At 31.2% G+C, this 72,089-nt stretch overlaps 3 protein-coding genes across 3 annotated transcripts; 2 read left to right on the top strand and 1 right to left on the bottom strand.

Moving 5' to 3' along the window:
- Nucleotides 1-20,718: 20,718 nt before the first annotated feature.
- Nucleotides 20,719-27,447, bottom strand: LOC134723654 (uncharacterized). Its single transcript, XM_063587214.1, has 3 exons — nucleotides 27,401-27,447; nucleotides 23,848-24,183; nucleotides 20,719-23,225 (listed from the first exon to the last, which is right to left on the bottom strand). The coding sequence occupies exons 2-3, from the start codon at nucleotides 24,176-24,178 to the stop codon at nucleotides 21,343-21,345; spliced, it is 2,214 nt and encodes a 737-aa protein (XP_063443284.1). The 5' UTR covers nucleotides 24,179-24,183; nucleotides 27,401-27,447; the 3' UTR covers nucleotides 20,719-21,342.
- A 4,024-nt stretch (nucleotides 27,448-31,471) lies between these two features.
- On the top strand, nucleotides 31,472-43,307 carry LOC134722898 (ficolin-1-like). Its single transcript, XM_063586532.1, has 5 exons — nucleotides 31,472-31,562; nucleotides 33,587-33,735; nucleotides 37,242-37,338; nucleotides 41,282-41,446; nucleotides 43,022-43,307. Exons 1-5 carry the CDS (start codon nucleotides 31,484-31,486, stop codon nucleotides 43,270-43,272), a joined length of 741 nt encoding a protein of 246 aa, XP_063442602.1. The 5' UTR covers nucleotides 31,472-31,483; the 3' UTR covers nucleotides 43,273-43,307.
- A 6,274-nt stretch (nucleotides 43,308-49,581) lies between these two features.
- Nucleotides 49,582-50,409, top strand: LOC134722897 (uncharacterized). Its single transcript, XM_063586530.1, has one exon. The coding sequence runs from the start codon at nucleotides 49,582-49,584 to the stop codon at nucleotides 50,407-50,409; it is 828 nt and encodes a 275-aa protein (XP_063442600.1).
- The last annotated feature ends 21,680 nt before the right edge of the window (nucleotides 50,410-72,089 follow it).

Below are 72,089 nucleotides of genomic sequence, written 5' to 3'. Positions count from 1 at the left end.
TAAGTACACTTAAATTCAAATAATGCCGTGACAGTTTATAGCGATATTTTTTGTAACAGCTCAGTGGCGGGTCCAGGGGTGTTCTGGGGATAGGAACCCTTTTTTTTGGAGATCAATGCATTTGAATGGGAACATATAGTTGGAACCCCCTCCTTGTGTCCTGGATTGGGGACTCCCCCTTTTAAAAAAAAATGAATGGATCCGCCACTGCCCCTCATGCAGTCGAACAATATGGACTGATTTTAATAACCTATCTATTAAATGTATGTTAACATTTTCTACTTATGTTACTTTAAAAGAAGTAACCAAAATCAATGTATGCGTAATCTGTCCATATGTAAGTGTCATATATTACCAAACACAATGATAGTCAAAGTTTCAACAGCACATTCACGAAACTTTGCCAGCAATCATTTCATTTTCAGGGGGGGGGCGGCTATATATGGTTTATTTTTTAAAGTTTGTTTCTAATTCTTCTGCCACTATATGTAATGCTGAAATTGAAATGAAGAGAAAAATGTTTTCGACCTGTCTCAAAAAAATATTGTCTTTCGCCGAAGGAAAAAAATACATAGCCCCCCTCCCCCCCCCCCCCCGAAAATCAAATGTTTGCTGCCTTGGGCACGTGTGGATAACTTTCATTCTTTAATAGTTAATTGTATATATACATTTATTTACATAAATCTCTATGAAATCAGTTTTTGACAACTAGTATTATAAAAGTTTAAATCGCCATTCAAAAAGTGTTTTCTTTTTAATTATTTTAAGTCATTTACGTTTCACTAAATAAATATCTGTTCACGTTGCAATGATCACAAATAAACCAAATATTTGGATTTTTTTCGTGAATTTTTTGTCGTAACTTATTGTAAAAAAATGTATGTGTTCCTGTTTTCTCCTATTTTTCGCACATATACTGTCAGTCGAAATAGAAAGTACAATGATGTATTTTTAGTTTATTCTATTTTTAGATCATGTTATTACTACGCATATGGGCACTATTGCCACGATTACCTGAGGGCACCGATTACCTCAGGGCATACAGCAGCGGACCTAACTGCCATCTGCCGGTGAACCTAAAAGCAATCTTTTTATCCTCTTAGTGTACAAATAAATATATGAACCAGACTTAATTAACTGAATGAAGTAGATTTCAAGTGGGGTAAAAGTTTCAACCAGATCGTTGAAGCCAGAAATAAGAAAATTACACTTGTCTGAATTTCTCACTGTACGATCAGTCTCGCTTGTATATATTGAAAATGTATGATCAGTCTTTTTTTCACTGTATTCTAGTGGTGATTTCAAAGTTATAAACGATACATTAGAAGGTTGCATTTTTCTAAATAACACAATATATTTCAATAAAATCACATCTTGAAAACTTATGAATCATGTTTTAGCTTGATAGGGTGTACTCGACTTACTATATTAAGTATAAGGATGTTCTAATGTTTCTAAAATAAGAGGAGTGTTTGTTGTTTATACAAGTTTCCGGAATATCCTCCGTTATACTTAAATTTGTACAAACACACATATTTAATTGTTATATAAAAATGAATGTATTACACACATGAGAGGTCGTACTGGAGCCTATAACTGATCACAGTTGTTTCACTTTGTTCCGGATGTAGAGATGTTTCTTTGATACTCAATTGTACTTCTGTTCCACATTTCTTCTTAACAGATGACAACAGTTCCGAAGAAATATCACATACATTAAGTGTGAGTGATTCACATTGTGAAATTATGGTTGTATTGTCCTTAATTTCAGCAGGTATATCAGTTTGAAGTTTTTTGTTTTGAAATTTGTAATAGATGGAGAAACACATGTTGCAACTTTCAAATTTAATTCTTCCGAATCCTGAAAACTTGACATTGGATTATCCTGAAAAAGAAAAATATCTTTCGTTTACTTGAATGCATTACAGTTTTTATATTGATTTGAATTTAACATGTTCATTTCATAAACAATTTTCAAATAACAAAGTCAGTGGACTAGATATCACCCCATCCCAAAGTTTTCTGTAGGGTCGACTTATACCAACATTTAGCCTGAATATTTCTATAATGGGGCAGATGTAAATAAAAAATGAAGATAAAAACATAGCCTACTCCCAAGGAAAATCAAAACAAGAGCCTTTCAGAAGACAGCAATCCAGGTTTTTTTTAAATTTATTTATATCTTGCATTTTTCAATCTTTCAAAAACCATCTCTCTTGAACGTTGAATGTGAAAATCATCAATATCATATTAAGTCCACGTTATTATCAGTAACGTTTTAAAAATTTGTATGATTGAACGATTCATGAGTTAACGCACAGACACGACTGGAATTAAACACCATTTCTAAATCTTCCAAGAAGCATACCTCATGATCAGAAACAGTAAAAATCGTCAATATCAAACTTGACCTCCATTTTGGCATCAGTAACGATTACACGGTTCATGAGTAAAGGGCATGGGCAATGTTTGGCAGCATTCTAACATCACCAAAATAATAATAAGAAGAAGATGTAGTATGAGTGCCCATGAGACAACTCTCAATCCAAGTCCCAATTTATTTTAAAATTTTAGTACAGCGGGTTTTACCGTTTTAATGTTCGCACCAACCTTCAACATACCAACCGATTTTCTGTGGAAAATCCTGTTAAAAAGGGTAAAAGTGTATAAGCTAGGTATTATTATTTTCAAAAGTTGCCACGCAATTAACAAATGCAATCAGTACAATGACATATAAAGATTAACCCAAAAATTGCTTCAAGTAAACTGATAAAATCCTTTTCATTTTATATTCATTCGTTATTGATACATGTTATGATCTCTGTAAACTTACCCAAATTATATCACATGAATTACCCCCCTTAACGGCGGACGGTGTAAATAGCCTTCACAAATGTAATAGCTAAATAGATAACTGCAACGATACACTATTACAAAGTCCACAAGCGAATCGTGTATTGCTTTTTAGGCATTTGGTTTTAAATAAGACTGTCGGAACAAAAATATAATTATTTTGCCGTCTTCAAAAAGCAACAGAAATATATTTGTATTGTCTGATGAAAGAAATTACACGTTATAGTTCCCTGGACATTTCATAATATCACATAGACACGTGTATACCTTCGAATTGCCGTTGTTGTTGTTCTTTTTAAATCATGACTGGTCATACAGTCAAAAAATGTGAAATCGCTTTTAGAATACAGTCAGTTCTGGACTGATCGTACAGTAATATATTTTTGGATCCTCAAGGAAAACATATTTTTTTACGGGAAATACGAATATTCTACTTGAATACGCAAATAATATTGAAACAGTGTATATTTAACTGTAAACTGATGCAAATATTTGCAATAAAAGATTACTTGCATTCTACTACGAGAACAAAATTGTCTATCGATTTAACTTTTTTCTATCAAGTTGGTGTGATGCACACGTATATTTTATATTTTAATGCATGTTTTTGTTACAGCTACTCATATTTATGAACTTATACATACCTTGAAGATGTTCAAAGCACTTTATAGATAAAGGAGTAAACGAATGATGAGAAAAGTTACCTTAGGCAAAACCGTTCTGTTAGACAGTTGGAAATCATCGCTTCAAAAATCGCGACTTCCGGATAGCGTACAGAATAGTATCTACACTGTGACTATGTTATAATTAACGATACACGGAAAAAACTATTTAAAAACTGTTTTAACTTATTGCAACTTTCACTGGTGAAATTTGAACTTTGAAATCGAATGGTGAATGCTGAGTTAAAAGAAACGACTGCTTGATATTGTAATCGAATGCTAAAATTTGAAAATTGAATATTAAATGTGGAAATCGAATGTTAAAAAAATGAATGTTAAATGGGGAAATCGAATGTTAAAAAATGAATGTTTAATGGTTTAATCGAATGTTAAAAAAATGAATGTTAAATGTGGAAATCGAATGTTAAAAAAATCCTTTACGTGCAAGAGATATGACCTTTTAACACGATCAGCCATTTATCGTTCCCTTCCGACGAACTATCATCGTTCATCAAGACCATACTCGCAAAAAGTGTCATGGGAGAGAGCAAATGATTCAATCCCTGAAAGGATTAGGTCCAGTAAGACCCCTTTTTGGCCCCAAAATATAACAGTTTTACTAAATTGTTAAAATGTTAACTTTTAGTTATTCATTGGACAGTAGAATGTTTCTGCTACATAAATATGGACTGTTTTTGACAAAACAATACACATATATTGGGTACTTGCACCATAAAGTCATGCTAAATTACTGAAATCTTCACAATTCTTGCATTTTAGTTAAATTTTAGACGGTTTTCGTATAAAACGAAAACGGCCGCATTCGTGTTCATCCATACTATTTAAATGTAAGTTGTATTTTATGATAATACATAACATATATAAAGGTTGAGGATGAACACGGATGCGGCCACTTTCATTTTTGACAAAAACCATCTGAAAATTTACATTTTTCGGCATATTTGGTAGATTATTCATATTTGAGCTTGAACCGGATCGTTTTTAATGACTGAATCAGTTAAATATTTCACATAAACTAATTAATTCAAATGAAATAGATAATTAACTGTTTAAAAAGTGGTTAAAATCTTTCGTCAGATGAATCGGAAATTTGAGGCCAAAATTGTTCCTTACCGGACCTACTCCTTTACCCATGGAACGTAGATCAAACCAGAAACCTTTGTGTTAGTAGTCCGATGCTTTAACCACTACAACACGGCCCTCTTCATGTCATTAAAGCTGGAATCCACTTCCCGAATCCTCGTGAAACTAAAGCATTTAACATTGCAGATTAATAACTAAAAACTTTATTTATTTAATTTATCAGTTTCTTTCGAATCATCTTATATGAATTGTCCTCGAAATTCCGTGCAAAGTTTTTTTTTTACTTTTAGACAAGCTGTTTACCTTACACATAATTTACCAATTTTTCTTAGAGCTCTTCACATCATCATTATTGAAAGCCTATTCTAGTTTCAGAAATCAAAGGTTTTTAACATGCGATACGAGAAAAAATGATAAGGTAGTTGCAATACAAAAAAACGTTGTAAATAACAATAACACTTTATCAAATTAATTCGTTCATTGGAAGCCTACTAAATTTACTCACAGTTGTAACGCTAAAACCAATTAATTCGAAAGTTAAGATTGAACAAATATTTAAATTCTATAACAGTCTTTATGACAAAAAAAAAATATCAATTTAGAAAATTTGTAATGTGATGTAGCTGTTTGTTAATACTGATATATACCTAGCCTTTTTTTTTTTGTTCTTTTTTTTTTGTTCAAGTTTTTCATATTTGTGTCTTTTTTATGTTAATTGTACATGGGTAAAATATAATAAGAGGCGGAATACAGCAAAGGGATATACAAACTCGTTTGTCAAAAACCAACTGACAATTCAATGGTAAAAATAGATAACCGACCACAAGAGAACCGACTGTCTATAAACCACAACATAAACAACAAAAGATTAAGCAATAAGAACCCCCGCAAAATCTACGTTAAATCTCCGGTAGTTAGGAAGGGTTACTAGATCTTGCTCAACTTGGTACACTCGTCGTGTCACTTAAAAAAAACGTTAATAATTTAAATCAAGGGATTGTAGCATCATTCAATTGCAGATTGGTAATTGTATCTTATCGAACTATACTACATCACTAAAGTCCTTGGGCATCGGTCAAGTTGAATAAGTACTTTATTTTGAAAATTGAATGTTTTTTATGATAAGGAATAGAAGATTGTCACCATTAAACACAATCAAGTCATTGAAAATAAAAAGAAATAAACACAAAGAAGGAAGGGTAAGCAAATACTGCTCAACATGTAACAAAACTTGTGTTGCTCATGTTAGTACAAACCAGTTGAGAAGTCCAATTCGGTAGGTCATATTGGAAAAAAAGCGGACGGGTTTGTTATTACGACAACTAAACGTATGGTCATTTGAAAAAAAAAAATCCATGTTGCTATCGCAATTTGTAGTATGATTTTAAGGGAAAGTTTTCAAGCGGCTTCTATTGTGACAATTCTTTCGATTATAACACTAGTAACCCGAATTTAACTTGAACGGACAAAAACGTGTTAACGCTATTTAAATGAGATTGATCGTTATTTGATAAAGATTGACAAAAATTAAAAATTATATTTAATTCATATCAATTCATATCAATTCATTTTAACGCCAGTCAAATAGATTTCTCTGCGGTGAATCAATTGAAATCAAGTTGCTGGTTAGTTGCGTTAAACTAATAGGCCACGCCCCTGTTAAACTATTTCAAACGTGCATTAATTCGTTTTAAACATGGATGAGACCCGTTTTTTTTACAGGTAAATCACCCAAGCAAAACGACCTCGATGTATCTATCGTTTTTTGTTTCAAACTTTAAATGCGTATAGTCTTATTAAATTCACATCCTTCACAATTTAAAACGTTGAAACGAATGAATTATACACGTATCATGTTCATATATAATTAAGGAATTAAAATAAAAACATTAAAATATATATGCACACGCGGTCTAAAAATGCAAAACTTGTGAATCTGTTGAAAATAAAATAGTTAAATATATAACATGATGGTTTTCTATATGATACTCGTATCTAAATGTAGACACGGAAAACTATGTACACAAAAATTATTTATTGTGTACATAATTTAAATCGATGTATTTCATATTTTCGGCATTGACTGTAAAAAGTGCTAAGTCCATTATGAGTAACCTTTTTTTTATATTTCTTTATTTTAGAGGTAAGCTTCTGGCCAAGTGTCACTGATTCTGTCGCAAATCATTTACTTCAATAACCAATCAATTGTATTCTGAAAGAAGTTGATTTGTTTTCTGTACGAATACATGAAATATTTCTCACTGAACGTTATGTTTGCAATCGATGTTCAAATACAAATCTACAGTATCAATATGAAAGAGACTTAATAATATATTTTTTTTATTATTATTCTACACATGCATATTTGAAGGATCGAAATAATCAGTTCTACAAATGGATGTTATTTAAAGACTTGAAACTTAACAACTATCAAGTGAATCCATGAAATTTTTATCGACGCACCAAACTTTTCCCTTTCATCATGCATAGCTCATTTTCCGATTTAACGATCTTCTTACTTGTTCATTTCATTCTAAAATTAAAATCCTTCACAAATTGCAAAAACTTGTATTCTCCGGCTTGACTGCGTAAACGATAAATCTTGCTTTGTTTGTGTATACACAATGTTTTGAAGGCCGATATCCAGTTTGGCTAAAAAAGAATTAATTTGCACCACAAGTTAATTACGCGAATTCTTATTTTGCATAACTTTATCATAAAAACTGCAACATTCATTAGCGCCAATAAAACTATCATTTAATTGCGCAAATATTATAGACTTGTTTTCAAATGTTTCTTCTTATTGCACTGAGGAGGTCCTTTTAGGTATTTGCATGTAGGTACAGAAATCGCAAACTGAAAGGGCCTCCTTAGAGCACTTAGACTGACTCTGGACCTGATGGAAAGATAGAATTGACACAAAAACATAGCATACGGAAGGAGAAGTACATAATTTTGAATTTTTGTAATTATAAAGTTATTCAACAGTTGAAGTAAGTATTCTAATGTTACATGTACGTGTAAATAGGTTAATAGTTTCGAGATAAATATGACACAATTAATAAAATTGAGAATGAAAATGGGGAATGTGTCAAGTTTCTTTATTGGCGCAATTCATATAATAAAAAAAAGAGATGAGCGCGATTCAAACCTTTACAAAATGACAAATTACATCTAACCGTTTTGACAAATCAGTAAATTCTTCGCCCGGGGATATACACCTGCCAGTAATCTACCTTCAGTAACTTTACAATACCCAGCCGTGTCATTTCCGTATATTGTACATGTAGATGGCAAGTGTGATACATGTATATACACCAGAAATACCCATTCAAGTGATTTTTAATTTCAGAAGAACTCCATATCGGGTACATAAACATAAAATTACAATAATATGAAAAAATGTATTAATAAGTTCAAATATTGTTTTGGTAAATGCATCTAGGTATGTATTTGTAAACTTATGTTAATTCGTTATTTCATGTCTCTTTCTTTTTTTTGCTTCAATTATTTTTTTGTATCTTATAGACTTATTCGTAAATCGAAAAAACCCACAAATCTGAATAGAATCATATGGCAATGAACTTGTGAATGATTTCTCTAACTCAAAACAGTTATAGATGTACATGTAGATGCCTCTGAAATTATATTTTTCTCGTTGGGTTGCTTGTTCATTAATTGACGCTTACGATATATTCTTATGTTCAGTATTTGTGAAAACCGCTCATCTATCAATTTTACAAGAAATATAATACTTGTAAGTCATGAACATTGAAGTTTGACTTTCTATCATTTTTTCGTAAACGCACAAACATAAAATAAAATGAAACACTTTAAATCGGTTTAAATCATGCAATGCATTTTGAAAATATAGTTTTGAAAAACCGGATATTTTTGTTTCATACTTTTTCTATCCCTTTTCTTAAAAATTAGGACACGTGTCACTGGTTAATATAGAATACAATTAACGGTACCAATTTTCTTGTACAAGATGCGCATTTCGAAACTACATGTCTCTTCAGTGATGCTCGAGGCCAAAATATATGAAATCAAAAGCAAATTTAATATAAAAGACGAAGAGCTATAATCCAAAAGGTCCAAAAGTATAGCCAAATCCGTGAAAGGAATATAAGTGAACCATGAACAATCCCAAACAACAAATTTGTGATTCAATTTGGTTTGTCACACTTGCTTATATTATCAATATAATGTATTGTTTTCGGCTGAGACTACTTCGTGTATAAAAGTTATAGTAGCCTCAGTTTTCGGCAATATTGAAACAAATTGAATATCCTTTGAATTGCTTCTTCAGTTATTTAATATATATATATACGGAAAAACAAGGTGGATATTTAATCATCGGCTCTCGTGAAGTTTTCTTGTAGGTTAAAAGAAGGGGGACAGTAAACCTCTAAGTTATAAAACTTTAAGATTGGTACGTATTCTTTAAATTGTATAACGTCTTAGTCTGCCTTTCTCTTCAATTTTTAGATTATATTCAGAATCACGTTTTTATGCCAGATCTTTTATCATTTGTTAAATGAAAGACATGTAGTAGATGTATTCTTTTTTAGACCAAAAAACTATCATACGGTATTCCACATGTACTGTGAATTAAATTATTGACAAGCATACCACATCTGCTTTTATTCATTATATGTCTCTGGTACAAGCATGATATGTGCATACAATAATGCATGTATGTATACGCATGAGTTTCTCGCTACATTGAAGACCCGTAATTTAGGCCTTCCTCTTTTGTCTGCTCTATAGTCGGGTTTTTGTCTCTTTTACACATTCCTCATTTTCATTCTCAATTTTTGTAATATACGACGGTATATTGTTCCTGTTTCAAATACCATGTACATGTACATATATGAAGCTATGAAAGTAAATAAATAGAGTTTACAGAAATAAAGATGATAATGGGATAAGCACTTTAAATTACAGAATAAAGAGATGAAAATATAAAGAATAGATTAAATGATTCATGATTGCTGAACGCCCAGTTACAAATATTACACTCTACCCCTCCATCTTTTTGTCCATCTAATGAGTTAAGCATATTTAAAATGGTTCTTATAGGAGGGTCTGAATGGGGGGGGGGGGGGTCTGTTATTCTGTAAACATTTATTTTTCACCCATTTTTTCTCTAATCTTCAAAAAATAAGTCTATTCTTTAAAAGTAATTTTTTACGCATTATTCTCTAATTTTTTCCCCAGTTTTCTTTAATCTTTGAAAAAATCATTCTTTTAAATGAATGAGAACAGTGATTTCCAAACAACAGCAAGGCTTTCATTTGTTTCTCAACAATGACGTGTTGGTGTGTATTGTTCTGCATGATTTAAGACCTCATTTAAGTGCTAGTTCCATGAAGTAACAAGTCCAAATTCTCATCAGTTCTTTCCAGTGGTTTTGACTACACATAATTAAGAAGATGCCAATGAGACAACTCTTCGAAGAGACCAAATGATACAGAAATTAACAACTATAGGTCATTGTACGGCATGCAACAATGAGCTAATTCAACCGCATAGTCAGATATAAACAGGGGCGGATTCAGGTTTTTTGAAAGAGGGGCTGTAGTTTTGTAACGAAGGGAGCAAGGCAAAATATTGTTTTGGCCCCTTTTTAGGACTAAAAACATAAAATAAGTGAAATATGCACTTTTTAAACGGTTCCTGGCGTGGGGCATGCATATTTTGTAGTTGCTGGTAAGGTGTAAGGGTTGGACATTTTAGATGCTGTATCTCCCTATTAATTCACGAAGTCTAGTCTGATTAATCATTTTAAAAAGAAAAGTCCGGCCAAAAGGGGGATGTACGCCCTCTACGCCCCCTCTGGATCCGCCACTGAATTTAAAGCCCGAGTAGAAGTATCGGAAACCAGTTCATATTGACTGAATCCTATAGTCTGTTACACGAAACAAAAAAAGGTTTACCAAGATTGTTTTCACTTTTATCATATTTTTACAATGATTACTTTGATAATTTTCTTTAAATTTTAAGAAGGGAAAATTCTGTTACCAGTTAATTTTTAGTGTTTTCTTTTATTAATCATTCAATAAAATTGAGGCATCTTTTAGCGTTTTCTTTTATTAATCATTCAATGTTCATTATATTTTTAGACCACGCATTTCTCTAATCTTTATTTTTTTATGCCCATTATTCTCTTATCTTAATTCATTTTTCAAGGGCATTATTCTTTAATCATTTAACCCCATCCAAACCCTCTTTTTTTCGTTATTATGTTGTACATGTACTGTTATACCACTGATCGAGACTAGGGGGAGGGTAGGGAGCCCGCTAACAATTTTAACCCCGCCACATTATTTATGTATGCGCCTGTCCCAAGTCAGGAGCCTGCAATTCAGTAAAGTTGTCGTTTGTTTATGTTTTACATATTTATTTTTCATTCATTTTTTTTGGTTATATAAATAAGGCGGTTCGTTTTCTTGTTTGAATTGTGTTACATTGTCATAACAGAACCTTTTATAGCTGACCATGCGGTATGGGCATTACTCATTGTTGAAGGCAGTACGGTGACCTATATTTGTTAATGTTTCTGTCATTTTGGTCTCTTGTGGACTGTTGTCAAATTGACACTTTAATAAACAAATTTATTATTGGAAATCATACCACATCTTCTTTTTTATATTCCTGTCCTTTTAAAATGCCCATTATAGACATATAATAATAACCGTGATTTTAATTTATAAATATCAAATAGCGGAAAATTTATATATTTATTCAACAACGACAATGTTGCTGCAATAGATGCCAAAAACATCAACAATATTTTATTGAAAAGAAACGGCATTTTATTTCACTTGTTCTTAAATAAAAAGATGTTTCATTTCATTTGTTATATACGGACACTGTAAATTTAAATGTAAATGAGTAAAAATTTGTTTATATTTATATATTGTGTCTTATACGCGTCTCATTTATCTTTTTAAAGATTGATGCACACAATGCAAATGTTAAAATGTTTTGTTTAGTTCTGTGATTCTCATTTTATGTTTGTATGTGGTGAGACTTTAAAAAATAATAACCGAATGATAAAATATTGAATCTAAAAATATTCAGAAACTATTAACTTTTCTTAAATTTATACTTGAGTCAGAAAATAAAAACCAGCAGTGTCATACATGTTTAACACTCATGCAGCGGGCATTCGACATCATTGACATACTATAGAGCACTTAATCGCAATATGTATACATGTACATATATTTTGGACATCTTATCAGTAATCTCTCTATTGAAGATGTTGAAATATATATATTATAATTATTCGCTTATTAGGCAAATTCATATTCTACAAAGATATTTTCAATCATTTTAGTTTTGATAAATACCATTACAAATAACTTATTTTGTCTCAGTCTCTTGTGTGAGGATATTCGATTGATAAAATACAATAAACAATTTAAGGTTGTCGGGTAAATGTGGATTACGGATTATGATGTTATATGTCAAACTGGTTTATTCCCGATTGTCCCACTTTTTTAAATTTTAGAGTTCTGATTGTCCCACATGAAAAAGTTCTGATTGTCCCACATTATTTTATGTAGTACAATGTTCTTAGATAAACAAGGTAACTGTTGTTTGTTTTGCTAAATAAACAAGAATTAATTATTGCACATTTAACATTAATTTTATAAAAGCATAAAAAAAAATGTTTTTTAAATCATTAGATTGATACACTTTTGATTAAAAAAATATAATATTTCTGATTGATGAAAAAGATCTTTTAAGGTCTTGAATTAAACTTTTTTTCTGAACCTAATTTTGGGGTTTATATATGACTCTAGAAAAATAATTGGTGACGAAAATGAGATGGTGGTGCACTTATTTTTGCTACAGCCATTTGAAAGTACCCAATTCTGAAATTTTCTCAGTTTTCATCAAATGTTATCCATTTTTGGGCTATTATCATGAAACAAAATCACAGTTTCACAATTAAACTTTACTTTTTTTCATACTTTCAATAATGATAGAGTGGACCAATCTGAATAGATCTAACTTAAAAAAAACACTAGAAGTAGGTGTTAATTTAAGAAAGATTTATAAAATTTTATTGCTCTTTTGTGTCAAATTGACCATTCTGTCAACTTGTCAATTTTGGAATTTTCTCTTTTTTTAGAACACAAATCTTATTATTTCAACCTCTTTGTTATAATTCATTGAAAAAATACATATTTGAGAAATTTTGAAAGATTTTTTTTGTATATGGGATGCACATGCTTCTGGTAAAATCATTTCTTGTACCCTCATCTACTTTCTCTAAATTTGCTGCTGTCTAGAATTTTTCCAGATCAGCCTTTCCAAGAATCACTATTAAAGGTTGTTTTTCCAATTTTCCCATTGTTTTTGCAGTCAACAGGACTCTTTATCTTTGTACCCCCATCTACTTTCTCTAAATTTGCTGCTGTCTAGAATTTTTCCAGATCAGCCTTTCCAAGAATCACTATTAAAGGTTGTTTTTCCAATTTTCCCATTGTTTTTGCAGTCAACAGGACTCTTTATCAATTATAAAAAAGAGCCAAACTTCCATAAGAAATAAGAAGATGTGGTATGATTGTCAATGAGACAACTCTCCCAAAGAGACCAAATGACACAGCAATTAACAACTATAGGTCACCATACGGCCTTCAGCAATGAGCAAATCCCATACCACATAGCTTCAAAAGGCCCCAAAACGACTAATGTAAAACGAGAAAACTAATGGCATAATTCATGTACAAAATAATGAACGAAAAACAAATATGTTACACGGCAACAAACGACAACCACTGACTGACAGGCTCCTGGCTTGGGACATCACCACAATAAAGACACTAAGTACAGATCTGAGAGTACTCGCAGTACTGACTAAAAAAAAATTTTTTTTTAAAAGACTTCATTTAATATTATATGATACTTCAATTGTACCAGAGACATATAGTATTATATGTCTCTGATTGTACCTACTATGAGCAAAATAAAATATGTAAATATTATTATTTGTTCTTATTTTGTTCATATTTTATAAGTTACATTGATTAGTAACCTTTGATTAACTGCAACACGCTTTAAAAACAAATTAATCATTATAAAAACAGTTCCCAATTGTCCCACAAACATATTCCCGATTGTCCCACAAAGTTTCATTACCTTTTTACCTGTAATTTCAAAAAGTGGGACAATCGGGAAGACACCGTCAAACTTGGATTAACAAACTAAGGTGAATTTAACCCGAATATGTAGTTTCTTTTCAACAGTGTTTTAATTCCAATTTCCTTATTTTCATTTAAACTAAATTAATTAGAATGAAAGAAAGATTCGAAACTAAAGATAGTCACAATTAAAAATGTGTATTTTGAAAAAAGAAAAAAACCGCCAGATCATATCTGATTTAAATCCAGGGTCCGTATATGCATCTCCTCATTTTCCGTTCTCAATTTTACAATAGTACGTAAATGAAGATTTTATCCGAAAAGACGGATTTTTCTACATGTTCTACAAAAAAATGTACAACTATTGAATATTGTAAATGTTTAATGCATACATGTCCAGATCTAGATCGAACTGCTTTGCTTCGTCGAAAGTACGAATATAGAAAAATCACAGATTTATATTACAACTAGAAAGTCCTAGAACAGTTGAAGAAATCATCAGAATTTGTTTATTGTTAATTATTTTGTACATGTATAACTATAATGCGAGCCCGAAGTTGTGAAATCGCAAATTAGCGTGAATTCTTTGGAAAAGCGACGGTTCTATGAAAACCTATTGTCGATTTCAAGTTCTGTTTCGACATCATTGTAATATATGTCACTGGACGTTAGAATTCAATCTTTTATTTCGTCTTCGTCTTCGTCAAATAGTGCTGTTGGTTTCTTTTTATTATTATTACATACTAGTATACATGAATACACCACAAGTTATTCCTATGTAATCTCATTTAGATATTTTGTAGTTCAAACATATTTTATTGTTCTAAACAAATGGATTAGAAATTTAGTGCATGCAAAGTAAATTTTAAAGATGACAATGATTGCAGTATCTGTGTGAATCTACTTCTCTATCACGCTTCATAAAGATATTACAGAATATTCAAGATTTACAACTTTTCTTGAATATGATTGCTAATGGAATAAACCATGCAGCAGATTTCAAAATATCCATATTAATTTGTGTCTGAATTATAACAACTGAAACTGTAATTCTGCTGTAGTGCACCTTTAGAACTTGTATTTCAAATAATTTGACCACGTGACAAAAAAATTATACAATAAACATTGGTCACGCACGATAGGTTTTGATGTAAGACACGTACCGTTACAATACCCAGTTTACACGCATCAGCGCACACAGGTTTGTCGAATGGGCCAGTTGATTGGAGGAAAGTTACCAAAAACCACGCCTACCTTTAACTTTTATCCAATCAAACGCCTTTGACATAAACATAAATAATACATGAGTAATATTACAGAGATTTTGAAAATTGAGACTCTAAATTCTAACTTAAAATTATAGATTTATGCTCGTAATGCATTTTCGCAATTTACAATAAATTTTAAACATACTTTCACCTAACTAGTGAGGAAAAAATAGAAATTCAAAAAAATTGCAACTATTTCGAATTATAGTGCACAGCAAGGACGTATATTAGTTTCCCGTAATTGTGCACAGTTTGTGATAAATGGGTGTCAAAATGTATTAAACAAAACCCCAAGGACCAGTTTCAAGAAAAATTCTTTGCTTTTATGCAGAATCGCATAAAACATAATGCTGTCATATTTTCAAAAAAAATATCAATTAGAAAACTCCTTTTTACATTTCTAAATTCATATATTACGCAGATATAGATGTGGTAGTTGCCGATTGAGTCCAGAAGGTGTCAGGATTTACACAGAGAAGACTTAATATGTCGTCTCTGTGACACAAACAACATTGATGACGAGTACCATTACATTATGAATTGTAGAACATATAAACTATATAAAAAGAAGGAAATGTTTAAGGAACTACTGTTAGTCAAACCCTTATATCTTTAAAGCTGATCAACAGTTAAACTAATCAAATATTGTAATATTAGAAAAACTATGTAAAAGTTATAAATGTGAAAGTCAGTCCTCCAAGTTAATTTAATTGTATCGTTTACACATGCATGTACTAATTTTACCTTATAGTTATGTTTATGTATGTTCTTGATAACTAGTTATTGAAGTTTTATGAGAAATAAAGTAATCGTATTCCTTTAAACCCGATAAATTGCAGTACACGAAGACAGCCGACGGGTAAAGAACAAGTGAATATATCCCAAACATTATATTTAATCCTCATCCGTACGCGTCCTTGTAAATGCCGAAAACTCTGGATTTTCTTTGAAAATTACCTGAGAGGTTATAAAAGATCTAGAAAAAGTACGTGCACATCTTTGTAGTGGCGAAAAACAGGCATATCGAGTTACGTAAACTAAAAAGAATAATTACATTCATAATAATAATGATGTAAATTCACGAAATTAAAAGGTTATAATTAGAAAACAATCTAAAACACGATTCGACATCCCCCATGTTTAATTATAGATTAAAACAAAATTATAATTTTAATTCTGAAATTCAAAAGACATGTTTCTGATACTTGACAGTTCAGCGAACACTATTACATGAAATGCACGATGATATTGACCGAAAACAAAGGTGAAAGATTCAAATTGTAAAATCATCCGCTGGACGGCAGAATTTCTATCAATCATTCAACGATATAAAAAGACTTTTGAGTGTATGATTAAAATACTTTTAATTTATTGAAATGCCTGTTAAATTGTTCCAGTCATTGGTTACTAGTGCATGATTGTCAGTCCATTTCGATATTTCATAGCACTTTTACAAGTTCTGAAGAAAAAAAAAGAAAAAACTAATATTCCCATGGGAAAAATATATCTTCTCATGAGAAGAAAATTGTCCCGCAAAGTGTTCAACTCCCACAAAAGGGAATCTTACTAACAAAGAAATGCATAATCATCTGTAGATTGATTTGTTACATATGAAACGATGTGTGGTATTGATTTTACTTGGTTCAATGTTCAGTGGCAAGTATTTTATATATGCGCAGGTCCTGAGACAGAAAATCAAATTATCAGATTGCTGGATGACGGACAGGAAGACTTCAAACGTAACAATGTGAACTAGCTGTCAGAAACTTAAGTACTCTCAGATTCTTTCATTGTTGAAGACCCTCTATAGCTAGCGACTATAAAGATGAACAGGAATAAAAACGCTGACCATTGATAATTTGTATTTTTGTTAAGCTCTGACTTTGTGTTCGATTAGGTCCCGTGTATGTTTACCCACATTCCTTTATTTTCTATAAAGGCGTCTATCTTGACAGTAAGTTGACACGACTTAATCATGTTGATACAAGTTAAACCCTTAAATGTAAGACACCGGATGGAAATACTCAAAAAGGAGAGCCAGTTTGGTACTCTTTAATGTTAGAGTTCAAATCTTCATGAAGAAACGACTATATGTTTTCTGTATTCAGCATAGAATAATATCTTCTAAACTATATTTTTTCGCACAATGTCTGGATATTTGTGGACATGCATCATTGCTAAACTAGACATTTACAAATGAAAATTAACACTTAGACTATAGACATTTAGAAGGGAAGTAAATGAACAAAAGACAAGTAATTCAGAAACACAAAATTGAGAATGGAAATGGGGAATGCATGGATCACGCAAAATTATGCAGGGGCGACACCGGAGTAATGGGAGTTTGCTTCTTGCAAGACATTCACCGTGAAAACAATTTGATATGAAGACAAGCCTTTGTACTGTGACTTTGTTTTAAAATTTCAAACATGAGGCTGTTACGGCTCTGATCAAGTTTTTAAGCAATACATAGTTTCCTTTCATTTTGTTGTTAGCTTTCTGAAATAAATGTTTACATATTATAGACTATTATAATCTTTTTTTTTCAATTTTAGTTAAACACTATGTCTGATTTGCCTTTTCATAAATTTTAGCATGTTTAAATGTCTTTTTCATTTTCTTCATCTTTTTGAAACCCTGGCTTTGTATTACCACTGACCAGTTCAGTAAAGAAACAGCTGCTTCATGTTTGCATAAATGTGTTTGTAACCATTCTAACATGCTATTATTTTCCGTTATTTTTTATTCCGTGTCTATAGATAGTCTTGATCGGAGAGGCAAGATTTATTTTGTCTGTTGGTTGCTTGGCTAGCGTAAGCTTATCGATTTACCTCACATTTTGAAGTTGGATGGAGATTGTTTTCAAATAAATGCCGTACCTTTGTACTTTGGTTTCCTGTCGGATTTTTCTCAATTTTAAATTGGGAAGTTTTATCATTTGTTTTGCATAATTATTAATTTTGACTTGCAAATGAACAATTAATAAATCTAGTCCCATGTGTGCTAGCGAAATGTCTTTAGTGTAATCTCGGAGTGTAACTTTTATTTCAACTGTTACGTTTGCTTCAGCACAACCTAAAACACGAAAACTTTCGACTGAACGAAGTATAAGCTTTGGGAAGGTCAAGGATTATAACATATTTTTCGTAATTTTGAAAAAATCTAAAATTTACGGTAGTTAATGGTCGAATTGAAGCTTAATACCTACCAAAAAATCTCAATGAGCGAAAAGTCATCTCTGGTGTATTTATGATGGCTTGGTTTGAAGCGAGAACAGACGAACTATGCTTACTAGTGCTGCATAAAAAAAACATGAGGATATGGTTTGTCCTTCATGAATCTATATTACAAATTCGACTCATATAAGGATAATGTTTGTCTCATAGAAAGAAGGTTGGAAGAATCGTAAAAGTGTTATTTTTTCTAAATTCTGTTTGTGACATCGTAGAGTCTTAATTTGATTTCTTTTTGCCGGACTGGACTCCATATTGTGTATTGAATTGAAAGTTTGCAAACGGTCCGACCAATGAAATTCATTTTAATATGTAACGCGAAGTCCAACGAGAGCACCTAGATGAAATATTTTATCTATACTACAATCAGTTTTAACTTAGAAATTTCCACTCAAATATATAGGAAATTTATATGAAAGCAACAATGCAGAATGTTTCTTTTCCATTTTTTTTTAACAATGTTTATGTTCATTTCAATTTGGTAAGTAGACTTATATTTAATGCCCAAACGTAAATATATGTTTTCTTTTAAAACATTAAAAAAACGTGAGAGTATGCCGATATATAGCCAGTCTAGGTCTTTAAACTTAAATCAACTTATCGCAGACTAAAATTTATCTCATATATATATGTTCATTTATTACAAGTACGTCAGGGTGCATGGCAGCACAATAATCTTTTTACAGAATCGTAAGAACAATATATCTGTTTGATATTTGCTTCTCTTCCACAATTAACGCCCGATTTGGCCAGTGACCGGTATTACAATTAAACACAGTTATAAAAGTTCAGTGGTTTGCTTCTTCATTTATAATTTTGAGCATGACTTTCTGTTTAATATCATATTCAACATACGTCAACATTATCTTCATCAATTTTATTATTCAACAAAACCTTGTTTTTCATTACAAGCTTTTCCATATATCAATATACAGCAAGAGAATGGATATTTGTTGCTTACCGGAAATATAAGATACATCGATTTAAATTATGTACACAACAAATAATTTCTGTATAGTTTTCCATGTCTACATTTGATTTACGAGTACAATATAGTAAACAGAAAAAAGAGAAACGGTAAATATACAGGAATACATAAAGTTTCGTAAATAGTTGCAAAGGACCACATGTTACTTACATGCCATGAGGTTTCATAGCATTCGGTAATTTTTGAAACGCATATATATATATGTGTGTGTGCGATAAAGATCTAGTGCATTTGAGCAAATTAAATTTATGTTATCCATCTAACTATTTTATTTGCAACAGATTCCCTAGTTTGACATTTTTAAACCAAGCGTGCATATATATTTTAATGTTTTTATTTAAATGCCTTATATATGAAAATGTCACGTGTATTATACGTTCGTTTGTTTAAATTGTGGAGCATGTGACTTAATAAGACTACGCATTTAAAGTTTGAAACAAAAAACGATAGATACATCGAGGTCGTTCTGCTTGGGTGATTTACCTGTAAAAAGCCCGGGTCTCATCCATGTTTAAAACGAATTAATGCATGTTTGAAATAGTTTAACGGGGGCGTGGCCTATTAGTTTAACGCAACTAATCAGCAACTTGATTTCAATTGATTCACCGCAGAGAAATCTCTTTGACTGGCGTTAAAATGAATTGATATGAATTGAAATGAATTAAATATAATTTTTAATTTTTGTCAATCTTTATCAAATAACGATCAATCTCATTTAAATAGCGTTAACACGTTTTTGTCCGTTCAAGTTAAATTCGGGTTACTAGTGTAACCGAGATATTTTTATAGTTCGTTTTATGTTGTACTGTTGCACAACTGTCCCAGGTTAGGGAGAGGGTTGGGATTCCGCTAACATGTTTAACCCCGCCACATACTGTATGTATGTGCCCCTCCCAAGTCAGGACACTGTCATTCAGTGGTTTGTTTGTTGATGTATTAGATATTTGTTTTTCGTTCATTTTTTGTACATAAATAAGGCTGTTAGTTTTCTCTATTTTGAATTGTTTTAAAATGTCATTTCGGGGTCTTTTATAGCTGACTTTGAAGTATGGCTTAACTCATTGTTGACGGCCGTACGGTGACCTATTGTTTTTAATTTTTGTGTCATTTTGTCTCTTGTGGAGAGTTGTTTCATTGGCAATCATACTACATCTTTCTTTTTTGTATCAATAAAACTAATTTAGAATAAGAGGCCACATGCAAAAAGGGATAAATTGACGAAGAATTAGAGAAATAAATATATATTCAGTACATTTATATCTATATACAAGATGCCGTAATCACCTATTTATTATAATTCAGGACAATTGACTACAGTTGCGAGTACGATGACTCGACCAAAGGTTACCGATATTATAAAAGATCTATAAAGGTTTATTTCATTTAGTACTGAATAAACAGTTATTTTATCTCTTCTATTTATACTTTTTCTGTCAGTCGATCAGCCAATCAGAACGTTTGTTATGTTAGCAAGCAACCTCGTTTAAAAAATCGCCAATGCATAAATAATATTGGCAGCTCAAAAAAGATCGGCTACTGCGTTGTTTGGATATGGATGATTGCGTCTTAATAAAGGTATAATAATGAAAAAACAATGTGTTGAAAGGTTGAATCGAAACAGCTGATTAATGAAATTGCTGCAATAACTTAATGATAAAAGGGATTATAAGCAGATGAACCAAAGATTATTCAATACGAATATTTTAAATCGTAACACTTTGAAGGCGACATACTTTCTGTTCTTGTATTTGTTACATCAGCCAATGACATGTAAGATTTCAATTTAGGAAAGGGTTGAACACATAAGTAAAAGGAAGAGTTGTTAGCAAAGCGTGTACAAAGTATCTCGATTTGTTTTAATCAGATTGTTCGTTTAATAATTTTAAATCATAAAATGAAAACTGTTAATAAAACTTAATACGGTTGAAATTATCTTTCATTCTAGGCAAAAGAGCGGTGGAAAATATCAAAGGAATATTGAAACTCATAAGTTTGTTACAAACTAGAACTGCCATGGCGAAAAACGAAAAACGAGTAAAGACAAAGAACATAATTCTCCCATTGTGTTATCCATTAAGAAGTCTTGTAGTTATTTCCGGAGAGTTCATAGCATATTCCAAGTATATCTAAATTCAAATGTGGAGAATATTCCATACATTCTTTTTCTTCAACTGTACATGTGAACTTTAAATCACGTATTGCATGTCGTTTGTTTGGAATATCACCAAGATGATGATAACATAGAAATCGAAAAAAGTGCGACATGGTCAAAGGCGGTACAAAAATGGTCACGTCTCCCTGTGTTAGTTTTAATTCTGTGGGTATTAATGAAGAGTCTTTCAAGTACATAACACAGTCTGCAGTAGCTATTTTCATCCTGTTGTTCAAAGTCATTGCGGAATGTACATTTTGTCTGTAATTCTTTAAACAATCTTCAGTGTAAATATTACTGCCCATAAACAACATATTATGTGTACATCTTGATAAAATATAATGTATTAGTCTTAGAGTTACATTGTACTGTCCTGTCACGTAATAAAACGACGCGTATAACAACCAACCCGACACAGCATCTGTCTTTAAGCCGTCCTGTAAATGTCTATGATAACAATTGTGTATCATGTACGTTTTATTAATTGCAAATATAGGCGGTAGTAATTGTGCTAAATGTTGATTGATTTTAGCAAAGTGATATTTACATACACCAATGATAAATTTAGAAGATTCAGACTTCAATAAATATTCAATCAATTCAAATTCTTTATAATAGTGTGACTTATATCTTTCGTTCGAATATGGTATGTAAAATACTTTATAAAATAGTATGTCTAACTTTCCAGACGACTGTTCCCTCGATTCTTCTAATGAAATATAAAAGCTATTGTTCTGTGGAAATAAATTATTTAACAATCCTCTAGTCCCACCACTTTTTATGCTTTTAAGTATGCCAAGAAGTATTTTATTGTTTCTCTGATTGATCTTTCCTAAGAACATGTTGTGTTCAGGTATGAAATAGTTAGGACAGTAACATTTGTCTATCCACGATATTAATTTACCAAGACAGAGAGAATAACAATAAAACAATTTGGACAATCGAAATATTTCAATATCTTCCTCTTCTGAGACCCAGAATAAAGCCGTCTTCAAAAAATAGGAACACAACAAATCTTTGAGGTCCTTGTTTTTGTTAATGATACACTTTAAAGTTAATTTGAGAAGACTGTAACATAAGAGTTGTGTGAAATTAAACGAATGAGCAAGTAGTTTTTCTGCCACAGAGAAAGACAATCTCCATAATACGAAACTTTCCGATATTGCTTTAGGTCCTATAGGTACTAACAAACATCCGTAAGTAGTGATTCTTTCAATTACAAAATTAGGTGGCCACTGTTTCCGATAACGCCAAGCCCATGGCTTTGCGTTATAAGGTAAAACTTTACTGCGTAGGCAGAATGCAATATCAAAAGTTTCGTCTTGGTCTGATATACATGGACCATGTAAAGATAGCGGCATATTCAAATAGAGCTGACGACTACTGTTAACAAAGCTGTCTGATGATAGATAAAAACATTTACAAGTATCTCCAAAAGAAATAGATGGTATCAAGAGAGATTCATCAAACTCTCCTGTTACCAATTTGAGTTTAGTAAATCCAGGATGATCAGAATCGGTCTCCATGACCAGTGTAGGCCGTTCTGATGACGGTTTGATATTTCGTGTATTCTGTATTACGTCTACAGTATTGATAACGTGCATTACATCTCGGTCACTGCCAGGTAAATCCAATCCCTCTGCTAAACTTCCACTTGATATTCTGGTAAGAGTATCCGACGTTGCATTGTATATCATATCATTTATGATGCAGAGTCGTTGTCTATTACGTATATCTATTTCAGTACCAACAGTATATATGAGGTGTTTAAATAAATTTGTTTCTCCACAATCATCTCCTAGCCCTGGAATGTAATCTATAAAATTTAGATGTATTTAGTTGAACTGCAATAACTGTTGTAAAAAGTAACTATTAACATTCATGCATCATTTTTTGTGTTGCTGTTGTTTCATGGCTTTTAATTTTCTCTCTGAAATCATACCAAAATTCCTTTAATTCAATTCCATAGCAATTGTCCTTATTTCGGTTTCACGTCTTAATGATATGAGTTTAACTTCAGCAATTTAATGTACAATAAATTATAAATATCATAAATCTTTTGAATCCACCTTTTTTTGGCAATTGTTTATACCAAGTCAGGAATATGACAGTTGTTATGTTGGATGATATTGTCAAGCGTTTGGTTTTGTCAGGTTTATGGACTTCATCCTTATTGAATATAAACTCATCACAGATACCTGTATTGCAATTTTATATTTTATATACCTTTGAGTTCGGTATTTTTTAATATGCGTTTGATTTGGCTTTCCAATTGTTTTGTTTCGAACACCAGTTATAAGTTTCATTTAGACCAAGTCTGGCCCTTTCAATGACAAGCGATGTATATTTCTTAAAATTATTTATCTATCAACTGTGTATTAACCATTGTTTGTAATATAATAGATAATGATTAAATATAAACATACATTTCCCTTGGTCTGTACAGTCCTGTAAGTTTTCGATATATTCGTTTGAAGATTTGTCTGGATATCTGAGATTAAGTATCCATTGCTCTTGTGTTCTTCTTCTTTCTAAGCAAGCTCTAAACTCGCGTTCAAATTGACTGATTGTCAATCCAAAAACATCATTCGAGATGATCATCCCTCCATCTAAAGATTGATAAATCAACTGTTTGTATCTGCGTGTTCCAGGATACGGAAAACGTTTTAAATCATAATTTTCCAAATACGTAGTTTTCTTCATTCCGTACAAACATTCGTCGCCATAGCTTTCTTTGTTTCTTGTCTTTCTAAACATGGCGGCTTCAAAGACAAAAATTACATATTTTCTCAGTTATATATGAACTTTTGATTTTGCCATTTGATTGGGGACTTTCCTTTTTGAATATCCTTGGAGTTCCGTATTTTTTTGATTTTATTCAAAAAAACAAACTATCCTAACTAACTTAAAATAATGAATACCACAACTTTTATAATAAGTCGGTTTATATCTTCACTTACATTAAGCAATTAATATTATGGACCGGTTTACACCCATTCTGTACGATACAACTAAAGTTTAAATGAAGTGGATATCAGCAGTTAAAGGAAATAGCAATCAAATCGAATCTTCAACAATGAGAAATACCCATACTATAAAGACGGCTATAAAAAAGCCTGACATTAAAATATGAAACAATTCAACTGAGAAAACTAACGGCATAATTGAAACGAAATAATTTAAGAAAAATGAATATCTCAGACATGAACCCATGACAACCACTGAACTACAGGCACATCAATAATTTTGTAGTTTTTTTTCGACCTCTGAGTTTTATTATCCATTTGGCACCTTTCTCCCCTGTTCAGCTTATCAATTGCGATACATTTATAGCTATGTAGTAACATTCAAACAACACCTGCATATTAAGTAAACAATCTCTTGTATCATACCATAAATAATTGCTGCTTGTGTTTCCTATCAACATTTTCTTGATGTGTTTTGTGGGTTGTTGCTTACCAGAAAGTTACAAAACCAACGATTCGAAGTGGTAAAGTTGAAACCATCCCTTCAAAAGTTTTACGAGCGCTATCATGAGTTGGTTAAAGTAATAAAAATCATCAAATTAAAAAAAAAAATGCATATGTTATTTTATAACTATATGGATAGTTTTCATTATAAAACTTATGACAATGAGAAAAATGAAAACAAAACTTTACGACAAAAGAGATGATTTCAGCTTTCCAATTGTGAACTTTCCATTTCTAAGTAGCAACATTCCAGCAGCACCTGTTTCCCGTGTATATATCTCCAAATTGATACGATATTCCCGTGCTTGCATTTCCTATCATGATTGTCCTGATAGTGGCTTGCTGCTCACAAGGAAGCCATATATAAGCCAAGATTTCCAAATGGTGAAGTTGAAATCGTCCTTTCGTAAATTTTACGGACTCAATCACGAGTTGGTTGACCGTTATGGAATAACTGGTTCACAAATGATTTCGGATATGTTCCTGACGTCGTAACTACAATCCCCTACCCTCTCATGAATGTGACCTACCGAATTAGACTATTAACCGGATTTTTTTTTATCACATATAGAAACACGACGGGTGCCACTTTTGGAGCAGGGTCTGCTTACCCTTCCGGAACACCTTAGATCACCCCTAGTTTTTGGTGGGGTTCGTGTTGTTTATTCTTTAGATATCTATGTTATGTAATGTGTACTATTTTTTGTCTGTGTGTCTTTTTTTCTTTTTTAGCCATGGCGTTGTCAGTTTATTTTCGATTTATGAATTTGTCTGTCCCTTTGGTAGCTTTCGTCCCTCTTTTATGTTCATATACTTTCTACTGAAGATTTTTTTAAAATTTGTTTATATTCAGCAGAAGTTTACTTTATTGTTATTACTTCCTTCCAGGAAGCAATTCCCCGATATATTTTCCTAATGCAAAGTGACCTCAGTGTGACCCATCTCGTAAAAATCCGGTGATCGCAATACGCATGGATATCCTTTAAATAAACTTTTATCTTATTGTTCATGTTAAACACGTGCTCAGTATCCATGCCTTTTTATTGATTGTTGACAATCGTTAAAATTCGACTTCAAAACACTAACTTTAAATACCTGCCATATTTTCACAACAACAGTTGAAAAAAACGACGATTATACGAAATTTATGCAAAAAATGATTTTCACAGAAGACTAAGTTTATGATGTTTGTATGCATTGGTTCAAGAATTAGAATAACGCTATTTTTCCGGTCACACGTTTATTATGACTTTAATAGTTATCAAAGGTACCAGGATTACAATTTAGTACGCCAGACGTTCGTTTCGTCTACAAGAGACTCATCAGTGACGCTCAATTCAAAATATTCATAAAGCCAAATAAGTACAAAGTTGAAGAGCATTGAGGATCCAAAATTCCAAAAAGTTGTGCCAAATACGGCTAAGGTAGACTATTTCTGATATAAGAAAATCCTTAGTTTTTCGAAAAATTAAAAGTTTTGTAAACAAGAAATTTATAAAAATGACCACATTATTGAAATTCATGTCAACACCGAAGTGTTGACTACTGGGCTGGTGATACCCTCGGGGACTTGTTGTATATTTTTTTTATTCCACTTATCACTCGTATTTTTTTTATACAATATAATGACAAATGTCAAAGAAACACAAGTATTTATTATACAAAATAATGACATTATTGAAAGAAAAAAAATGATATTACATATAAGAAGATGTCGGCTAGACACAACTATGTCCTTTTTAGGATTTTGAAACGATAAAAACAACTTTTATGAAAACAGATTTTTTGACGGGAGACGAATTGATCTTAACTGAAACATATTCTATTTTTGATCAGAATTGAAAGTCTAGAAATCTTTCGAAAAACACAATATAACGAATAAAGAGGCTGTAAATTGCACTGCTGTTAGCAATATTTTTTGAAACTAAAATTATCTGCTGATTTAAATTTTTGCCACCTCTTTTCCATAAACCAGGAAATAGCTAAATCTGAAGTAATCTAAAATAAAATTCACTGCTGATTTAATTTTTTGCCACCGCTTTTCTGTAAACCAGTAGATAACTAAATCTGATTAAATCTTGAATAATATAAGAACCTTATTTAAAAAAAAACAAAGCTGATTTGATCTTGTTGATAAACTTTTATTTTTTTGATCGGTTTCAATGGTTTCTTTTGATGCACCTCAATTCTTGTAGGCATTTTCATACGTTCTGCCTCATATTTGTTGGGAGCGGTTTTTAGTCACTAGCACACCGTGCACACCGAGGCAGACAAAATTAAACAAAATGTGTACTAATTGAAGCTATTCATGATCAAATCATATATGAAATTTCTACATTTGTCAACTTTTTGTATATTGAAGTAGTCATTATTGTTATTTTAAAGTAAAGCACGAAGGAATTCTTTGTAACCTTTTCTTCGCGGAGATGATCTAACGCTATTCGATGATAGCACGAATAAATGTATTTTTTGTACGATAAGAATTTAACTGCAAAGGTTTAAATCTTACCTTTCTCTCTTGATATTAAGTTGTTACTCCGTCTCACAATATCACTTGTACTATTTATAGAAGTAAGTAATTAGAGGAAAATGAAACAAAAAGAGTGAAAAACATCCTGGTAAAAAAGTTGTAAAGTACTTTTCCTGAGGATATCTTATTATGGCGTTCGTACTTATACATAAGTGTTTAAGCGAATTGTATATCGTACTTACAAGGAAATCAAAACATAACGTAGGTGTTTAAAATTTCATCATAACTGCAGTGCTTTCATATGGAATATACATATTTAAGTTGATTTAATATTCCACAGTTTTGCGTTTCCCATCATGATTTACTGGATTGCTGCTTAGAATGAATGAATAAACAAAGGGTTCGAAGTATTAACGTTTGATTTTATGTAGATCTGTGCATAACATGCTTATGGCGTATAAATTACCAGCCGGGTACCTTTAATAACTATCAGCATGACGAAATGTATTATTGTGTTGTTTATTTGTGTATTTCTCTGTACTTTTCTTCATTTATTTGTACTGTAGTCCTGTCATGTAATGCTGTTCTTTATTCAACATTGTAATAAAAGCACGAGGTTTGTCTAGCCACAAAAACATGTTCATCCCGCCATTTAAAAAAATGTCCTGTACAGAGTCAGGAAAATTGCAGTTGTTATCCTATAGTTCATTTCTGTGTGGGTTGCATTGCTGTTTACATTTTATTTACCATGTTATTTCGTTGATTTCCTCTTATAGTTGTTGTGTTTCTCTCGGTTTTAGTTTGTAACCCTGATTTGTTTTCTCACAATCGATTTATGATTTTCAAACAGTGGTATACTACTGTTGCCTTTATTTGAGACATTGCTTTGCTGAAGCGGTTATTTCATCTTATTTTGAAAAATCAATTTTCAATAAATGAAACGGGAACGCTGTTTTTAACTAGGTTATATTAAATCCTGCGATCCTAAATAAGTAGGTATTTTTAACCAAAATACTTTTTTATATAGTAGTCATATAGAAACTCATCAAGAGGAATGCAACTTTTCCATTTTTAAAATAAATGGTTAAAATAATGTAATATCACATTACAATTTCAGCCACACTAGTCAAATACAACACCATAATAAAAAAACACAACCACAAACAAATACACAAACAACAGTTCTCATTTCACTTCACAGAAAACTAAAGTTTGACTAGCATCAACCATAACAATAGGCCACTTCTGTTTTCGGTGGGGTTCTAATTGCTCTGTGCTTAGTTAAATCCTCAGACTGTTTACTACGTTGTGTTGTTGTTTACTGTTGTTTAAGTTTTGATTGGTTTTGATTTTGCCCTGGCATTAATATTCTTTTTCACTTATGTGTTTGAATAATCTTTCGCCATTTATTTTATACGAGATGAAATAGTTACCGTTACATCGTTAGCAAGAAGTGCATATTTGTTATCGAATAAATAGTTTGCCTTTAACAACAAAATCTTCATCCTTGGTAACAACTCGGAGAGGGGGAAAGGACACGAATAATAGTAATGAATTAAGGGAAAGAGCAATATACTTTTTTTGCGTGCTTCAAGTTGATGAGTTCGAATTCATTTCTGAAAGTTTAGTACTTTAAAGATTCAAATACAATCACAGTCATAAATGCATCTGGTATTTCACAGAAGTACGCACTTTTCCTGTTCTCAAAAAAGCTGGATGCAGCCTGTAAAGGACAAAAGAAGGAATTGTTTTTTTAAATCGACCTAAAACTAAGTTCGTAAGCCTTAGAAAACAGCTCCCGTTCCGTGGTCCACAAACTGAAGTTTTAAGTTTGAAGGAAACAGCAAGCAGCATTCTATCAATTATCTGAATGGAAAATTCAAGGTTTAATTGTTTATCGAGAGGGATTCCTTAAAAGCCGAATGAACATACAATATGACAAGGCTCACCGACAAGAATGGTTAGGATGTCGCGGATGATTATATGAACGACCAATTTACAGACAATTTAAAAGACGTATTATGATTGCGTTAGAGCCAAGGCAAAACGTAGAGAAAAGGCGCATTTGAAGCAGATTACCAAACCTTACAACAGAAGTAACGATTTCAGCAATGAATTAGATAATGCAGATATTTTATGTAGGTCTGGCACATCATATTTAGAGAAACAACTCAACCATAGATCCTCTAACATTTCAAAGAACACATCCCCCTGTCCGAAAACTACATTGGAAAGCAGGCACCTTGGCTACCAGTGTTAAAAAAAAACCCAACCACAAGTCTCCACACTGGAAAGCAGAGTTGAAACAGATGTATATGTACTTCATTTACAAGATAGCGATTACGAATGTAAAAATGTAGGCAGTCCAGGAAATACGTTTTGGTTGATAGTCTGAATTATAATTTTGCATATTGAAAAGTTACGTTACAAGCTGCGGAGCTGCATTAGTATGTGCACATTGCATTCTTTACGTTGTCAACTCATTAAATGTTTCCGTAAATGGAAGTGGAATAGAAAGGTTAATCATTGATTCAAGAACAAACTTAAATTTGAAGATGTGTCTGAAGTTGAATGTTGTTATCAAAGATGGAATCACAATAAAATTTGATCTCACATCCGGTATTATCATATAAGTATACATGATAACTACGTAACTAATTTAGTGTTTTTTTTCTAGGAAATGTTACTTACTATCTAATTTTTTCCGCTTTACCATTTGGTCTTTTTTTTCACAGCTGGTCATGTTGTTTTTGCAACTGCAGCCAACAACTATGTAAAAACTGCTGGTAAAATTATTTCAGTTATAATTATTTCGCATAATTTTTTAAGGAATGATTGTAATATTTTTTTTTATCTATGAAGAAATAACATAAAAAATGTGGTACACACTGAATAACGCGCGTAGCAGGTTATTTAACAGTGTGCATCACTTTTTTTAATGTTATTTCGAATAGACAGAAAAAATATAACAGTCGTTCCTTACAATTTAATTCTAAATTCCATTTTAAACCGTAGAAAACAATGACAAAAGGTTGATGACGTCACGATCACATGACTTAATTATGTCTTTGAGCTGATAACAAATAACGTCTGCCAATCAAAAGACGTTCTAAATTCAAAATTAAACTATTGCGAAATAATGTGCAGAGATATAGAAAGGTTGTTGTGATAGCAATCATTAACTTCGTTTCATTTGAAATCAGTGATCTATTCTATTTATTTCAGAGATGAGATCTTTAGAGCTTTTTTTTATTATTAAATCAAGAAACATTAATATTAAGTGAATATCAGATTAATTTTATAAAACCAAAACAATGCCTCAAAGGATCTCAAACACTACGTGCACTAGAAAAGATTATATTTTTAAAGTTAAACTGCTAGCATGGCCAATTTCTGTTTACTAGAATAATTTATATTATAACATAATTGGTATTTTTCATGCCTAAACAAGTCTCTCTTTACATTTCTGTACCTTATCCAAATTTCTGTTGTAAAAATTACCTTAGTCGTATTTGGCACAATTTTTTGGAATTTTCGATCCTCAATGCTCTTTAACTTTGTACTTGTTTGGTTTTATAAATATTTTGATATGAGTCACTGGTGAGTCTTATGTAGACGAAACGCGCATCTGACATACTAAATTCTATATAAACATCTGTTTTGCTGTTTACGGGTACAGTAGCTGCATGTGCAGATAAGAACTTATCGAGTCGATATTTATTGATTAAACTCAGATGATAGGTAAATAATGTTTAACTAGTTCTATTTTAACAAATTTTATCACAAAAAAATAAAGGGTGTGTCTCTTATTTCAATTTCAATTTGGTGTTGCAATACTTTTTTGCATGTGTATACTTTCATTAGCGCCGATCTTTTCCTTCACATTTCACTATCTATAGCTGTAGGAGATCATAAATCCGTGTCTCATATTGCAGTATTGTGGAAACACATTTTACCTATCCCATACGGTGTAGGCAATGTTATTTGAGTAGCAAAAATCAATATACATGTATATTTTGAAAAAAATTTATCACGCGATAATGTGATTTAAATTTATTCTTGATTTTATTCTTAAAACATCTCTATCCAATTTTCAAGATTTATCACCACTGAACAGCAACAATGAGAGCAATTGGGATTTTTTTCCTTGTGATATGTGGAATTCTTGTAACCGGCATTAAAGCACATCTTAAAGACAATAGTAAGTATAATAGAATATGAAATAAACAGTAAATGTTTGAGAAAATTGTTGCACATCCCTTACATAAAGCATAAGGAATGCTAACCTATCATTGGTTTTTAAAGCAGCATATTTCGGAAAATATCAGATCGAGATCATCCAATTGATATGTGCTCAAACAAAACGTTGCACGGGCTTGTTTTATGCCCCATCTACGATAGTAGATGGGCATTGTGTTTTCTGGTCAGTGCGTCCGTTCGTTCGTCCGTCCGTTCGTTCGGCCGTCTGTCCCGCTTCAGGTTAAAGTTTTTGGTCTAGGTAGTTTTTGATGAAGTTGAAGTGCAATCAACTTGAAACTTAGTATACATGTTCCCTTTGATAAGATCATTCTAATTTTAATGCCAAATTAGAGACTTTATTCCAATTTCACGGTCCACTAAAAATAGAAAATGAAAGTGCGAGTGGGGCATCTGTGTTCTGTGGACACATTCTTGTTCTTGGTGTCTTTTCGTGTATTGCCATAACGTTGTGAATTTTAAATATTCCCTCTATATGTTATGTCTCTTTTGAATATAGATTCCTTATGAGGTTATGAGTTTGAATCCCTAACAGGCAGATGTTCTTTACTAATCTTTTTTTTTTACAAATTCCAAAATGTCCGGTGGTTCACTCCGTTAATTCAGACTTCCGCCACCTCGGTTCATTCGTTTATAGAACTTGTCGGTTTTTTTTTGATATTCTAATCATTGATGTAATCGTATAATAAATGTTAGACAACGCAAATTGGTAAGAGTAAATTTCTGTATTCGTGTTCGTGATTTTTGTTTTGCTATCGTAAATTAATTTTGCTAAACAAATAAATATCTGACCATTTGATTTTCATGATTGACCTAACACTGTAAAGAACTTTACAGTATTTGTCTTGCATTTGTCCTATCATTTTTTTTTAAAGTAACCAAACTGGGTTATTTTTGTGTATAAAATGTATATTCACAAAACCTTCGTACCACATCTTTAGTATGCAAATTGATTTTATTAGCTTTCTTTAGGTCCGTATGCGTCAATTGCAAACCATAAAACTCATATTGAACATTTGTATGTCAGGATTGTGTCGTTTTCATCAACTTTTAGTAAAATCCCTTCTTCATAATTTCCACAATAAAACTCTTGAATTCTGAAATGTCTGTAGTTGTATTACATAATTATTCATCTGTTTCGAAACATTATTACGAAATTATGAAAAGGATTTTAATATACATTTACACCTTGCAGATTGCATATACATGAATCTTATTGAATTTAAAACATACACGATTATGGTATTCAAATGCAATGCATAGTAACGATTGAAAGAAATTTCATTTTAAAATACTTTGAAAAGTTATTTTTCTTTTAATGATATCGTATTTAAACAGGACACACGTGAAATTAAACTTATTTGAAGAAAAAAAACCATGTTACATATAAGCATTTAAGTGTTTAATAGAGTTCAATATAACACTTCAGAGAAAAGGTAAACTCACAAAAGTACTGAACTCAAATGGCAAAAATCATACCTCAAACACATCAAACGAATGGATAACAACAGTCATATTCCTGACTTGGTACATACATTTTCTTATGAAGAAAATGGTGGATTAAACCTGATTTTATATCTAGCTAAGTCTCTCACTTGTTTGACAGTTGCGTCAAATTCAAACATATTGAAAACAATGTGTGAACAAAACAAACAGACATAAAAGGTAAGAATGTAAAAATAATTAGGGGTACAGCAGTCAACAGAGTGTAATAATCGTCATAACTGTGATGACAAACAAATATGCAACAAAGAAGCACAAAAAGGCATATAGAATTTTTTTTTTGGAGTTTTTAAGTTTATAAGGTTTACTTATAATCCAATTTTGAAACTGATTTTCTGACAATAATTCAAATTGTATGAAAAGGATTGTACTCATTCTTTTTCAGTAATAACAATGATGATACATGGAAAGGAATATTCAAATATTAATCCTTATTCCAAATAAATACACTTATTTTATATGTAGATGAATATTTCAAACGCCGTCCCAAGGATTGTACAGACATTGATATCAAACACAAGAGTGGTGTTTATAAAATTTACCCAGAAGGCTCGGCTGATGGATTTAACGTATATTGTGATATGATGACAGAAAGCGTGAACGGCGGCTGGACGGTAGGACTTTTTTTATATCCCATTTATGGGCATAGTGTTTTCTGGTCTCTGCGTCCGTTCGTTCTATCGTCAGTTTTTGGTCGAGGTAGTTTTCGATGAAGTTGGAGTCCAATCAAATTGAATCTTAGTAAACATATTCATTATGATATGATCTTTCTAGTTTTATTGCCAAATACGAGATTTTATCCCAATATCACGGTCCACTGGTAGAAAATTATAGTTCAAATATTATTCCATCAAATAATTAGCTCTCATGCAGTTTTGTCTTTTTCAATTTCAATTGTGAATATATTATACACTAATTAGTTGATAAGATCATCATGCATGATGGTTTACTTTTAAAAGGAAGAAAAAAAGGACGTTGTAGTCGAAATAGTGTTTATGTTATTTAAACGGATGACATATTTTTATTCACCATTGTTCGCATAGAGGTAAAATATATTTGACGTGTTATGTATGAGGATTTGTATGGGTTTTACAAAATGGAGGTTTATCGTCAAAAATAAAAATGAAAACGAAGTATAGAAAAGATAGAGCCAAAAAGAATTCAAATGAAAAAAAACGTGTCATTAACCTTGAATATTATAGAAATTTTTCGATCACTTTCAGGCCTATAGCTTAACCGAAATAAAACAGAATGAAAATGGCTCGGCAATTTAAAGTCCTTCAAAGATAAGGTTGAAAACATTAATTTTACACAAGAGCCTATAAAAGTTTTGGGAATATACTTTGGACTTAATATAAATGAGTGTAAAACATTAAACTTGCAACGACAATACGAAAAATCAAAAAAAAGATTAAAGACTGAAATGAAAGAAATGTAACGTTGTCAGGTAAGATAACTCTTGTGAAATCATAAACCTTATCGAATATCACTTAATGCGCTTCTGTGACCGAAATTGATAAAGAATACCTAGCTAAATAAAAAAAATAATATAAAGTTTTATATGGAATAATAAACCAGAAAAAGTTAAAAGGGATATAATAAGTAAAAATACCATGCTGGCTTGCTTAAAATGATAAACATAGATAAATATCTAGAATCGATAAATACTTCTTGGGTAAAAAAACTCATCGATATCGAAGATAAATCACCCAATTGGAAATTCTTATCAAAGTTTTATTTTGATAAATATGGACAAGAATTCCTTATGTTTAATATGAACTTCAACAATATTAATTTAGTCTATAAACTGACAGAACTACTTCCATAATTTTACTTTAGAATAATCATATTATGGATAAATTCAAAATCAGAAAAAGAATCAGATCAACTATCTTATAAACAAATTTGACAGCAGCTTATATGGGGCAATAAAAATATCAAATTAAACGGTAAATGTCTCATTTCTAAAACTGGATAGACATTAAAATTCTATTTGTAAATGACATTATTGATAATAAAGGAAAATTTAATCAAAACATGATCTTATATAAACTATCCTGCCATTCTAACTGGTTTTCGGAATATTCTAAATTAATGAAAGCAATACCAAAACAGCGGTTACAAGAGATAACTAAAAAAGAATCAATCAAAACAAAAGTTGCTAATGACTTCGAATATAATTTAAAGATAGAAAAGGAAAAAAGACATCATTTAAAAACATTTCTTTCCAAGACATTTATATCTCCGTCTTAAATAGGTGTTATGAAAAACCAATAGGATTTGAAAAATGGGACATCATGTTTACCTTAGGAAACATTACAAGCAAAATGCAACAAATGCTGAACTATATCTGTATTGTATACAAGATAATAAATTCAAAATGTTAAGATGGAAATTTCTGCAATACATTTTACCAACCAAACAATTACTTTTCTCTTTGAAAATAACTACAAGTCCGCTATGTACTTCAAAGATTATTAACACTATTTTTAGCATGCAACTTCTGAAATCATTAAAAATCTTATTTGATGAATTTAAAAAAGGACATCATATAATATCAATTAGATCATTTTTGTACGGATACAAAATAAACGATACAAGTTATTTCAGTTTGAACGATTTTATAACAATTATATGTTTTACTGTTTACAAAGGATACTTTATATCCGAACAAAATACAAAACAAATTAATGTGTTTGAAATTTTTAAAAAGGAATTTCTTCAATATCGTGAAATATTGATAAATTAAGCCTGGCAAATATGAAAATTTCCATAATCTGATTGCAGCAAAAATTAAATTAATTTCATGAATTAGAATTTATTATATATCATGTTATCTTATTTCTATTTATTTGCATGTATGTCATTATTACTATATATATTGTGCACTAACAAGTACTAACCTTGTCATTGATATGCTATATACTAAAGTTTACGAAGCCGGGATAAGGGACCGGTACTTTATGTATCTCTTACAAACGTGAAATTCAAATAAAATATTATATAAAAAAAATAAAAAAAAATGAATAAAAATAAACGTGTAAAATGAATGAACTAGGTAATAAAACATTGAATATAGAAAAGAACCATGTACAGAATCAAGATATAGGATTAAATCTAATAGTTCTAAAGATAAAAAGAAATGCTCCAAAACTTAAAGGAATACAGAAATAACGGATCTTTCTTCCAAATCGAGACCCTCGCGTATTTACTATCCTAAGTGCAAACATTACTGGTAATCACACAGTCAAGAATACAACAGAATTAACGTACGTTAAGCCCTTGTTAAATGAATTCCACCACCTAATGAAATAAAATTGATTGATTGATAATTGATTAACGTCCACTATTTACGGGGGCTCGCGGGTCTAAATCATTTTTTTTTAATTTAATATAGGATTTTGCTACATTTTTCTCTAAATGAACTTCATCTTATACCTAATAGAAAAATGAAATAAAAAAATGGGGTCACCGTTCATTTACACTCACAATATGCCTTCGAAAGAAGCATACATTTTTGTTAATGTCCTTTTTTTCTGTTGAACTAATAGGAGAAATAGCGGTAATATCGAAATAAAAAAAAACTAAATTACAGAAATCGCTTAAATTTTACAATTATTTAGTTTATGTCCAGCTTATTAGAAAACAACAATAAAAAATATAGGTCCCCGATGAGTTAAAAAAGATATTTCAATTTTAATGCCAAAAACGGCATTTTTGCACCAAAGGGAGATAATTTGGATGATATCTACATTTTAACAGTCATCTAGGGCCAACACGTATTGATTCTTTGGAATGATTTTTGTACCATATTATAAAATAACAACTACTAAAGGTAATTTATAGAATTTGTAATGAAAAAATAAATGTTTGATTTTTTTCTGAAAATTTTATACCCGCGAGCCTTCTTAATAAGAAGTAACAAAGACATTTTACTTTTAATCTAATACAATATTCAACGCATTATTTTATATTTTTGTATTGTTTTAAAATGTTGGTCTCTATCATTTATATTAAAAAAAATCATTGTCATCTTATGCATTGTATGAATCTTAAAAAAAGCCAGGGTCCATGATTGGTTAAATAAAATAATTTCGATATCTATTTCTATATTTATTAGGTGTTTCAAAGAAGAATGAATGGTAAAACAGATTTTTACAGAGATTGGAAAGAATATAAAGAAGGATTTGGAAGTCTGAGGAGTGAATTTTGGTTAGGTATGAAGTATATATTAATGTTTTAAAACTATGAATTATTTTATGGTCTTGGGGAATAGATTTGCATCATTGTCAGTCAGAGTATAACAACTGAACCTCTACTTAAAAAAATAATCCTGCAAAACCCTACAATTGTATCAAATTTCACATGTCATTGGCACTTATATTAGAATTTAAACCCGAGCGTGTGCGTACCGTAAGGACAAAAACATATTTTGTCAACGTCTTTATTTGAACAGTCTTTTAACAACCTGAACTAGGTTCACATTTGGTTAAAACTAAAAAAAACATTTCCAATTGTCAATTTAAATTTAACATTAACATTCAAATTGGTCATAATTGCGTTGTATAACATCGACATTATATTTTTTTTATATATGAAGTGATTAAAGTGGAACTGCAACATCAATAAATATGTGAATTTGTTAATCTGCGCTAATAATATATATTGACTATTTCACCAGTCTGTTATAAAAATCGAAAGCAGAGCATAACTGCAACTTAAAATTTGGCTTAACATGAAGGATGATGATAAAAAATTGGATGATGTATGTGGAAAATTAAACAGTTATGCACTGTCCATACTAGGTACTATAATTGTAGACAAAACCACTAATAAACTAGTGTTTAGAACTCCAGTATTAGGATGTCAAAGATACTCGTAAACGTCTACGTGAATATATGGACGAAAGCTATACGAAACCACGCCTGTTAAGAATAGTTTTGTCATATTTAGAAAAAGATTTGACACTGATGACTACCATTTCTTGAGCTGTTATATCGGTCAGGACTGTTGATCTTGTTCGTATATTCTTATTTTTTTTCTTAAATCAATATGATTGCAAAAGAAACAAAAAACCTTTATTAGTGAGAGAGGGAGAACACCTCTTTTACTGTAAAATCATCACTGACAGTTTAGTATTACTGCAACAGGGGGGGGGGGGGGGGAAATCTACGTCATCACGCAGGGTGTCGGCGATTAAAATTGGACCACCATCTTGTCGCTTCAAGGGAAGAATTTTACTTATTATGCCAGTTATATGAAGGTTATGGTTAAACAAAATAGTCCACCAAAGACTTTATAAAGTAGGAAAATAAACGAGCCATTTTGCAAACACTTCGATACCAGTTTTAGGAATTAGGTCAAGCATGCAGGATATCGGCAAACATTTTCTTAACAACATTTTTAATATCAAGAACCGCTTCTTTATCAACAAATGAACCGAATTTTTTATAGTACTGGGAAAATACTTGCTACTCACAAATATCCGTCATTATGGTCGAAAAACGTCTATTTTAAAAAAAAATGGAAAAAGGATGTCGTCAACACATCGATTATTGAAGGATATCGGGGACACATCATATTCTATTTTCAAAACATATGTTTTTCAACATGTCACTAGATCTAATTTCTTAAAACTAATGGTCATGACAAGACACAAATCAAACTTAAACTTGAGTTCTGCACGCGGGAACGATCGCGAATACAACCTGATGTTGACCAGACGACCAGATCGCTCACCAAATCACCATCCGTATAAAAAATTCATAATCATATCAAATTATTAATAAGATTAACGATGAAAGATGAAGAGCTATAATCCAAAAGGTCCAAAAGTACAGCCAAATTATTAATATTAAGTTGATGTAACGTATTTTAATGTATGATTGAACAACGTGTAGTTAAGGTGGCTCGTGGGTACAAAAATTTTAGAAAAAAATTAAACCTTTAGTTTTTCATTACAAATTTTATTTATCACACTATTGGTTGTTACTTTATGATATGGTACAAAAAACAACCCAAAAAAATTATAAGCTGTACATAAACTAAATAATTGTAATATTTAAGCGATTTCTTATATTAGGTTATTTTTTTATTTCGATATTTCCTCTTTTTCTCCTATTAGTTCAACAGAAAAAAAGGACATTAACAAAAATGTATGCTTCTTCCAGAGGCAGATTTTAGCTTAAATGAACGGTGACCCCATTTTTTTATTTCATTTTTCTTTTAAGTATATGATAAAGTTCATTTATGAAAAAATATAGCGAAATCCTATATTAGAAAAAAAATTCATTTATACCCAGGAGCCCCCTTAAATACGATTTTTTTTAATCTGATGTCTGGGGTGACATTGCATTGTCTGGGTGGAATGCCTTTGCCAGGATAGTTTCCCATGATATATTTTTGTACTGTAGAGACATAAAAGTTCGATTTAAAAGCCAAATTAACTATGATATAATCCGCAAGTAAAAATGTAACGAAACGCACGTCTGGCGTATCATGAAAGTTTTAAACCTGATGCTTTTTGCTAGATATTATTAGTGTATTTCTCTGGCCTATATTTTCTCCCATGTTTTTGTATCGTAATCCTGTCAGGTAGTGTTGTCATTTTAATGTTAAAGTTATCATTGCCATTAAAGCGGAAGGTTTGGAATGCCACAAAACCTGGTTCAATCCACCATGTTTTTCTTAAATTGTCCTGTACCAAGTCAGGAAAATTGCCATTGTTATACCACAGTTGTTTTTCTGTGTTTGTTACATTTGAATGTTGTATATCTGTTGTGTCGTTGTTTTCCTCTTATATTTGATGCGTTTCCCTAAGTTTTAGTTTGTAACCCGGATTTGATTTTATATCTCAATTTATGAATTTCGAACAGTGGTATACTACTGTTGCCTTTTATTAAACACCCGGTAGATGTAGGGCCAAATGAAATGTCATATTTATTAAAATATATAGCTTCAAAAAGGCTTGGTCCAATAATTTACCCCTGTGGAACCCCTGGCTTAACTGAAACGAAATCTGATTTTCACCTTCTATGTTTTGTTGTCGAATATTTACAAAAAATTGAATCCTGAAATTGAGTACATGAAATGGAAGCAAGCAAGGAACATAATCCTGTTGTGGTTTTTTTTTATCGTATCTTTATAATGGTTGATAAAATCAATAGACAACTACGTTGTGAATATATTAGTGTGTCACCGACATCATTCGATATTCGATGTGTTGCCGACATCTTTTTTCCATTTTTAAAAAATAAGACGTTTTCCACCATAATGACGGATATTTGTAAGTAACAAGTACTTTCCCGAGTACAATAAAGAATTCGGACATGTTTATTTGTTGATAAAGTAGGCGGTTCTTGATATTCAAGATGTTGTTATGAAAAGTTTTGCCGATATCCTGCAAGTTTGACCTTATTCCTAAAACTGGTATCGAAGTGTTTGCAAAATTGAGATAACCAATAATAATGAGTGATGGCTCATTTATTTTCCTACTTTATAAGGTCTTTGGTGGCCTATTTTGTATAACCATAAACCTCATACAACTGGTGTAATAAGTAAAATTCTTCCCTTGAAGCGACAAGATGGTGGTCAAATTTCAATCGCCGACACCCTGCGTGATGACGTAGATTCCTCCCCTTGTACTGGTCATCGATTTCCTCAAATGTTTTCAATTGCACAAAACTTTTAAATCCTTTCTGTAACTTAGATTTGTATCAGAAGCAATTTTATTTTCATGTTATCTTTAGTTTTTTTAGAGTTAAAGTTAAGAGTGTGCGTAAGTGAAATTAAATAAATCAATAATTCAAATTTATACTTTAAGTCAGTAGAGCCTATATAAGTTAAGAGACCAATTAAGCTAAAGATATTGATAGGTTGTGAAACTCCTTTTTGAGATATTTAATGTTTAAAAAAAACGATGAGCAAAAACTGACTATGACTTTTACCTATACCTGTATTTAACATTGATATTATTTTGGTCCCAAATCGTAAGAAATTAATCTAGAATGTGATTCAATTAAGTACCAACCTTTAATAAGCGATTGCAGTCTTCTCTAAAAACCAGTAGGTAATACGGGGCAAAATAGTTTAACATGTATCGTTCTATCATAAAAACATAAACCTTACCTGATTACATCCTTAAATACTTTATTTTTTAAGGTAACGACAGACTCCATATGCTGACGGCACAAGGAAAATATGAACTGATGATAACCATGGAAGATTTCTCCAATCAGAACCGTTATGCTAAATATGACAACTTTAAAGTAGGGAATGAGAAATCGAAATACGGGATGACTATTGGTACTTACAGGGGGAATGCAGGTATGTTTAACTAATTACAAAAAAAAAAAGAAAAGTTTTTTTTTCTAAATCTAAATGAGTAAACTTGTTTTAAATGTCTCTTTTCTAACAAACAGGAGAATACATTCATCTTAATTGGGTATGCTTAACCTAACTTAAAAAAAACATTGTATGTTTTCTTCACATTTCATTATTATTATTTTGTTTTCAGTGCATGTATTCGTAAAGATGTTACCTATAAAGCAACATATCCAAATACATCATTCCTTAATGTAGCATGATTAATCCACAGACAAGCTGATTTGATAATCATGAAAGTAATTGTTTGGTGTCTTTTTGCTTTATATTTTGTCAATTGATAAAGGAGTTCATTTGAAATTTTCCCTTTGAGTTCAGTATTTTTGTTATTTAATAATTTAGCTGGTGATTGAAAATTCAACAAATTGGTCTTATTAAATATTTTGATAAAACAATCAGCCAAAGTTTTACACGTAAATTATCAAAACGATATTGAGGTTTTTCGATAGACTGTGTACTATAGTATCTGCTCATTTGGAAAAGAGGACAATCCGAGGACGAATGAAAAAATCATTTTCAGTCTAGAGGATATTTAACTGACTGTTATGCTCTCTCTCAACTTAAAATTACTCACGACCAATATGGGTTGCTAAATTATTTGCAGCGACAATCTCCGTATAAATATATTTTAAATATTAAATAATTCTATAAATTGTAAATAGATCATTAAGGAATCAGTATCAAAATGATAACGAATCTTTCCCATGATAAAAAGAGACAAGTTACCTAATTTAAGTGCACGTTACAATATCACATTTTTTTTAACCTGTGAAGTGCTTTTCCGTTAATCAGAAACTTTTAAACACAAAACAAAAATAAGCCAAGGATGTTTAAGTGTTGAATACTCAAGGAGTTATATGAACAATAATACAAATAATATAATAACATATATACCAATGATTATGAAGATTACAGTTCAAACATTGAAAACTTATATTTGTCTCTACATGTATGAATTCAATTTAAAAAAAATAAATAAAATCGACATGCATTTGGCGAAATCAGAATTGTTGATGTGTAAAAGAGGGACGAAAGATACCAAAGGGACAGTCAAACTCGTAAATCTAAAACAAATACAATATACATTGTACATCTGATTTTTTTAATACTTTTTAAAGTGCTTTTTATAAGATGATACGTAATGCTAAATCACTAAAAGAGGGACGAAAGATATCAAAGGGCCAGTCAAACTCATAAATCTGAAACAAACTGACAACACCATGGCTAAAAATGAAAAAGACAAAAAGACAAACAATAGTACTGTGTGGTTTTAATTTGATAACTTTGGGTGAAAAAAATCTGCAAGACGTATTTACTGAAGTTGGATTTATAAATTAAATAAACCTCGTAGTGTTGTACTGAAACCAAAAGCATATATACATGATATATGTATTGCGTTGTTTACACGAAAACAAATACAAACCGATATTTTAACTTATTCTTTTTTTTTGTTGCAATATTTTTAAATTGTTGTTTCGTCTCCATCGTATATCTTAGTTCTTGTCTTTTGGTTTACAGGAAATTCTCTTTCCGGTCATCATAACAAACAATTCTCTACAAAAGACCAAGATAATGATGTTGATTCTTCTAATTGTGCAACAAAGTACAAAGGAGCGTGGTGGTATGGCAGTTGTCATCACTCCAATCTGAATGGACTCTACCTATCCGGAAAACACTCTTCTTTTGCTGATGGAATTAACTGGGACGCATGGAGAGGTTATCATTACTCATTAAAACATACAGCAATGATGATAAAAAGACTAAATTGAAAAAAGAAAAACAGATTTTCAGTCGAAAAATCAATATAAAAACCTATTCTACCATATTAGTTATTCTTCTATCGTTCATCTGTCCATCCTTATGTCCGTTGGATTGGATAACGATTTTATTAACAGTTATTATCGAAAAATACAAAATTTTAGTTATTTGATAACATCTGATAACGTGGTATAATCTTCAGGGACACTGCAATGATTTAATTTATAATTTGTGACTTTAATGTAGAGTTCTTCTTATATCTATCTACTGTGAAAAGAAAATTTAATTTGATCATTTCGGCAGTAAAAGACTTGCATGATAAAGGCAGTAGTAATGCTAACCCTTCCGGAGCACCTAATTTCACTCCCAGTTTTAATAATGTTTCTTGATTATTATTTATAACTGTTGATGTAAATGTCCTTTGGTTTTGTTAGTCTTTGTTTACTCCTTTGTTTTGATTGTTATTGTCTTCTGTGAAATCCACTGATATGTGTCTTACAGCCGTAATAAGTAACTAGTTCGTAAAATATTCACTAATCTTTGAATAATTTTCGAGAATTTGTTGTTATATATTATCTATATCAATTAACTGTGCGCGCAATGGTGATGTAAATAACCACACGTTTAATAATTGCATGCGTCCGAAGTGCTTTTCTGGGTTTACCTTCAACAGGAACGCTCAAAGCCAATTATGTGAAATACGGAAATATCGAAACAGTAGAAGAGCTATATGACAAAAAAAACCTAAAATAAATAGCCAAATTCATCTAAAGTCAACTTTGCCTGAGGGAGTTAAAGCCTTAGTTTCTTAATAATTTCAAAATTTATAAACGTACAATTATAGAAAAGTTTGTTAAATCATGTCAGTACCGAAGAACTGACTACTGAGCTGACGTAAGTGTACCTAATAACGTATCGCTTATCAAGTATCCATTAATCAAAACATTTTATCCACTGCTTTTCTTCAAACAAATAAAATTTGTGATTTTTCGAAAAGCATCAATCTGCGCTCAAAGTAAACGATCAATGTCACATAATAGTGTCTATCAATATGATAGGTTGAGCCTTCCTTACTAATCATTGTTATCGGACCACAGATTAATTATCACGTTTTGATCGGTTAAACGCCGTCACGTGGTGACCTCCTATGAGACCGTATGGGGTTAGTAAGTTTCATATGGGGTTCATGACGCGTTAATGGCGACGTCATATATTAATGTTGTTGTGTTCCATTGTTTATTTTTCAACAAAACGCCACAAAAAAAAACCTCCAGCGTCCGATAAATTCGTTATACGGTTAACTACTGACCCCCTACGGATCCATAGAGGGTGAATAAAATTTTACTAACCCTCTATGGATCCATATGGGGTCATAGCGAACCATATAACTTATAATATTATGTTGGTGGTCCTAAACATACAAATTTACTACAACTATCACATAAATTGAACATGATCAAAGAAAATGAGGTCACCTATTGCTTTTATTTTAAGAAAAACAGCCCAAAACACAAAACCTTAACACTGTGTAATGAACCGTAAAAATGGAATCAAGGTCAAATAAAACCTGTGAGACTGACATGTACATAATAAAATATTTCCATTACCACATAAACTCAAAAACTTAGCTTTGACAACATGAAAATAAGGTCAAGGTCAAATGACCCATGGCAGCTAATCATTCCATACACCCAATATAGTAGACATTTTGCATACAGTATAAGAAAAACAGTCCAAAACACAAAAAACTTATCTATATCTCCGATCCATGAAAATGAAATCAAGGTCAGACAAAACTTTGAATTTTTCGAAAAACTAAGGATTTTTCTATCCCAGGCATAGATTACCTAAACCGTATTTGGACAACTTTTTGGAATTTTGGATCCTCATTGCTCTATAATTTTGTACTTGTTTGGCATACTAACTATTTGGATATGAGCATCACTGATGAGTCTTATGTCGACGAAACGCGCGTCTGACGTACTTAATTATAATCCTGGTACCTTTAAACTATAATAAGATAACACCTGGCCGTTGAACATACACCAAATATACAATACCTATACTCGTAGTATCTGAGATATGGATTTGGCCACCAAAACTTAACCTTGGTCACTAATCCATAAAATGAAGTCAAGGTCAAGTGGAAACTGTCTGACGGGTATGAGGGCACTGCAAAGTACGCACATACCAAATATAGTTAATCCTATAACTCATAATAAGAGAGAAATTACCATTACCAGAAATCTTAACATTTATTGTAAATCAACACTGAACCATGCAAGTGAGTTCAATGACAATGGACATGTGCCAGACAGAAACTTCGTAACATATAAAGCCACATATTTACAAAGCTATCATGAGTTGGTTAAAGTCATAAGAAACATCAAATTGAAAAAAATAATGCATATGCATAGTTTTCATTATAAAACGTATGGCAATGAGGGTCAGTTGAAAACAAAACTTTACGACAAAAGAGATGATTTTATCTTTCCATTTGTGAACTTTCCATTTCTAAGAAGCAAAATTCCAGCAGCACTTGCTTACAGAGTAAATATCTCCTAATTGATAAGATATTCTCGTGCTTGTATTTCTTATCATGATTTTGTTGATAGTGGCTTGCTGCTCACAAGGAAGCTATTAAACCAAGATTTCCAAATGATAAAGTTGAAATCTTCCTTTCGCAAATTTTACGGACGCCATCACGAGTTGGTTGACCGTTATGGAATAATTGCTTCACAAATGATTTCGGATATGTTCCTTACGTCGTAACTACAATCCCCTTCCCTCTCATGAATGTGACCTACCGGACAGTCAAATTCATAAATCGAAAATAAACTGACAACGCCATGGCTAAAAATGAAATTCAAATCAAATTGTATATGAATAATATATATATATATCTCCCTGAAATATGCGTGGTTTGTGAAACATTTGTACTGTGGCAGTAAATTTTCTCTGTGGTAGATAACAGCGACGTTTGATCCAGTCATATTGATGTATAAAAAGAAGATGTATGATTGCCAAAGAGACAACTCTCCACAAGAGACCAAGTGACACAGACATTAACAATTATAGGTCACCGTATTGCATTCCAAAATTGAACAAAGCCCATTCTGCATAGTCAGTTATAAAAGACGCGGAAATGACAAATGCAAAACAATTCAAACCAGAAACAACTAACGGCTTATTCATGAACAAAAAATGAACGAGAAACATATGTAATACATCAACAAACATCAACCAATGAATTACCGACTCCTGCCTTTGGACAGTCACATACGTACATTTTATTTTGTACCTAATGTGGTGGAATTAAACATGGTAGCGGAATTCCAACACTCCCCTAACATAGGACAGTGGTGTAACAGTACAACATAAGGACGAACTTGAAATCAATTAAAAAGGGCTAAACTCATCAGATGCAAATAAAAACACATTTAACATAAACACAGACTGAACGTTGCCAGTATAACCCAACAACAACAAAAATTAATCCACTATGTACACAGCTGAGAGTACTCGCAGTTACTGACAGAAGTTCAAAGCCACTAAGAACTTATAAATAAAATCATGCATCTAAGACTAAATTATCAATCAGGTCACTAGATTTAGTGTAAAGACGTCATTAACAGTCAAGGCCAAGATAGAGGTATCGACAGATTGTAGATCCATGAATTTGTATATGAATATAACAATAATATATTGTTTGCTTTTAATTTAAGAAAATCGATATTAATACCTATAAAAACAATATGTCTACTACAGATTCGATCTGTATACAGGTCTGAGTTTGACAATGAAGATAATATGAAAAAAAAAGATGTTGTATGATTTCTAATAAGATAACTATCCACTTAGCTTCACTTCATTAGACATGTAGACAGTTTTGCTTTTAATCCGTCCTGAAGACAGTTGTGTTTGTGTTTTTGAGAAATGATCATTTGTTTTAACCAATGAAACATTTATTTTTTATTCAATTTTCTACATCATATGCAATTATAGATTCATTGATCGATGGTTTTTGTTTAGCAATAATTTTGTCATTCTTAGCTATCTATTAGAGGCGGAAGCTAGGGTATCAAAAGAAAACCACATAACGTCGGCAAGTTAACTAGCTATCATAGACAATTTAAATCTTAGTCGAATAAATCTTCAACTAACAACTGCAATCTTGACAAGATAGTGATCGTTTTTGTAGATTACTATTTAGACTACTCCTCCGTTAAGGCCCTGAGATACAATAATATATGTTTTTACTTTTGGCATGTTCATTAATAAGCGCAAAACACAAGCAAAGTATATTTACCCATAGGCAGACAAGAACAAACTTCTTCTTTAGAATAGGTATGTTACGGTGTGTTTATTTCTAAACCAGTTATGGTCATGATCCGGGTTATGTTATTTTCATATCTTTTGTATTGTTACATACATAATACTTAACCCCTTACATGAGGGATTGTGCTTGATTTTCATATGATGAAGACATAAACTTTCAATCAGTTTAATTGAGGTCTGGAGATGGCATACATGTAGTACTTTGTTGATAAAGTATCATTATAATTTTGCTTAGTTTCTTTTGATACCTATTCTGACATCGGACTGTGATTTCTTTTTAACTGAGTTTTACTGTGCGTGTTGCTACGGTTGAGGGAATAAACTGTGGGTATGTACATACGACTCTATCGGTCTACTCAGTAAACATTCACTTCTTTTTTCGCGTTCGTCGTTAACTGTTAGCCATCGCGTATACAAAGCATGTGATGAACAATGTATATACTTCGTCTTTACTGTTTGACCATGGGGGATACTGTGACTGAACGATTGATCACACTTTCTGTTTACCCTTATTTCACTCGTTCCTGCTCTATTACCTTGTTATTTTATTAGCGTAAGGCATGCATATTATAACCGAGGTCCATACCTGCTAAGACAGTGGTATTGACTGCGACAGCGATAATGACCTCGCTTTTGGCTCAGTCATTATCACTATCTTAGCCAATACCACTGTCCTGTGGGCAGTCCATTTATCACGATAATGACCAGTTTTTCAAGAACTATCATATAAAATTGAGAATGGAAATGGGGAATGTGTCAAAGAGACAACAACCCGACCAAAGAAAAAAACAACAGCAGAAGGTCACCATCAGGCCTTCAATGTAGCCGGAAATTCCCGCACCCAGAGGCGTCCTTCAGCTGGCCCCTAAACAAATATAAACTAGTTCAGTGATAATGAACGCCATACTTATTTCCAAATTGTACACAAGAAACCAAAATTAGAATAATACAAGACTAACAAAGGCCAATACATAGTAGGGACCAGGGATGGGGTAATTAAAAATGTAATGGTAATTAAGTGTAATGCATTACAATTTTCCATGTAATTGAATGTAATGTGTAATTAAGCAATTTTTTAATTACAGGTAATGGTAATTTAATTAATTACATTGAAAACAGCATGTAATGCTCAATTTCTTTTGAATTACATTTCAATTACATGTACTTTTATGGTGTTACAGTTAGTTTTTCTAGTATCAAGGGTTTTATTTTACAATTTTGGTCTTTTAGAATTTTTTTGATATTTCCATTTTTACTACAACATAATTTTGCAAATTACTTTAATTTTGATTTGAATTTCTAACTAATTATGAAGAGTAATATTTAATGCTAAAATATACTAACTGTATTTTACCTTTCATTAATTAATAATTGTTATAACAACACCTATTGTATTTTGTTGGTAGGCATAGGTTATATTTTTATCAAATGTTGGCATAGGTTGAAGACACCAGCAAAATATTGCTAATATTTAGACATTATATACATTGTTTGTACTAAAAATTATTTTCAATATTTTGACAAGCACACTTTTTAATATTTTTAAAGTAAAATAAACAAATGTTTTAAATTCATTTATAATTTCTTTATTCATATTATGTTTAATTCAAATGAGTTCATTTCTGAGATGTCAAAATACCCCTTGATATATTGGCAAGTTAATATTGGGATGATTATTGAGAGAGGTAACCAAGCAGCTGCGCAAAATTTGCTCTGCCGAAAATTACGAAAATTAGTATTAAAACTACTAACCGAAGATTCAGAAAAGAGGCAGAAGGAACTTAGAGTAAGCATTTATCAATTGGATAGTTTTTTGTGACATTTTCCCCTATTTCTATCGAATTAAATTAAAAGTATTTTTTAAGCCGACAACGTCGCCATCGAACGCCGCCATTTTCTTATTGCTCAATCAAGTTTTCTTAGCAACGTAAGACAATCTGCTTTAAATCCCGCAATATTTAGTGTTATAACGTCAAAACAATATGATGGAGTCCAGTGCTAGTAATCAAAATATGGAAGAAGATATTGTTGAACTACTTACTAGAATTGATCACCGATTAAGTGTTATTGAAGGGAGGACGGATAAAATAGAAAGCATTGATAGAAAACTTAGCGAGCTTACGAGTAAAGTAACAAGCATTGAACAAGAAGTTGATGATTTAAAAAAGCGAACAAATACATTGGAGAAAGATGCAGGGGAATTTAAAAGAAAACTAACTGAAGCTAAGAGAGATACTAATGAAATGAAAGATACCTGCAACGCGGCTATCAAAGTAAATGTGTCAGATCTGCGGGAGAAAATTTTAGACCTGCAATGCAGGTCAATGCAAAATAACCTTGTTTTTAGCGGAATTGAGGAGAAACCCGAGGAAGATACCAAAATCGTAATTCAGAACTTCATTTCGAAAGAACTTTCAATTAATAAAGATATACAGTTTGGAAATATCCATAGGTTTGGTAGGGCAGACAAAAATAAGGGCAAACCAAGGCTTATTGTAGTGAAATTCGTATATTTTGCTGACCTACGAAAAGTTTTAGAAGCAGGGCCAAAGTTAAAAGAAAAACCTCAGTTTGGGATGAACTTACAATTTCCTATTGAGTTAGAAGAACGGAGACGAAAATTATATCCTGTCATGAAAGACGCGAAAAGAAATGGGAAAAGAGTTAGTCTGATACGGGACAAATTAATTATCGACGGTAAAGTTTATAATTCTAAAAACAATATAGAGGAAAGCCAGACCTTCTCAAAGGAAAATAATGATACTGTAAGTATGCCGAACAAGAGATTTAGAACTAGCTCATCGTCATAGGAAATCGCAGGATATACAAACGTAACTACAAGAACTTTGAATCATAAAAAGTGTAAGCTAAACTGCCGTGAATATGAAATTAGAAAATCAAAAAATAGTATGCTTAAATGTATGCAGAATTAAGACAAGCATGAAATACCTTTATTGACCTTATAACCAAATACGATATATTATTTTTCCAAGAAACCAAACCTGACAACCGCGACCATCTATCCATGCCTGGCTATACTTTCGAAATGAAAAACAGATTCAACTTATGATTCAAATAGACTATCGGGCGGCCTAATAATTTGTTAAAAAGATGAAACATTAAAATATGTCCGGCTTATAGAAAATGAAATCAATTGTGTCATATGGATTAATATTTCATCTCAACACACAAAAACGGAAATCGAATAAATCATGGTTTGACAAAGATTGCAAGAAAAAAGAAAAAGACAAGGCGCACTCAAAGATTATTCAGACTTTGTAAATTATATTTTTTTACTTTTAAAATATCTTACTGTATTTGTTTACCTTAACTATTGTATATGTATTTATAGTGTATGTTTCTCTGTAAACTTGTATTTAGTTTTTAGAGAATAAAGTATATATCTATCTATCTATCTATCTATCTATCTATCTATCTATCTAATAGGAACAAATTCCCTCTCCTATCAATGTAATGATATTCTAATCATAAAACTTCCATGTCCTGATCGAGCAATATCTTGCACACGTTACATAAGATCCTGTCGAAAGACTATTCACAGTTGCTGTTTTCAGACCAGAAGATTCAGATTATTACTGACAAAACATTAGAATAACTATATTAAAAGATTATCAAATGCAACGTTTAAACTATGCTTACATGAATATTTTACACATGCATTATATCAACATGTAAAATATTGTTGAAAAATATCATATTGAAATGTAATGTGTAATTTAATTAATTACTTTTATTAGTAAAGTAATTGTAATTTAATTAATTACAATTCAAAATCTGTGTAATGTGTAATTAGTGTAATTGACCATTTTTGCAATGTAATGTGTAATTTAATTAATTACATTCCAATGTAATTGACCCCAAGTCTGGTAGGGACAGGCGCAAACATTCGGCGGGGTTAAACATGTGTCAAGAGAAGTCTGAGTCTGATGTCAGAAGATGTAACCAAAGAAAATAAACAAAATGACAATAATACATAAATAACAACAGACTACTAGCAGTTAACTGACATGCCAGCTCCAGACTTCAATAAAACTGACTGAAAGATTATGAATTCATCGAATTTCAGCTTTTTTGTGTACTGGCCAGCCGGACCAGTGGACTGAAAAATCTGCTGGTCCGGTTACAAATCTACTGGTCCTGCAAAAATGACATTTTTTGACAAACACTCATTTAAATGGTAGATGTTTACTTCTATTTTCCATGCTTTCCTTTTCATATGTTAGACAGGAAAAAGAGGGTCTTGCTCGAGATTTTGATATTTAGGCTTTGATAATCTCTGTCAATCATTTTCGTTATCAAAATCAGGATCAAGGACAGTAAAATGTCAACATTGTCTTCCACATTATCACAATCCTCACGACGACCTAAGGGTACCTGTATTAGTCGTCTGGAGGGCTGTTCATAATTGTTCATGAAAAAGTAAAGAATCTAACTTAAAATTTAAAGATCTCGTTACAAAATTATATTTCTTATCTAGTATATTGAGAATGGAAACGGGGAATGTGTCAAAGAGACAACAACCCGACCATAGAACAGACAACAGCTGAAGGCCACCAATGGGTCTTCGACGCAGGTATGTCACTGAAATTTTTTCACATGTTATAAAATTCATTACATGATTGCGATCGACTATATAATTAAGCCATTCACGAACTTTTCTCCTATTCTACCTTTGAATGTATTTTTTTTATCCGGCGGTTTAACTCCCTCCGAAAAACTCCACAAGAACGCTGTATTAATTAACTTGATTAATTGTAATACTAAGTACCCCCAGTACCGTGTAATTGATTTCGCAGGTAATTCAAACTCGTGGTCCGGCATTGTGTTTGAAAAAAAAACGAGATTGCAATGCAAACTGATATTTATCGACAAATTTCTACTGGTCAGCCGGACCACGAGTTGACAAAATCTACTGGTCCGACGCAAATTCTATTGGTCTCGGACTACCGGACCAGCGCCAATTTCGACCCCTCGGCACAACCCTTCCCATTAGGGGTTTAGTATCATACCATCATAACATATATGAGAAGAACATAACCCGTGTCATGCCAACAACTGTTTTTTTTAATAAATGTGTTTAGTTCCGATGCAAAGACCCTATAAGTGAATCAATATTAACATGATTAATGCCAAAATATGCAATCTTAAATGAACTGACAACAGTATCGTAACTATATCCCTCCTTAATAAGTCTATTCAAAGGTTTTGTTTCTGAGGTGAATACTAACACCTTTGTGCTTTATAAAGAATATTTCCATAAAAAATTGGATGTGAAATACCTGAACGTATAAGAAGTCTGTATGTTGAGCTATATTTACGAATGATGTCCTTATACCGATGATAAAATTTAGTAAATGTTTTGAAAAGTTTGTGGTATCGAAAACCCTGGTGTAATAATTTTTCAGTCATACATAAACTTCTCTCGTTAAAATCTAACACATTGTTACATACACGAGCGAATCGTACAAGTTGAGATATATAAACACCATAAGAAGGTGACAAGGGAACGTCACCATCTAAAAATGGATAATTAACGATAGGAAATAAAAAATCATCTCTTTTATCATAAATTTTAGTATTCAGCTTTCCGTTAGTGATATAGATATCAAGATCGAGGAAAGGGCAGTGGTCATTGTTAGTTTTAGCTTTATTTAAAGTAAATTCAACAGGATAAATTTCTTTAATATACATACTGAAGTCGTCTTTTTTGAGAGCCAAACTATCATTCAAATATCTAAAAGTATTATTAAATTTGTTTATCAGATGTTGTTTCGATGGTTCTTTGCTTATTTTGTCATAAATTGTAACTCATAACAATACAAAAACAGGTCCGCAATAAGTGGTGCACAGTGAGTCCCCCTTGGAATTCCGATAATCTGACGATATACGGAATCCTCAAAGCGAAAAATGTTATCTAGTAAAAATTCAAGGGCATATGTAGTATCAAAGCATGTCCAATTGACACAGTTTTTTTGTTTATTGCTACTAAACAATGACCTAAAAGAGTTTGAACATATATATTCACATTCTGACTTTTTAAATGATTTTTCAATTAGGCGTGTGAATTTTTTTTTAATGAGAATGTATGGCAATGTGGTATACAGGGTAGAAAAATCAAAACTTTGTGCAGATTCAAAATCACCAATATAAGTATGCAATTCATCAAGTACTTCCAACTAGTTCTTGACACTCCAAAAGTAATTTGGCCTTATTTGACCAATTTACTATCAGGTTTTTAATTGTACCAAGTGTGCTGGTACGAAGAATATACAATTTAGTAGTTGAACAATGGCTTGAAGACGAAATAAATCTATATTTGTAAGGTGTTTTTTGTAGCTTCGGAAGCCAATACATAGTAGGGACTTTCATTGTATTTGGCTCTGCTTGTAAAGAGGTAGCTAAAAGTTTATGTTTGATACAGATGTCGTTTTCTGAAAATGGAGTTAGTTGGAATGTTGGTGAATTGGTGATTTCTTTTTTTAGAACCTCAATGTAAAAGTTACGTCAAACAATAATAATATTATTAGCAGCTTTATCGGCCGGGACAAACACAAATTCCTTTGCTAATTCTTTTAGTTTATGTTTGATACGAGAAATGGGTTTATTGTGGTTATTGTTAATAGTAAAATGTTCTTTAAAATGTTGAATACGTATATCAACTATCTTCATTACTGAATTAAAAAAAGAGTCTAAAGATTTTTTGTCAGCTTTTTCCCGTTTTTATCCATTTCATACAGTAAGAATAGAGTGAGTCGTGGATGATATTACGACACTCATTCCAAATAATAATTGACGGGGGCGATATTTAAGTCCTTTACTGAGGAATGATTTTAACTCTTGGTCTTGGACGATGTTAAGATCTCCTGTTATAACATGGGAAATGGGTCCATAAATATATTCGGAATTATCAAAATCTTTACACAATTGAATATAATTAAACAAAAATTTCCGGGTAGATTTCTTGTAAATATAACAAATAAGAGGTAGCTCAGTATTGTCAAAATATCCAGGAATTTGTTCTTTAACAGAATGGTCGTTAAATATACCGGCAATATGTACAAAATCAAAACCTTTATTGACATACTTTATTTTAATAAAATGCTTTTTATGAACTTCAGGGCGATCAATTTTGGGAAAATGTTTAGAATAACAATATGCCATAATAATTTGAACAATTTCGTACTTAGGACTGCTATATGAAATTGTGTTGCAATCCTCCATAATTTTGTTTAACTTATTAACCGGTAATGAACAGAGTTTGGTTAACAGATAATGTATGCCGTTGTTCTTTTTTAATAAGATTAGATCCGAAATATTGGTATGATTGGTCCGAAATTTTCTTTGATTGCGATATGTTCTACGACCGTGAGAACGGTTTTTACGAACAGTTTTAGTAGCTATATCCAAAATGTTAACGGAATCGGTTCTAGATATATTACTAATTCCCATGATATTATCATTAAGACCGAGAGGGTAGACTGTCTGTAATTTTTTAATCCAATTTAACTTATTTATTTATGGACACCATTTTCTACATTTGAAAATGCCTGTACCAAGTCAGGAATATGACAGTTCTTGTCCATTCGTTTTTGATGCGTTTTGTTTTTTTATTTTGCAATGTGATTATGGACTTTCCAAATTGATTTTCCTCTGAGTTCAGTATTTTTGTGATTTTACTTTTTAATTCAATTATTTTTCGTGATCGTACAAACTTTGAATGAGATTCACCAGGCTGCTTATTTACTACTTCTAAAGGTAGAACTGCTAATTATTTAAAAGGATGGTTGTGCTTCTTAATGTGTTGGTAAATGATACTTTTGAATTTATTGGGTCTTTTAAAACGATACAGATGTTCTTGAGTGCGTTTAGATAAATATCGTCCAGTTTCTCCTACGTACTGAATACCAGATCCCAGTTTGTTTTATGTGAGTAAATAAATAAGACTGTTTGTTTTTCAAGTTATATCAGTTTCAAAATTCAAAGAAAATGTGCGACCATTAAACGTGGACCTTACCGTATTGTTGGTGGAAAGTCGGGGAAATGTAAGTAATTTTTTGACATGACACTTATCGATAGAAGGGTAACCACGATTTTTACAGGGATTTTGAAACTACGATGTTTGTACAAAGTGTTTGCTTTATCAACATTTATTTAACTTCAAGTCAGGTGGCGAATTCGTTTGTTTTTTACGGTTCAATATTCAACATTCAACATTCAATATTCAAATTTTTTTTTCTTTTTTTTTTCTCGTATCCATTTTCAACTTTCAACATTCGATTTCAACATTCAACATTCGATTTCAATATTCAACATTCAACATTCAAATTTTTTTTTTTTTTTTTTTCAAATCCATTTTCAACATTCAACATTCGATTTCAACATTCAACATTCGATTTCAATTTTCAACATTCAACATTCGATTTCAATTTTCAACATTCAACATTCAATTTTTTTTAATTTTTTTTTCTCGTATCCATTTTCAACATTCAACATTCGATTTCAACATTCAACATTCGATTTCAACATTCAACATTCAATTTCAATATTCAACATTCAACAATCCATTTTTTTTTCTCGTATCCATTTTCAACATTCAACATTCGATTTCAACATTCAACATTCGATTTCAATGTTCAACATTCAACATTCAAACTTTTTTTTTTTTTTTCGTTTCCATTTTCAACATTCAACATTCGATTTCAACATTCAACATTCGATTTCAATATTCAACATTCAACATTCGATTTCAACATTCAACATTCGATTTCAATATTCAACATTCAACATTCCAACTTTTTTTTTTTTTTCTCGTTTCCATTTTCAACATTCAACATTCGATTTCAACATTCAACATTCGATTTCAATATTCAACATTCAACATTCAAACTTTTTTTTTTTTTTTTCTCGTTTCCATTTTCAACATTCAACATTCGATTTCAACATTCAACAGTCGATTTCAACATTCAACATTCAACATTCAAACTTTTTTTTTTTTTTTTTTCTCGTTTCCATTTTCAACATTCAACATTCGAATTCAACATTCGATTTCAACATTCAACATTCAATTTCAATATACAACATTCAACATTAAATTGTTTTTTTTTTCGTTTCATGCGATTTTCAACTTTCAACATTCAACATTCGTTTTCAACATTCGATTTTCAACATTCAACATTCGTTTTCAACATTCGATTTTCAACATTCAACATTCGTTTTCAACATTCGATTTTCAACATTCAACATTCGTTTTCAACTTTCGATTTTCAACTTTCAACATTCGATTTCAACATTCAACATTCGTTTTCAACATTCAACATTCGTTTTCAACATTCGATTTCACTTTCAACATTCTATTTCAACATTCAACATTCGATTTCAACATTCAACATTCCTTTTCAACATTCAACATTGTTTTCAACATTCGATTTCAACATTCAACATTCAATTTCAACATTCAACATTCGTTTTCAACATTCGTTTTCAACATTCGATTCTCAACTTTCAACATTCGATTTCAACATTCAACATTCGATTTCAACATTCAACATTCGATTTCAACCATCAACATTCGATTTTCAACATTCAACATTTGTTTTCACATTCAACATTCGTTTTTAACATTCGATTTTCAACTTTCAACATTCGATTTCAACATTCAACATTCGTTTTCAACATTCAACATTCGTTTTCAACATTCGATTTTCAACTTTCAACATTCGATTTCAACATTCAACATTCGATTTCAACATTCAACATTCGATTTCAATATTCAACATTCAATTTTTTTTTCTCGTATTGATTTACAACATTCAGCATTCAACATACAATTTCAACATTCAATTTTCAACTTTCAACATTCGTTTTCAACATACATTCAACATTCGTTCTCAGCATTTGATTTCAATATTCAACATTCCATCATTCGTAATTTGTTTTCATTATTAAAAATTTCAATATTGGATTTTCGACTTTACTCTTCTTAATACGTTAATCAACGATCATTTAAGATTCATCATTTGATTGAACTACGGTGATAAAGTAATCAAAGACTTTCAAATTAAATTGTTTATATCTTTGATAAAGATTAAATTGTTACATTTAGATATTAAACAGATCACAAATTTAAATTGTACAATATAATAATACATGAAGATGGTACAAAAAAAAGATTGATACAACATGACACTAACAAGGGAGGTAATTTCATTTTTAAACCGACAAGAAATCTAGCCCGTTAAACTTAAAGTATAAATTCACAGGTCAGAGATTGTTTAATGGATCAATATTTTTTTTAATCGGAGATTATGTCGACGGATCATATACAACAGTCTTTTTCAATCTAAACAATAAGGTTGCGTGATCTTCAGTTTTATAAGTTTGGAGATGATCTAAGATGATTAGAAATAACAGTGACTATCCTCTATTATTATTAAAGCATACCTACATTTTTGACGAGGGTTACCCGGTAGAGATAGAATTGGAAAAATGGCGCAAAATCTTTCATTCGGAAAGTTTCTTTCGGACCCTCTCTAAATCTAAAGCGCAAGTTTTGTTTAATTTATTTTTATATATTCTGGTCTCGGAGTAAAATATATAGATACACTGTAAGACTTTTTATCAAAAGACATATGTAGGATAAAGAAAAAAAACTTGTTATCCACATAGTCAAGTTTATGGCTATGGTTAGTTTAAACATATTAATTTGTAGTGGATTGAAAATGTTCTTTTGGAATTGGAATCGAACTAGGAACCTTTTGAGTTTGTGTTCCGGTGCACTAACCTTTGTAGCTATTTTTTTTTAAGAATAAGAATACTTTATTAATCCAATTGTGGACCCTTGCGGGTTTTTTCATACAATGATTACAATGATTTGTTATAACAATGAAATAATAAAATGAAATACATGTCAATAGAACACTGAACAGTTATTGCATGCACATGGAATAGAAAGTAATATGGGAGACAATCAATTTCTGTAAGGATTATTCCCCTTTAAACAGATATGGTGTTTTGAGCTGCACGAAAATGAAGTGCAGCCCCAACTGATTAGATATAAGGGTATTTTTCTCCCATGTACACACAGCAACCAATTACCAAGATATTTATGTATATAATTATATTTCTTTCACAATTGCAAGAATATGATAAGCACCTTATAGATTTCACTGCAGATTATTAATGCATATACGCATTTACATATTAATTCAATTCAGAGTTTTATTGCCATATAAACTTTACAGTTTGTGACATATAACAACAACAAAAACAAATAAAGACAATAACTAAGTAACTCAATATATATACACAAATTCAGGTAAATATTAAAGGGTCCCCTGTCCTCAGTTCCATTGACTTTTTTATAAAGGATCCTAGTTTATTCACTTGTGTTGGTGTTGATGGGTTAAGTATATATATAACTTTGTCATTGTCAGTGAGATTAGCAAAAAAAATACTTTCTCTATTAATGCAATCAAAATATGTTAATCTAATATTTGAATTATGAGAACAATTTATTAGGAAATGTTTCTCATCATCTAGTACTTTACATTTTTTGCAAAGTCTCTCTTCGCGAGGAATTTTAAAATGCCTCCCTTTTTCAATTAATAATGAATGGTCACTGATTCTAAGTTTTGTAATTAATTTTCTAAATTCAAAGTTTGGGTTAGAGAGGTAAGGTTTGATCAATAGATTTGGCTCAAGTGCTTTATAAAAATTTAATTTACTTTTATCATCAATAGATGTTAACTTATTTATCAACAGGTTGTTGTAGTATGAGTTTATTTGGGGTTTAATATAGCTTTTAATATTTTTTAATTGTTTTAAATCATCACAGGTTTTTAGTCTATCTATATCAATGTTAGATTCAGAAAGAATATCTTTTGCAAAGGTGAACCCTGAATAGTTGCCACTAGAATCCAAAGTTTTAGTTAATTGAAAAGATTCATGTAATAAGGGATTCAAATTTGAGGTGAAAAGCCTTGGTAAATACATAATAGTTTGGGTTTTTATTTGACATTCAATAGGCAGTCTTCCCAATTCGTTCCTTGTACCAAAATTTGAGGCACTCTTGTTAGTGCCAAGGGTAAACTTGCAATTACCAAGATGCAAGTTTTCTATTGGAGTCTTGTCAATAAAATTAAATGGGTCCACAATTTTTCCAGAAACCAAAGCTCTTTTTTTAGCTTTGCAATATGTTATATATGAGTCCAAATATGTTATTTCAGAATTATAAGTCAATATAGGTCTCACTAAGGTGTCAAATAAGTTATTTGACACTCTGATAGGAAGGCTGCCAAGAGAATTTGTATATGTTTTAATAGAGAACAAAACCTTTTCTGCCTTTTTTGTTTATTCAGCTGTACTATGACTGAGATTACCATTTGATTTAAGCAGCAGACCCAAGTAAGGATATTCTGAAACATTCTCTATTTTTTTGTTTTTATATACAAGTATAGATGTTTCAGGCTTTTGCTTTGTTATTGAAAAGACCATACTTTTTGTTTTATTTATGTTTAGAGAAAGCTGCCAGTTTTCACAAAACATGGAAACTTTATTTAGACTATTTTGGAGACCCTCCTTAGATTCTGATAGTAAAAGCAGATCATCAGCAAACAGGAGGGAGCCTAGTTTACTATTTATAAGCTCCAATGGACTTGAGTTGTCATCTTCCAAACCTTTAGTGATATCATTTATAAAAATATTGAACAAAGTAGGACTTAATGAATCCCCTTGTTTCACACCTCTAGTAATGTCAAAATAGTCAGAAATGTGATCTTTATGTTTTAAAGAGGATTTTGTATTTAAATATTGTTGTTTTATTACTCTGTAAAAAGACTTTCCTACTCCCATTTTGCATAATTTATACAGAAGGGCTGTCCTCCATACAGAGTCAAATGCCTTTCTTAAGTCAATGAAGCATGCATATATTTTTTTGTTATTTTTGTGTATATATTTATTAATTAAAGATTTTAATATGAAAATACTGTCAGCAGTTCTGTGGTTTTCTCTGAAGCCAAATTGACAGTTATTCAGCTGTTTATCCACAACTGTGATTAATCTATTATTGAGTACAGCATTGAATATTTTAGGAAGATTACTGATTAAAGATATACCTCTGTAATTATTGGGATCAGATTTGTCTCCCTTCTTATGAAGTGCAATTATATATGAGTCCTTCCATGATTTTGGGTATATACCCGTTTTTAAAATTAAATTAAATATTTTAACAATTGACTTAATTATTACTTGATTTGAGGTTTTAATTATTTCATTTATAATTCTATCTGGTCCAGCAGACTTTTGAAGTTTTAGTCCTCTGATTACCTTATTTACTTCTGAACAAGATAATGGAGCATCTGTTTCAGCTTTGAAGTCTATATTATTTTCTAATAGCTTTAACTGTGATTCAATGTCTATCATTAAAGCATTATTTATAGATGAAGGTTTACCTTGATCTTGAAAATGTTTTATTAAAACTTCTTCATCTTTTAATACCTCTAGTATTTCATCTTTTTCTGTTTTATTCTTAAGAGATTTTAAAATTTTCCAGTATTCCTTTGGATTTTGATTGATATATTCACTTTAACAATTATAAAGTTTTTGTTTCTCATCTTTTTCTGTTTTATTCTTAAGAGATTTTAAAATTTTCCAATATTCCTTTGGATTTTGATTGATATATTCACTTAAACAATTATAAAGTTTTTGTTTATATTAATAGATGAAATATGCATACACATAGATAGAGAAATGTGCACTTATATTTAATTTTTAAATTTGAAATATATATATGGATAAACTAAAAGAGATTTAGCCAGTATTTGTGGATCTCAATTCAAAACTCTGGATCCATAAGAAAAATACTTAACTTTTTATAATGGGTATAAATGGTCCGGTTCCGCGTATTTATTTTCCCGAAAAAAACCAATTACAGGGCTACCGGTCCTTGCCGATATTGTCGCAAAACGTTCTTTGAGATATTCTTCCGCATGTTTTAACATACCAAAATCATCCCAATATCTGAAAGCGTTTAGAAAAAAGGCCGTATAATGGTTTATTGCGGAATGACGGAATGACAGAATCACGGACAAGGGTAAAACTATAAAGCACCGACAACTTCGTTGCGGGGCCATAATTATTTCTGCAAGTTCACATTTGAAACCCCGAGTACGTAGCTTTCAATTGTTTTTCCATTCGGAGCCTATTCAATATGAATCTTGCTCATTTGTGAAGGCTATATGGTGACTTAAACTAGAAGGTGTGGATGGCGTTTAAGGAATAGAGAATAGCGGGGTTGAATATTAGAGACAATGGAACAAAAATAAATAAAATAGAATAATGAGGTGTTCAAATATAAAGGAATAAGTTAACTGGCAAAAAGTATAAAGAATAGAGAAAAATGGCTCACAACATTAAAGAGTATATAGAGAAAAATTCTTAAGGGTTTCACGGAACCCAGTGTCTAACCTACTTATGCTGTTAATCGCAGGCTCAACGAAAGAGGAAAAAAATCAATAAAAATATTCCTCTTGATACTATCTTATGATTCTGTTCACGTTTGGTAAAAATACAGAATGTTCTAAACACCTTAACTGCAGACTGTCCGTAATAAAATCTGGAAGAAAAACTATGTCCATTTATAAGTAAAATACAGATACACAGGTACAAAATTTTAACAAAATATTCCTTTTAGATACAATACATTTTGTTCTAGCTTTTGATCATAAACAAGCTTCATTCCAAGCTTGGTACAGGTCCAAAATAGTATAAGAAAGTTATTAAAATTTTAAAAACTTTAACCACAGAGTGAATGTGTTGTTTCCTGGCAGAAAATCTAAGTCCATTTAAAAGTAAAATGCACAAAAAAATGGATTTATTTGTTAACAAAATCTAATTCTGTCTTAGTTTGGTACAAACCCAGGATAGTTTAAGAAAGTAAATAAGATTAAGATAAAACTTTAACGACAGAGTGAATGTAATGGTTCCTGGCAGAAAAACTAAGTCCTTTTTAAAAGTAATATATGAAAAAAATGGAATTTTATTTTTCCAAAATTTACTTCTGGATACTATCTTATGATCATAAACAAATTTCTGTCCAAGTTTGGTAAAGTATAGTTTAAGAAATTTATTCAAATTTCAAAAACTTTAACCACAGAGTGAATGTAATGTTTCCTGGCAGAAAAACTAAGTCCATTTAAAAGTAAAATATGAAAAAAATGGAATTTTATTTTTCCAAAATTTACTTCTGGATACTATCTTATGATCATTAACAAACTTCTGTCCAAATTTGGTACAGTATAGATTAAGAATTTTTTTAAATTTCAAAAACTTTAACCACAGAGGGAATGTAATGTTTCCTGGCAGAAAAACTAAGTCCATTTATAAGTAAAATACGGAAAAAATGGACCTTTATTTTTACAAAATTTACTTCTGCATACTATCTTATGAACATAAAAAAGCTTCTGTCCAAGTTTGGTAGAAATCCAGTTTAGTTTAAGAAAGTAATTAAAATTTCAAAAACTTTAACCACAGAGTGAATATTTGTGGACGCCGACGACAACGACGCAGACGCCGACGGAATGTAATATCGCTGTAAAAGGGACAAAAAAGTACAGATCCAAGAGTAATCGCAGTTACTGACAGCTAGTTCAAGGCCAATAAAAACAAATAAAAAAATCATAAATTAAATCTAAGACAAAAATGTCAATCAGTGCAAATCCAAATCCAGTGGATTTAGTATAAAGACGTTATTAACAATAAGAAAAAAACACGACCTTATGCAATGCCAAAGCATAGGTAACAACATATTGTAGTATTTTGATGTGTAAAACAATAATATTTAATATGGTTTTAAGTTACAGATAACAAAATTACTATTTATACCAATGAGAACAATATTCAAAAATATTTTTACAGTGATTGATTGGTATTGAAAGGACTGCTAAGTTTGCTGCCCCATTCTTTTTTAATTGGCATGCATACACTTTCTTTTACATTATTATTGATAAATACTATATTGCAGAAGTAGTGGCAATATATCTTTAAGTGAAAAATGTTGTTTGTGACCTCAGGGAAATTTATTTGGATATGCCGATTATGGTCTCATTGAGATTTACCAGACCTTCATTACATTTCAGCACATTTTTTACGTTCCATTTATTGACTTTATGCTGTTCTTTCTGTGCGTCCGTTCGTTCTTCCGTTCATCCGTCTGTTTCGCTTCAGGTTAAAGTTTTTTGGTAAAGGTAGTTTTTGATGAAGTTACAGTATAATCAATTGAAACACAGCACACATATTCCATATTACAAATTGTGACTTGGACGGAGAGTTGTCTCATTGGCACTCATAACACACCTTCTTATATCTATATAATCTTATGATCGGTTTAATTGGGGTCTTCAGCTGGCATGTCAGTTACTGCTAGTAGTTTAATTTATTAATCAGTTTCATTTTGCGTAGTTTTTTTGTTGGTACCTATTCCGACATTGGACTAGGATTTCTTTTAAACTGACTGTTACTGTGCAATTGCTGTGTGTTTGTTTATTCTACATTGGCTAGCTATAGTTGTACAGTTGTATAGTTTTATAGTAGGAGGATTTAGATCTCACAAAGTATGTTTAACCCCGCCTCAATTTTTGCGCCTGTCCCAAGTCAGGAGACCCTGACCTTTGTGAGTTATTTTATGGTGTTTTCATTCTCAATTGTATTGATTGATTGATTGATTGATTGATTGATTGATTGATTGATTGATTTGCTCATTGTACTACAAACAAAAGTCCTGATCATTTGACCAATAAAACTCTACATTTACTTTTGCCTTAGAATTAAATTAAAAAAAAAAACTAAACTCAACCCTTTTTAATGTATGTAACTTCTTTGACATTTGAATTCGACATTGTTTTTACAAACTACCATTATAGATTTCCAGGAAATGTTCTGCATAAAACCCTTTGGGAAAGCCTATTGACGTAATTTTCCAAACATTTATTGTAGCCCAATAATTTTGCAAGGTGTTGCAACATGTAGTGTAAAGACGTTACAGCTGATTCAGTGAGTGTGTAGGCAAATGTGGTATTCTTGGCTAGATTGCTTGCTAGCTGTATGGTGAAGTCATTATCAGGTTAGGTTAACTACCCTCCATTAAGAGTAGACTGGTTCGAAATATAACCAATCAAACTGTCTGTAGGACTAGGCTAATTCCACTCAAGGGTAGTATACCTTACCTAAAAATGACTTCACGGTTTAACAAGAAAGGTAACCAATGATATTACCTTTGTCTACACATTCAATGCAATCGGCTGTAATGAAAATGCGGAGTTTGAAAGACTAGGCTCAAGCAGCCCGTCGGCAGCATCCAGCCTTCAAATATATATAAACATAAATTTTGCATAAGACTCAAACGTACTTAAAAAAAAGACACCATTTAATGATTTTTTTTAAATTTCATTTATGGTTCATTAGTCATATACAGGCATTAGAAACCGCTTTCAATATACTAGTATTATACAACGAGAAGCACGCGTTACATTTTTTAAAGAGTCAACAATTGTGTGTGTTTATAGAATCGAAAATAGTTATGATTATTTTTAAATGATGACAAATTGCTCTATTCTGTGAAATACAAAGCTTTTGGAAATTCCATATTCTCGGCATCCTGTAAAATAGTTCATGAACAGTAATAATTGTTCTGCATTAGAAGAAAAGAAAGTTGCACTCTTGCTTTTAACTTTTTTAGGCCACACAAAACTGATTTTACAAATCATTCTACCCCGGAACTAGTGGATTCGCTTAATTATGACTAGACCAAAGGTTTATATTTTGTATTCAAAGTATGGTGGGCAAGGAAATTATTTATTGGCTTAAAAAAATTAATCCTAGCTATACCCAAATTTGTAATTCTGATCAAGTAGGCCCTATATCACTAGCTTACGTTTTCGCCTATTGCAGATAAAAGTATTGCCTTAGAATTGTTTTTATTAACTATCCGGTAAGGGTTGGGTTGGGTATTCGACCTCAAGTTGAGACCTACTTTAGATGAAAAAAAAATAAGCAGAACAACACCCTGGATTTGTTCTACTGTAAACCTCTGCTGTCAAGCTTCCCTTTGCACATAGTGCGGACAATTTTTATTATATTTTCGGTTAGGGTTGGGTTGGGTGTCATATCTTTTAAAATTAAAATAAGCCGAACAGCAACCTTGATTTTTTTCATTCGATTTTCATTAGATTTACACATTGTGCGGACAAAAGTATGGCCGTTGAAAAGTGTTTGATCATATTTTCGGTAATGGTAGGGTAGGGTGGTTAGCTGAAGTCCACTTGAAGAAACAGTGGCCTCCAATGTGGTTTTATGAAGAACAATTACCCGCAAATTTATAGTAGTTTGCCAAAAAATAATAGATTTTTTGTTATAATGTGATATATAATATGTTGGCAAACAATGAAAGCTCGTATCTTAATTAATAGACATCGAAATAAAGAGAAATGGTATGATAACCAATACAAATCTCCCAGAGACCAACTTACATTATTTAAGGCAACTAGTATGATGGTCTGGATTAAGGGTTCTTAATTTCTGTATTCTTTGATATTTTAGGCCATTTTTCTCTATTCTCTATACTTTTTGCCAGTTATTCTCTTCTCTTTTTATTTTAACATCATTATTCTAGCTTTTTTTATTTATTTCTTGGTCCATTGTCTCTATTATTTATATTTTTTGTCAACTATTCTCAATTACATAATTCCCGGCCATCAACGCCCTCTAGTTCAGGTCACCATATATATAGCCTTCACAAACAAGCAAAACAAAAACCCTATAGGCTCCGAATTCCAAAATAATTGAATGCTTGTCTAGGTTTGAATTGTGAAATTGCGGAAATTTGTTTTTTAATCAATCTATCAAGCAAAACACATTATCGTCCTCGATGTTCACGGTACTGAAAATACTGGCAGATGGACGTTGGTCATCAATTCTAATAATGTTAGATCGACCTTTCTCAACTTAAAAGTAAAGTTCACGCTCCCGATTCCAGATTGTTAAAGACATTTGATCTGACAACCGCTGTGCATGTATACTTTAACGACCAGGCTAGTTTTCTTGTCAGTTTTAAAAAGTAATTACCTCCCTTATAAGTGTCATGTTGTAACAAATCTATTTATTTGTACCATCTTTATGTATCGTAATATTATATTGTACAATTTAAATTTGTGATTCGTTTAATATTTAAAAAATTATAATTTATTATTTATTAAAGCTATAAACAAGGTAATTTGGAAGTCTGTGATTACTTTATCACCGTAGTTCAATTCCGAAGTCATGCGGTTTATTTTGTCTACATTATGTTATAATTTTATCTGGAGTGTTTACATTGCCCTAATTTGGGAGAAGATTATGCTCTTTAAAATTAAGTTTCATATTCAATTGGTTATAGTGAAGTGACAAACAAAAAATGAAAACAATTTCGTTATCCGTTTTTTGGTTTTAGAAAAACAAAAAAGAAAAACGAAAACACTTGTTTTTCATTTTGGTTTTCGAGAAACCAGAAACGAACAATGAAAACATTCTCGTTTTTTGTTTTATGTTTTAGATAATCGAATGTTGAAAACAAATGTTGAATGTTGAAAACGAATGTTGAATGTTGAAAATCGAATGTTGAAAGTTGAAAATCGAATGTTGAAAACGAATGTTGAATGTTGAAAACGAATGTTGAGAATTGAAAATCGAATGTTGAAAACGAATGTTGAATGTTGAAAACGAATGTTGAAATCGAATGTTGAAAGTTGAAAATCGAATGTTAAAAACGAATGTTGAATGTTGAAAACGAATGTTGAATGTTGAAAACGAATGTTGAATGTACAAATCGAATGTTGAAAGTTGAAAATCGAATGTTGAAAACGAATGTTGAAAGTTGAAAACGAATGTTGAATGTTGAAAACGAATGTTGAATGTTGAAATCAAATGTTGAAAGTTGAAAATCGAATGTTGAAAACGAATGTTGAATGTTGAAAACGAATGTTGAATGTTGAAAACGAATGTTGAATGTTGAAATCGAATGTTGAAAGTTGAAAACCGAATGTTGAAAACGAATGTTGAATGTTGAAAACGAATGTAGAATGTTGAAAACGAATGTTGAATGTTGAAATCGAATGTTGAAAGTTGAAAATCGAAAGTTGAAAACGAATGCTGAATGTTGAAAACGAATGTTGAATGTTGAATGTTGAAAATAGAATGTTGAAAACGAATGTTGAATGTTGAAAATCAAATGTTGAAAGTTGAAAATCGAATGACACGAAAAAAAAAACCAAAAAGAAAAACCAAATTAATGTTGAACGTTGTATATTGAAATTGAATGTTGAATGTTGAAATCGAACTTTAAATTCGAATGTTAAATGTTGAAAATGGAAATGAGAAAAAAAATAAAAAAAAATTTGAATGTTGAATGTTGAATGTTGAATATTGAAATTGAATGTTGAATGTGGAAATCGAATGTTGAATGTTGAAAATGGATACGAGTAAAAAAAAAAAAAAGTTTGAATGTTGAATGTTGAATATTGAAATCGAATGTTGAATATTGAAATCGAATGTTGTATGTTGAAAATGGATACGAGAAAAAAAAAAAAAAAAAAAAAAATAGAATGTTGAATGTTGAATATTGAATGTTGAAATCGAATGTTGAATGTTGAAAATAGAATGTTGAAAACGAATGTTGAATGGTTGAAAGTTGAAAATCGAATGACACGAAAAAAAAAACCAAAAAGAAAAACCAAATTAATGTTGAACGTTGTATATTGAAATTGAATGTTGAATGTTGAAATCGAACTTTAAATTCGAATGTTGAATGTTGAAAATGGAAATGAGAAAAAAAATTTAAAACATTTGAATGTTGAATGTTGAATGTTGAATATTGAAATTGAATGTTGAATGTTGAAAACGAATGTTGAATGTTGAAAACGAATGTTGAATGTTGAAACGAATGTTGAATGTTGAAAATAGAATGTTGAAAACGAATGTTGAATGTTGACAATCAAATGTTGAAAGTTGAAAATCGAATGACACGAAAAAAAAAACCAAAAAGAAAAACCAAATTAATGTTGAACGTTGTATATTGAAATTGAATGTTGAATGTTGAAATCGAACTTTAAATTCGAATGTTGAATGTTGAAAATGGAAATGAGAAAAAAAAAAATTTGAATGTTGAATGTTGAATGTTGAATATTGAAATTGAATGTTGAATGTTGAAAACGAATGTTGAATGTTGAAAACGAATGTTGAATGTTGAAACGAATGTTGAATGTTGAAAATAGAATGTTGAAAACGAATGTTGAATGTTGAAAATCAAATGTTGAAAGTTGAAAATCGAATGACACGAAAAAAAAAACCAAAAAGAAAAACCAAATTAATGTTGAACGTTGTATATTGAAATTGAATGTTGAATGTTGAAATCGAACTTTAAATTCGAATGTTGAATGTTGAAAATGGAAATGAGAAAAAAAAAAAAAAATTTGAATGTTGAATGTTGAATGTTGAATATTGAAATTGAATGTTGAATGTGGAAATCGAATGTTGAATGTTGAAAATGGATACGAGTAAAAAAAAAAAAGTTTGAATGTTGAATGTTGAATATTGAAATCGAATGTTGAATGTTGAAATCGAATGTTGTATGTTGAAAATGGATACGAGAAAAAAAAAAAAAAATAGAATGTTGAATGTTGAATATTGAATGTTGAAATCGAATGTTGAATGTTGAAAATGAATACGAGAAAAAAAATAATAAAAAAAAAAAAATTTGAATGTTGAATGTTGAATATTGAAATCGAATGTTGAATGTTGAAATCGAATGTTGAATGTTGAAATCGAATGTTGAATGTTGAAAATGGATTTGAAAAAAAAAAAAAAATAAAAAAATTGAATGTTGAATGTTGAATATTGAAATCGAATGTTGAATGTTGAAATCGAATGTTGAATGTTAAAAAATTAAAAAAAATTAAAAAAAATTTGAATGTTGAATGTTGAATGTTGAATATTGAACCAACTTGACATCCGTTGTTTTTTTGTTTTTTTTTTGTGTGTGGGTGAAACTGTATCTCATCAAAGTAGACTCACATTCTAAAAATCAGCCCAATATGTAAAGATTTTGTTTTGTGTTCAAACATTAAGGAAGACAGCCAACAAACGACAACCACTGAATTTCAGGCCACTCGGTTAATCAACAATTCGAAACGAAAATCGTATCTTAAGTCGTTAATTTTCGGTAGAGTTTTAAAGGTGTTAAATTGAATTAACACATGACATGGGTAAAATCTCTTTGTTCTCACTGTGCTATAATCTTAACAATGCACAGTTAAGATGTGCATTAACTACCTCAGATATACTGCACAGTTCAAATCTATTTTTACCTTTAGAGGCGTTTCCTGGATTCTGAAGGGCTGTGACATGTATTCTATACACCCCAAAAAAAACAACGATTTTAGCGAGACTAAATTTAAAACGTTTCGAACTCCATATCAAGGATGAACAGCCTTTTCGACTCCCCCATCCCCCCAATACACAAAAAAATCACCCCAAAAAACAAACGAATCCGCCACCTGACTTGAAGTTAAATAAAAGTTGATAAATCAAACACTTTGTACAAACATCTTAGTTTCAAAATAAGAAAAAATGATGAATTGATTTTTGATGTTTTAACGTCACTTTTAAGCGCCACATTTCGGCTATTTCGTGGCGCCCAGTTTTTATTGATAGGGGGAGCCGGAGTGCCCGGAGAAAACCACACACACTTGATAGGAAAACTGACAGTCCTAATCAATTAATATTGGAGTCGAAAACCCCAGCACGGGCGGAGTTTGTCCTGAAACTCTCAGTGTTGACTGTCTAGTGATTACTGTAGAAGAACTTTTTCTTGGCAATCGACGCCCCTGATGAAAAACGAAAGCTTTATCCTTTCTTTTTTTATCATCTAAACTGGGACATGATTTTTTTTTTGTACACAATGCAAATCTTAAATCAGTGTTTCAAAGTCAATACAGATAATAACGATTTATTGTAGTTTCTGCCAAAAAGATATTATGTACTCAATAGTATTCAAATAAATGAAATCTGATTTGAATAATGTTTAGACTCAATGAATTTCATTACGATTTTTGGCATATTTATTCCTATAAAGGGACTATATGGGTATCGAACTTACATTTGGCGTCGGGGGAGGGGGAGGGGGATTGAAGATTAGATCGCAATCGTTGTTTCTGTTTATTTAATATTATAAATTTATTTACTGAAATCCTTCTCGTTTCGTCTTTCTCTTAGCATTGAGGAAAGAAAAGCAGTTAATCTTTACTCTATAACACTGATTTGAAAGTACAATATGTCAAAGTATTAATAGTCACTGATTGCAAGAACAAAAATTACTAATAAATTTAACAGAAACGATAGAAAATTTTTACAATTAAATCGCAAATAATGTAAAAAATTAAGGAAGAAGCCTAAATGTAAACAAACAAATAATAATTTAAAAATTAGCAACCTCTTACTACATAAAGGCTCATTTCCCCCTTTCTTAACTCTACAAGAAACTGTATTCAGGAGCCGTGGATTGCGTAAATCGTTTGCATATTGATAAAACGTTCACGTAAATTAATGGCGTCATGTGTTAAAACAGTTATTGGTCAATCACATCGGTATATTGGATTTAATCTGCACGCTCGTGTGACCCTTTAACCCGAACTCCTACGTCGTTCGGGTTAATCAGGGTCATCCAAGTTGTGCAGATTAAATCCAATATACCGACTTGCTTGGTCAATAACTATAACTTAACAGAGTAAATCTATAAAATGAGTTTAATATCTGTATATACAATGTACACAAAAAATGTATTTGATTTTTTAAAAGTGAGATCCCTTGGAAAAATGTTGGAAATATATATATAGAATTCTTGATTATTCGTCATCAAAAGTGGTAAGTGTTGTTTAGTTTATCAATTAAAAGGGATTTATAGACGGATTTAACTCAGATTGAACAACATTGTGATTCATAACAATACTTGATAAAGTCTGCTATTAAGTAGGTAGAATTGATGCCCATAAGAATACAAACAGACTGTCGGTAAACTGTATTGCAGAGACTTACATACATGTAGATGTTATTAAGGAGTAAATGAATTGATATCAACATCGCATTACACTTTACGTATGTATCCTTCAGGAAGATGAAAAATCGTTCCATATAGAGTCTTGATTTGTTTTAGTTCCCCATTTTGAAGAACGACAAACTAAATACAACAAACCTGATTTGTCCATCAAATGATCATTGCATTTCATGATGCGGATGACGCCATTTTGGATGTGTTAACCTTGCTCTAATACATAAATCGTTTTCCTTTACCAGTCTGTCCAAGGTACCCCCATTTCAATTTCCTCGTATATAATGCAGTAAATGAGGTTTTCGGATCTCATTTGTCGTAATCTAAACGTTAATGCAG

The sequence above is a fragment of the Mytilus trossulus genome, chromosome 6 (assembly GCF_036588685.1).
Source record: "Mytilus trossulus isolate FHL-02 chromosome 6, PNRI_Mtr1.1.1.hap1, whole genome shotgun sequence".
In the NCBI taxonomy this organism is placed as follows: Eukaryota; Metazoa; Mollusca; class Bivalvia; order Mytilida; family Mytilidae; genus Mytilus; species Mytilus trossulus.
This window is presented reverse-complemented; position numbering and strand designations above follow the sequence as displayed.

Bases quoted from the DNA above. Each gene is read 5' to 3' on its own strand.
- LOC134722897 (XM_063586530.1), top strand. From the start codon at position 49,582: ATGATGGAGTCCAGTGCTAGTAATCAAAATATGGAAGAAGATATTGTT.
- LOC134722898 (XM_063586532.1), top strand. From the start codon at position 31,484: ATGAGAGCAATTGGGATTTTTTTCCTTGTGATATGTGGAATTCTTGTA. The intron at 31,563-33,586 runs GTAAGTATAATA...TTTTATATGTAG, and splicing joins AGCACATCTTAAAGACAATA to ATGAATATTTCAAACGCCGT. The intron at 33,736-37,241 runs GTAGGACTTTTT...TATATTTATTAG, and splicing joins GCGTGAACGGCGGCTGGACG to GTGTTTCAAAGAAGAATGAA.
- LOC134723654 (XM_063587214.1), bottom strand. From the start codon at position 24,178: ATGTTTAGAAAGACAAGAAACAAAGAAAGCTATGGCGACGAATGTTTG. The intron at 23,226-23,847 runs GTATGTTTATAT...ATTACATTCCAG, and splicing joins CTGTACAGACCAAGGGAAAT to GGCTAGGAGATGATTGTGGA.